A 70398-nucleotide genomic window follows, 5' to 3' on the forward strand; every position below is an offset into this window, starting at 1 on the left:
CCGGGTAAGATTATGTCACACGATGCTACTTGGTGAACTTACCATCTACTCTCTTCTTATGCTGCAAGATCGAGGTGGCCAGAAGCGTAGTCTTTGATATGACTAGCTATCCCCCTCTTATTCCGGCATTTTGCAGTTCAGTCCACATATGATACCCCTTTTCCCTTTGATACCAATGCATACATATGTAGTGTAGATCCTTGCTTGCGAGTACTTTGGATGAGTACTCACGGTTGCTTTGCTCCCCCTTTTTCCCCTTTCTATACTCGATTGCTGCGACCAGACGATGGAGTCCAGGAGCCAGACGCCACTGTCGATGACGACTACTACTACTCAGGAGGTGCCTACTACTACGTGCAGCCCGCTGACGACGGCCAGGAGTAGTTTAGGAGGATCCCGGGCAGGAGGCATGTGCCTCTTTCGATCTGTATCCCGGTTTGTGCTAGCCTTCTTAAGGCAAACTTGTTTAACTTATGTCTGTGCTCAGATATTGTTGCTTCCGCTGACTTGTCTATGATCGAGCTCTTGTATTCGGGCCCTCGAGGCCCCTAGCTTGTAATATGATGCTTGTATGCCTTATTTTATTTGTAGAGTTGTGTTGTGACATCTTCCCGTGAGTCCCTGATCTTGATCGTACATGTTTGCGTGTATGATTAGTGTACAGTCGAATTGGGGGCGTCACAAGTTGGTATCAGAGCCGACTGCCTGTAGGAATCCCCCTTCCACACTCCTTGGCCGAAGTCGAGTCTAGACATTACAAAACTTTTTACTAACATGGTTGTGTGCCTTACGGGCCCATGTCGCCATTTGGGTGGTATTAGGATCTTCTATTCCTCGACCTATATTCGTGGACTCTGACATCTCTTCTATTTGGGTTAAACGATTTTACTAACTCCAACTCTAGGTTCTCGTAAATACTTTCTCCCGGAGAGCCCCTCGGTCCAAACGATCGCTTGTTTCACCAGAAGATTCCGAAGACACCCTACGATGATCCCTTGAGACTATGTGCCATCGCTTTTACAATTCCCTACCACTGATGTATCCTTATGGATAACTACCTACATTTGTCGTTCATACATTCATCCCAAGTTGATCTTGTTAATACAAGATACACCGAAATTCTCTCTATTGTTCCGAGAATACTTTGTGCCTACTGCCTTGCAGTTCTTTGCCACCTGAATACCCCTACGGATAATTCTCGCTCTTATCGAGTACCTGTTCAACTCCAGTTGTTCATGTGTTTCACTAAGGCCTTCGAAATAATATTCGATCTTCCGAATTCCTTAGCAGCTTATTGCTCTTGAAACTCTTGCTTGCTTGCATCATGGTTAACCCCATAAGTATAGTAATCTTATTGGCATCCTTTGTCACTATCATTTTGAGTCCACTGATTCAATAAGTGGCGAATGCTTGCAGTCCTCAATCAGATCTAAGAATTCATCCTTCCGACTCAGACGTCATTTTAAACATGAGCTCGATCTCGATCAATCAAATTGCCATCGATTGTACCCCTAAGCCTACTCAACTTATCCATCCTTGATCAGAGCGTTGCTTCTGATCCCTTGATTTGGAAATCATAATTCTTTTGCATTTGAGCTTTGAATTAGTCAGTTGTTTCTATAATCAGATCTTCTTGCATTCTTCTTCCTCTAGTTGAGTATCGATGCTCACATCAGATCCCTTGAGGACCATCGGTTCCTTTGTTGGATTTTATCCGACAGTGTCCTTCATATTGAATAACCTCGTGAGCCTTTCCATGGGTATATAATGCCTTTGGTAAATTGTATCCTCTGCTTTGTGAACCATGCTCTACTTTCGAGCTTGTATTATTTACTCCGAAGTTTGTGGTATATGTTCCTAAGATGCCCTGATGGGTTGAACCTACGACTTCCCTAATCCGTGTGAACCCGAAAGATTTCATGGGTCATACGTATCTGGTATTGCACCAGGTAAAAACTTTCAACAACTAATGTCATTTTCGAAATACGAGAGGTGAATGAAAGGTTATGCGTTGAACAAGTTGGAGTCGACCTTGAACTTAGTGTTCATGCCCATGGACCCAATGTGGAACTTATCATGGAAGCTTCTTGAAAAACTTTTAATTAGTTGGATAATTCTTTCGGTGTCTTTGAATTGGATCCCTTGCAACTATGGTTTCGGCCATGTTGATATTCCTTGATTCCTTTTCTCGGACAAGTTAAAGTACTTGTCTTTTGCAGATCAATACACTTGTCAACCCTCTATTTTGCTCTACCTCCGAGTATTACCCTCTAGTATCTTGATAATATCATCGAACCATGTTGCTTATTATGAGCCTTCATCAAGTATTATTCCTCACCGATTCCAATGTTTCCTGGTTCCGAGTTGTTAGTCACTCGAGGACACCAATAACTAAATCGGGTCCGCACCATGATTAAACAACTCTTAGTAATCTCCTTTACTCACGAGTTTGTACTCGAGCATGTCAATCCTAGCCTGATCGGCTATCACCTTGTGCTAAATTTTAAACTGTGCCACCTGGTCCTTATTCCCAAAGCACAGCTTTCGACGATGAGCTAAGCTTACGTCAATCTTCCTTGTCACATCATCTCGCCATGAACAGCAAGCTTGATTTCGAGTTTGTGTCATACCCGTGGTTCCAATAACCTTGCGCTTCATCATTCCTTTGGCTTGATGTCATCGCCAATCGATTAAATCTTCATGAAATCTCTCGACACATGTGTCGTGATCATCATCAGCATTCTGAGGCCTTCCAAGATATCTACTGAATTCTTGATGAGAAATACCATCCTTTTCCCTCGATGATTTGTGTTATCATCGACCACTTTATTGCCTTCCGTTCAACACAAACTCGTCCGTGTTTTGTGTTATACTTTGAGTTCCTTGCTATCCAGCTTATGTTATGTTCTACTTGGAGTATTACCATCCCTTATGTCAAGAATGTTGGTAGAATTTCACCACCTCTTAAGAATTCTTGATACAGGTGATACTTCTTGCCATATCTGTTCATCCCTTGGTCCCCGTGTTGTTTCTAACCGGAAAACCGACAATTGAACTATGATGCGCCACTTCAAAAGTTCTAGCAACCCTATTGCTTTGAAGTTAATGGTCGATATTTCATTCTTAGACCATTGGTTATCAAATCACCATTCTAACATTGATCATGCTACCTCTACCCATATTTCGGGCGCAACTTTCAACCAATGTTTAATTGTGTGTGTTTTCATCGAGCATACATCATTATATCATTTGATCCGACTAATGTTATCTCCTTGTTCAAAAAATTGTTGAAATCCATCTTGTCAAAAATCTCGATGAATTAATATTGAGTCCTTCAGTCACCTCCCCATCCTCTCCTTGGTTTAATGGTGAACTCTTGTTTCAGAACTCGCTTCCATAGTTCATTTCCCAATAATCATGCAATGCCATCTCATAAATTTGTGTTGCACCTTCTTCTTCTCAAGCATCCAGAGTCTGAGGTATCCTGACACCAATCAGATCTGAATCTAGGTCAGATATGATGGTTGGAACATATTTCCAGGAGTTATAACTTCTTTACATGACCGGCTAAGGTGATGTCATGCCTAGCACACCTGACCAGAGGACCTATAGTTATAGTTTCCTTTTTCGCAAGGCTAGTTGTTCTTCCATGAGGAAATTGTAAGACCTATTCTGCAAGTTGTTCCTGATGGATCCTTTGTGTATCCAAAGTCTGATCTTTACCCGATGACCATGTCAATGCTATCTCGAAGCATGTCTCTGGTACTCCGATTATCAACAAGAACATTTGAAGCCCAATGCTAAATGTTTCTTACTCAATTATCCAAACACTATTGTATGGGTAATGTCATGAAATTTCTCTCCCCTTTCCTGAAGGGTTTTCTACTTTATATCCTGTCAGGGATATCATGCCTTGCTTGTCCTTGGGAAGGGTATACCCCTGGTATATGTGTCAAACACATTTTCCTTTCCATTGTTCTGTTTGATATGATGATCACATTTTCCTTTCCGTTGATTTGTTTAACCTTCCTTGTAATCCATATGATCTAAGAAGTAATATTCTTCTGCTTATGTAAACACCTTGGTGTACTACCGTGTTGGTAAGACCCTGTTGCATTTGTTGATGACATTCCGGTAACCACCGATGGGTGAGAACCTTGCCTACTGGTCCGCCTCGTTCAAACGAGCAGGAAAATGGTTCTCTTCGTCCCTCGCCCTTGGTACTGATGTTGTTGCTGACATAATCGACAGACTATCCCTCTGACATGCCTTGCCTAAATGATCATGCAAGATGTCACCGGCCTTCCTACTTTTAACCACATGGTGGGCCCATAACCCACAGTTCCACAGGATCGAAACCTGACTCTCCTGTACACCTTGTTTACAAAGTTATCCCTTACCCTTGGTTTCGTGTGTAATTCATGAGCCACCTTCCTAGTGATCTGTTCCGGTATCAGATGCAATACATAAACTTGATGCTTTGAACCCCTTTCACACTCTTTTTCAGGCATCGAACGATTGTCTATCCTCTTGGAACTCCTTATTGTACCTTCTTACCTTACTCTCGATTTGTACAACTCGAGAGATACTCATCTGTTCATTCACGAGAAAACCCCAGACGATTACCCCTTAAGAATTATGTCGTAGCCGAGCTACCCCTTACCTATTCGTAAGCACGAAGGAACCCCCGAAGAAAGGATGACGACTTCACCATGATGACCTGAAGCAAAGAAATAAAGACGTCAATGTAATGGATCGACCTCTTCGAGGAGAGCAACCAAGGCCGAGAAGATCCGTTAGAATTTCGTAACCACACCTTTCGCCCTTACTCCACCTCTTAAATCTCGGGACAAGATTTCTTGTAGTGGAGGAGAATTGTGACGTCCCGATACTTAAGCTACAGTAACCCTCAACTAATGATTCCACGTTACCATGATTACTATTGTTAATCTCGTGTTGATTCAAACCCAATTCAAATTCAAATTTAAAATAAAGTCAAATTATTATTTCTTTAAAAGGTAAAGCAAAATTGTTCGATGGGTTGCAAATATTCACTAACAATTTTTCATGAAAGAATTAACATGTTTCAAAATATAAAATTTCCCCTGGACGTTAAATAGTGGACCAACAGCCATTTAACCAACCATTTCAATTTATAAAAATGTTTAGACGATTCCAATTGTTGTGAGACCTTTTGTACATCACCAAAATATTGCAATGGAATTACGTGTCAAGTTTCAGCCCTGGAAAAATTCATCTAGTACACAAACTAAATGTACAATAGCGAACAAAATACAAAAAAATAAAAGAAAATAGAAATAGGAAAATAGACTGTGCACTTAGGGCCCATATGCCACAGTGCAGCCCAGCCCACCAGTCGGGTCATCCCTTTCCTCTGTTCACCGCGCACCTCGTGGACGCAGGGTGCACATCCACGGCGCCGATTGCCACGGGGCAGCCATCCGGAGCCTCCCCCATGCCTACAAGGCTCCCCCTCGCTCCCCTAGATGCCCTAGCGCCCTCACTCCCCCCCCCCTCTCGCCTCAGATCCGCCGCTCGACGCACACCCGACGCCATCGTCGCCGTGGACTAGTTCCTCGTCGTGACCACCTCGTCCTCGCCGGCTGAGATTGCGCCAAGAGCTCCGCCTGCTTCTTCTTCTTCGACTTCGACCACCAGCGCTAGCCGGGCTACGCTACATCATCGGATCTCCGTCCTCTTCTTCCTCGGACCCGCCAGCGTTCGTCCTTGATTCCGGCGCCGTCGAGCCCTCCCCGAGCCCGCTAAGCACCTCTGCAAACTCACGGTGAGCCCCTTGTCAAAACACCTCGGTCCCCCCCTTCGAATCCATGTCCGTAGCCTAGCTTCCGCCGTTGCCGTAGCTCGTCGCCGCCGTCCTTGTCGCCACCGCGCGCACAACTACCGCAACTCACACCTGAGCACCTCATCATGCTCAGCATCACCGTAGGAACCCGTAGCGATCATCTGTTGGTCATGTCGTGCCCTCCATCGCCATTCCACCATCATGGCCAGTGCTCTGTTCCGCGTCCGCACGCGCACAATCACTCATGGCCCTGCTCGCGTTGCTCCTCGTACCGCGGCTCGTCGCGCGCGACCACGCACGTGCTCGTCTGCCCACATACGCCACGCCTCGCCCGTCCGCCCCGCTCGCCCTTCTGCCCGATGCTGCTCTGCTTCGCTGCTCCCTCCCTATCTCGCTCGCCGCGTCTCCTCGCGTTGCTGCCTCCCTGCTGCTAGAGCGCGCGCCCGCGCCATTCCGTTGCCCCCCGTGCCATCGCGCCTCCCCCGCCGCCTACCACTGCTCGCTTGCCGGCGTTCTCCGCCGCCGTCACCCCCAACCTCCCCGCCTCCATCGCCGAGCCGCCGCAGCCGCCCCTACTTCGCCTCCGCCGCTCCGCGACCGGCTCCCTCGGGGCTCGGCCTCTGCCCCGCGATGCCGCGCCCCGCACCTGGCCATGCCCGCAGCCGCCTGGCTTGCCGCCGTCCTGCGCCCCACCGGCGACCGCCCTCGCCCCACGGCCATCCCCTGCGCCCGGGCGGACTTCGCCCCGCACGCGCCTGCTACGCCGCCGCCCGTTTTGGCCCCCTGGGTCACTGACCCAGGGGCCCCACGCCCCTTTTTTCTAAAAAATAAAATAAATGAATAATAATATAAAAAATAATTAATTAATTAGTTAATTAATTAACTTAATGAAAATGGTTTAACTAAACTAATTACTTAGTTAGCCTAACTAATCTATAATTAGTTATATGTCTCAATGACATAAGGGCCCCACCACCTATTGACTAGTCAAACCTTGACTGGTCAACTGGGTCCCCCTTGGCCCACCTGTCATCCCCTGGGTACACTTCTGTGTACCCTGTGCTGGGTGCGCATAGCATTTTTCCAATTAATTTCGAATTAATAATAATTTCAGAATATTGCTAAAACTTTAGAAAATCACATAAAATAAACCGTAACTCGGATTAAAATAATTTATATATGAAAGTTGCTCAGAACAACGAGACAAACCTGGATACACAGCCCGTTCGTCCACCACGCATCCCTAGCATAGCGAACACGCAATTTTTCCCCTCTGGTTCGCCTGTCCGAAAATGCGAAACACCGGGGATATTTTCCCGGATGTTTCCCCCCTTCACCGGTACCACCTCATACCGCGTTAGGGCACCCCTAGCACCGATACTTGTCATGTGATGCATCGCTATGCATCTGTTTGCTTAATATTTATTGTTTCTCTCCCCCCCCCCTTCTCTCGCTAGACACCGAGACCGACGCCGCTGCTACCCACTATGACTACGGTGTTGACGACCACTCTCTCTTGCCAGAGCAACCAGGAAAGCCCCCCCTTGATCACCAGATATCGCCTACTCTTCTCTATACTGCTTCCATTAGAGTAGTGTAGCATGTTACTGCTTTTCGTAAATCCTATTTTGATGCATAGCCTGACATTGTTGCTACAACTGTTGATACCTTACCTGCAATCCTAAATGCTTAGTATAGGATGCTAGTTTACCATCAGTGGCCCTATATTCTTGTCTGTCTGCCATTCTATACTATCGAGCCGTGATCACTCGGGAGGTGGTCATGGGTATATACTTATATACATAATATATGATACTTCTGGTGACTAAAGACGGCTCGGCTCGTAGGAGTACCCGCGAGTGATTCACGGATTGGGTCCGAAAGGACGTTTGTCCCGACGGCCCTCTCAGTGGATCTTTGTGGCGGAGTGACAGGGTAGGTTGAGACCACCTAGGAGAGAGGTGGGCCTGGCCCTGGTCGACGTCCGTGGTTATTTCAAAATAACACGCTTAACGAGATCTTGGTATTTGATCTGAGTCTGGCTACTGGCCTATACGCACTAACCAACTACGCGGGAACAGTTATGGGCACTCGACGTCGTGGTATCAGCCGAAGCCTTCATGACGTCAGCGACTGAGCAGCGCGTGCCGAATTGGACTGGAACGCCTGCTAGGCTAGGTCTGCTTCCGGCCGCCCTCGCAACATGCAGGTGTGCAATGGGCGATGGGCCCAAACCCCTGCGCCATAGGATTTAGACCGCCGTGCTGACCTCTCTATTGTGCCTAGGTAGGGCTGCGACGTGTTGATCTTCCGAGCCCGGGCATGACCCAGAAAAGTGTGTCCGAACAAAGGGGATCGAGCGTGTTGGGAAATGTGGTGCACCCCTGCAGGGAAGTTAATCTATTCGAATAGCCGTGATCTTCGGTAACAGGACGACTTGGAGTTATACCTTGACCTTATGACAACTAGAACCGAATACTTAATAAAACACACCCTTGCAAGTGCCAGATACAACTCGGTGATCGCTCTCTAACAGGGCGACGAGGAGAGGATCACCGGGTAAGATTATGCTACACGATGCTACTTGGTGAACTTACCATCTACTCTCTTCTTATGCTGCAAGATCGAGGTGGCCAGAAGCGTAGTCTTTGATATGACTAGCTATCCCCCTCTTATTCCGGCATTTTGCAGTTCAGTCCACATATGATACCCCTTTTCCCTTTGATACCAATGCATACATATGTAGTGTAGATCCTTGCTTGCGAGTACTTTGGATGAGTACTCACGGTTGCTTTGCTCCCCCTTTTTCCCCTTTCTATACTCGATTGCTGCGACCAGACGATGGAGTCCAGGAGCCAGACGCCACTGTCGATGACGACTACTACTACTCGGGAGGTGCCTACTACTACGTGCAGCCCGCTGATGACGACCAGGAGTAGTTTAGGAGGATCCCGGGCAGGAGGCATGCGCCTCTTTCGATCTGTATCCCAGTTTGTGCTAGCCTTCTTAAGGCAAACTTGTTTAACTTATGTCTGTACTCAGATATTGTTGCTTCCGCTGACTCGTCTATGATCGAGCTCTTGTATTGGAGCCCTCGAGGCCCCTGGCATGTAATATGATGCTTGTATGACTTATTTTATTTGTAGAGTTGTGTTGTGATATCTTCCCGTGAGTCCCTGATCTTGATCGTACACGTTTGCGTGTATGATTAGTGTACGGTCGAATCGGGGGCGTCACAAAATATGCCCTAGAGGCAATAATAAAGTTGTTATTTATATTTCCTTATATGATGATAAATGTTTATTATTCATGCTAGAATTGTATTAACCGAAAACTTAGTACATGGGTGAGTACATAGACAAACAGAGTGTCACTAGTTTGCCTCTACTTGACTAGTTCGTTGAATCAATGCTGGTTATGTTTCCTAACCATAGACATGAGTTGTCATTTGATTAATGGCATCACATCATTAGAGAATGATGTGATTGACTTGACCCATCCGTTAGCTCAGCATGATGATCGTTTAGTTTGTTGCTATTGCTTTCTACATAACTTATACAAGTTCCTATGACTATCAGATCATGCAACTCCCGAATACCGGAGGAATACTTTGTGTGCTGCCAAACGTCACAACGTAGGGTGATTATAAAGGTGCTCTACAGGTGTCTCCGGTGGTGTTTGTTGAGTTGGCATAGATCAAGATTGGGATTTGTCACTCTGATTGTCAGAGAGGTATCTCTGGGCCCTCTCGGTAATGTACATCACTATAAGCCTTGCAAGCAATGTAGCTAATGAGTTAGTTACGGGATGTAACGAGTAAAGAGACTTGCCGGTAACGAGATTGAACTAGGTATTGAGATACCGACGATCAAATCTCGGGCAAGTAAGGGAACAATGTATATTGTTATGCGGTTTGACCGATAAAGATCTTCATAGAATATGTAGGAACCAATATGAGCATCCATGTGCTGCTATTGGTTATTGACCGGAGACGTGTCTCGGTCATGTCTACATAGCTCTCTAACCCGTAGGGTCCGCACGTTGAACGTTCGGTGACGATCGGTATTATGAGTTTATGTGTTTTGATGTACTGAAGGTAGTTCGGAGTCCCAGATATGATCACAGACATGACGAGGAGTCTCGAAATGGTCGAGACATAAAGATCGATATATTGGACAGCTATATTCAGACACTGGAAGTGTTCCAGGTGATTTCGGAGAAAACTGGAGTGCCGGATGGGTTACCGGAACCCCTTGGGGAAGTATTGGGCCTTAGTGGGCCTTAGGGGAGAGAGAGGGAAGCAGCCCAGGAGGTGCCCCCCCCAAGGGAGTTCGAATAGGACTAGGGGAAGGGGCGCGGCCCCTCTTTCCCTCTCCCTCTCCCTCTCTTTCCTTCCCCCTTCCTCCTTCCTAATAGGACTAGGAAAGGATGAATCCTACTCCTACTAGGAGGAGGATTCCTCCTCTCCTTGGGCGCCACTAGGGTCGGCCGGCCTCCCCCTTGCTCCTTTATATACGGGGGCAAGGGCACCCTAGGACACACAAGTTGATTGTTCCAAGCCGTGTGCGGTGCCCCCTCCACCATAATCCACCCCGGTCATATCGTAGCGGTGCTTAGGCGAAGCCCTGTTCCGGTAGCAACATCATCACCGTCATCATGCCGTCGTGCTGACGAAGCTCTCCCTCGAAGCTCTACTGGATCGTGAGTTCGTGGGACGTCACCGAGCCAAACGTGTGCAGATCGCGGAGGTGTCGTACCTTCGGTGCTAGGATCGGCCGATCGTGAAGACATACGACTACATCAACCGCATTATCATAACACTTCCACTTACGGTCTACGTACGTAGACAACACTCTTCCCTCTCGTTGCTATACATCACCATGATCTTGCGTGTGCGTAGGATTTTTTTGAAATTACTACGTTCCCCAACATCTATCATGTATGCAATGTTGTGTACCAGACCTGATGTGTGCCTTGCTATAAGTTTAGCAGGGAGGTACCAAAGTAATCCAGGAGTGGATCACTGGACAGCGGTCAAGAACATCCTGAAATACCTGAAAAGGACTAAGGATATGTTTCTCGTTTATGGAAGTGACAAAGAGCTTGTCGTAAATGGTTACATCGATGCAAGCTTTGACACTGATCCGGATGACTCAAAGTCGCAAACCGGATACGTATTTATATTGAATGGTGGAGCTGTAAGTTGGTGCAGTTCTAAGCAGAGCATCGTGGCGGGATCTACATGTGAAGCGGAGTACATAGCTGCTTCGGAAGCAGCAAATGAAGGAGTCTGGATGAAGGAGTTCATATCCGATCTAGGTGTAATACCTAGTGCATCAGGTCCAATGAAAATCTTTTGTGACAATGCTGGTGCAATTGCCTTGGCAAAGGAATCCAGATTTCATAAGAGAACCAAACACATCAAGAGATGCTTCCACTCCATCCGCGATCAAGTCAAGGAGGGAGACATAGAGATTTGCAAAGTACATACGTACGGATCTGAATGTTGCAGACCCGTTGACTAAACCTCTTCCATGAGCAAAACATGATCAGCACCAAGACTCCATGGGTGTTAGAATCATTACTATGTAATCTAGATTATTGACTCTAGTGCAAGTGGGAGACTGAAGGAAATATTTCCTTATATCATGATAAATGTTTATTATTCATGCTAGAATTGTATTAAACGGAAACTTAGTACATGTGTGAATACATAGACAAAACAGAGTGTCCCTAGTATGCCTCTAATTGACTAGCTCATTAATCAAAGATGGTTAAGTTTCCTGACCATAGACATGTGTTGTCATTTGATGAACAGGATCACATCATTAGAGAATGATGTGATGGACAAGACCCATCCGTTAGCTTAGCACAATGATCGTTAAGTTATATTGCTATTGCTTTATTCATGACTTATACATATTCCTCTGACTATGAGATTATGCAACTCCCAAATACTGGAGGAACACCTTGTGTGCTATCAAACATCACAACATAACTGGGTGATTATAAAGATGCTCTACAGGAGTCTCCGAAGGTCTTTGTTAGGTTGGCATAGATCAAGATTAGGATTTGTCACTCCGAGTATCGGAGAGGTATCTCTATGCCCTCTCGGTAATGCACATCACTATAAGCCTTGCAAGCAATGTGACTAATGAGTTAGTTACGGGATGATGCATTACAGAATGAGTAAAGAGACTTGCCGGTAACGAGATTGAACTAGGTATGATGATACCAAAGATCGAGTCTTGGGCAAGTAACATACTGATGACAAAGGGAATGACGTATGTTGTTATGCGGTTTGACCGATAAAGATCTTCGTAGAATATGTAGGAACCAATATGAGCATCCAGGTTCTGCTATTGGTTATTGACCGGAGATGTGTCTCGGTCATGTCTACATAGTTCTCGAACCCATAGGGTCCGCATGCTTAATGTTCGATGACGATTTGTATTATGAGTTATGTGTTTTGGTGACCGATGTTTGTTCGGAGTCCCGGTTGAGATCACGGACATGACGAGCAGTCTCAAAATGATCAAGAGGTAAAGATTCACATATTGTAAGGTTATATATGGACACCGGAATGGTTCTGAAGAGGTTCGGGGATTTTTGGAGTACCGGGAGGTTACCGGACCCCCCCCCCCCACCGGGAAAGTTAATGGGCCTCATAGGCCATAGTGGAGAGAGGGAGGCAGGCCACAAGAGGTGGCGTGCGCCCCCTTACCCAATCCGAATTGGACAAGGGGTGGGGGCGCGGCCCCCCTTTCCTTCTCCCTCTCCTCCTCTTTCCCCTCTCCCCTCTCCGTTGGAAGGAGGGGGGCCGAATCCTACTAGGAGTGGAGTCCTAGTAGGACTCCCCCCCATGGCGCTACCCCCTAGGGTCGGCCACCTCTTCCTCCCCTCCTTTATATACGGGGGTGGGGGCACCCCAAAGGCACATCAATTGTTCTCTTAGCCATGTGCGGTGCCCCCCTCCACAGTTTACTCCTTCGGTCATAGCGTCGTAGTGCTTAGGCGAAGTCCTGCATGGATCACATCACCATCACCATCACCACGCCGTCGTGCTGATGGAACTCTCCCTCGACCCTCTGCTGGATCAAGAGTTCAAGGGACGTCATCAAGCTGAACGTGTGCTGAACTCGAAGGTGCCGTACATTCGGTACTAAGATCGGTTGGATCGTGAAGACGTTCGACTGCATCAACCACATTAAACTAACGCTTCCGCTTTTGGTCTACGAGGGTACGTAGACACACTCTTCCCCTCTTGTTGCTATGCATATCCTAGATACATCTTGTGTGATCGTAGGATTTTTTTTTTGAAATTGCACCCTACGTTGCCCAACAGTTTGTTGGGTTGGCATAGATCAAGATTAGGATTTGTCACTCCGAGTATCAGAGAGGTATCTCTGGGCCCTCTCGGTAATGCACATCACTATAAGTCTTGCAAGCAATGTGACTAATGAGTTAGTTATGAGATGATGCATTATGGAACGAGTAAAGAGACTTGCCAGTAATGAGATTGAACTAGGTATGATGATACCGACGATCGAATCTCGGGCAAGTAACATACCGATGACAAAGGGAATAACATATGTTATTATTGTGGTTTAACCGATAAAGATCTTCGTAGAATACGTAGGAACCAATATGAGCATCCAGGTTCCGCTGTTGGTTATTGACCGGAGATGTGTCTCGGTCATGTCTACATAGTTCTCGAACCTGTAGGGTCCGCACGCTTAACGTTCGATGACGGTTTGTATTATGAGTTATGTGTTTTGGTGACCGAAGTTTGTTCGGAGTCCCGGATGAGATCATGAACATGACGAGGAGTCTCGAAATGGCCGAGAGGTAAAGATTGATATATTGGATGATGATATTCGGACACCGGAATGGTTCGGGTATATTTCGGAGTACCGAGGGGTTACGGAACCCCCCGGGAAGTATTGGGCCTACATGGGCCTTAGGGGAGAGAGAGGGGAGCCCGCAAGGGGTGGCGTGCGCCCCCCTCCAAGGGAGTCCTAATTGGACAAGGAGGAGGGGGCGGCCCTCGTTCCCTCTCCTTCCTTTTCCCCCTCCGATGAGAAAGGAAAAGGGGGGCGAATCCTACTAGGAGTGGAGTCCTAGTAGGACTCCCCCCATGGTGCGCCCCCTTGGTGGCCGGCCTCCTCCTTCCCTCCTTTATATACAGGTGCAGGGGCACCCCAAAGCACAACAGTTGTTCTCTTAGCCGTGTGCGGTGCACCCCTCCACAGTTTACTCCTCCGCTCATATCGTCGTAGTGCTTAGGCGAAGCCCTGCGCGGATCACATCACCATCACCGTCATCACACCGTCGTGCTGACAAAACTCTCCCTCGATCCTCTGCTAGATCAAGAGTTCGAGGGACGTCATCGAGCTGAACGTGTGCTGAATTCGGAGGTGACGTACGTTCGGTACTAGATTGGTTGGATCATGAAGACGTTCGACTACATCAACCACGTTAACCTAACGCTTCCGCTTTCGGTCTAAGAGGGTACGTGGGCACACTCTCTCCCACTCGTTGCTATGCATCTCCTAGATAGATCTTGCGTGATCGTAGGAAATTTTTTTAAAATTGCATGCTACGTTCCCCAACAGTTATGTAGCAACATCTCTCCACTGGTATGTGATAAATAATTACTTTTGATCAAATCATGATGTTCGATTCGATAATTCATAGATGTGTATTAATCTCATGTTCATAATTCTTTTCATTAGTCAATCCAGATGAAAAAACAATAGAGTTATGTTAGAGGTGTCCATTAGGTGGAGTGGAGTGAATCCCTATTTGTAAAGTACACTCAGTGTCAAAGATAGAAAAAGCTTAGATGGATCTTGCTCTCTAAGGATAAATGATTGCTTGACTTGTTATATTGTACCACGAGAGATGAGAGGAAGGGCCAATTCTTTTGGGCGGCTTAAAAAAATAAGCTGCCTCTCCCCCAACTTAAAAAATAAGCCGTCCCCTAAATTTTCTGAGACTTTTAAATTAGTTTTCTCATAACTAGTTTAGAAACTCCAATGAATAAGAGAGGTGACCTATGGGAAAAACTGGGGAGAAGGCGACTTATTTTTTAAGCCGCCAAAAGAACTGGCCCGAATTGCTTTCAAACACATGGCATCTTGCTTATGCAATGCTCTATTTTAGTATTTAATATTTGAAGTGAGTTCACGAGTGTTTCAGGTGCACTGGGTGGAGTATTAGCTATTAAATATGGTATGTGTTGGCCTGGTAGAATTATGGATGTACAATGGATACATAACATGATCTAAATCTATGATGATATTTGTCATAAATGTTTGGTTGATCATTACACATACATATGCTTGTACATGTGTCGTCGCTATTATGAGAGACACTATTAGTGAACATATGAACCCCGTTCCAACTCTCTACATTAAGAAAACTCCCCAAAAGTAATTTACATGCATTTTTGTTTTCAGTATTTAGTATTCCAAAAATATGAAACATTTTGAGCTACATGATGTTTAAAAAACTTGTTGCAACTATCAAGACTAGTAAGATTGACAACCTCACTACAATTATTTGGGGCACAAGCAATTTCGTAATATGTATTGCATGTTACTTGATAGAGTCTATGGGTGTTGCCTTTAGGGAATCATACCTTGGTCTCTCGGTTGAAGGAAAAGATTACCACTTGCTGCAAACCTCTGTCTTTATTGTCCCAACAACTATTGCCTAGCGCTATCACGAGAGTAGCAAGCATCAAGCCCTTTTTTTATGTTGTTGTCGAGGAGGTGACATTAAGTCTTCTAGGTTGTGCATTACAATTTTTATCTTCCTTTTATGTAGTTTGTTAGTTGCATTTTATTCACCTTAGTTTAATTTATTAAAAACCCTAAAACAACAAAACAATATTCCAATTGGTAGTTACTTTCTTTTATCTAGTTACTAATAGTTATAAATGAAAAATGTCATAAAAACGATATGACAAGGTAGTCGGGCGTGCGTCCATGCATCAATATCGTGCAAGAAAGTCCAAGCCACAACGAACCCAAAACATTTTCCTCATCTCCTTCCACGAGAGAGTCAAGCTAGGGTTTCTCTGCCTCTCACCGGCCTTGTCGCCGATCTTCCTCGTCTCATGTGGCCTTAGGGTCATGGAGGCGTGGTAGATCTGGCCCTGCCGGTGGGAGGGCTCGTGCTCCGTTTTAGGTGTTTTTAGATTGTTTAGGGTATGTGTCCTGTTCAGGGAGACGAGGCGACGACAGCTCCCTGAAGATGGAATAAGGTTCTCCCCACCTAGCCCCCGCTCTGGCGGTGTGTCTAGCGTCGTCGGAGGGCGTGTGGAGGTGTGTCTTTGACGGATCTCGCGGGATTCGGTTGGCGTCAGTCTTTGATGGATCTGCTTGAATCCGGTCTTTGTTTATCTATATTCATGTGTCTTCAGGCTGGATCATTTCGATTTACACTTCACTTCATCAGCGACAGACTGTTTTGGTGTGGTGGTCCTTGGGACCCTTAGCACGACGTCTTATAAACTGTCTACTACGACAAGGTTTGCACGACTTCAGTGAGGGAGGGGCAATGACGGCGGCGCCTTCGGCTCGCTCCAGTACTTGTAGTTGTCGCTAGGTGGTCTACGGACATAGATGTGATTTCTATTCTTCTTGTGTTCTTTGTATTGCCATGATGTTTGATGAATAGATTGGAAATTATTCTCGCAAAAAAAAAAGAACATGGAATCTCACCCTACATCATCATGGCAGCAAAGATTCCACAACCCTGCTCTCGCTAACGTGCGTCACTCAACAAAATTCCAATTGATCCATCTTAGTACCTTCAAAGCTTTCAGAGATGCTCTACACATATCGATGACTAGAGTCACAAAACAGTATGCTTTAGCCATGCAACTGCTGCAAAACAGTAAACGGAAGAGATGAAAATCCTGAAATATTGTCCATCCTTTCTGGGTTGTGGCACAGGAACCGCCATCGGTGTATGTGTATCTGAATCCATATCTTATACAGTACTCCCACAGAACTTGGTCATATACCGCAGCAAAAAGAAAAAAGAAAAACATACGGTCAAACTCTCTCAGGCTGCATTTGGAAGAGCACTTTGGCTGTGGTCTAGAATTTACGGAGATATGTTTCTTATACATGCCACAATTCAATACTTTCAAAATGTCATTATGGAAACACAATAAAACTGTGGGGTTAATTAATTATGGTACTCTAAAACTAGGCTGTTCGTGCGATCAGCGATTTTGGTGAACACTACCAGCGATGCTCCTCCAATGAAAATACATGTGCACGCATCTTGAACTGGGTCCAACTCTCACGGTAGGATTATCATATGCATCTCCACCTCATAGTCCCTGTGGCGCTGTCATATGTGCATCGCTCCACTACTTGATTTTCTAGCTTTAAGATGATGCAGTGTCAAATTCCCAGTCCTCATGTGGAGTCTTTATTTGGAGCTGGAGCCGTTGGTGGGCGAGCCAAATCTAAGTTTTGCATCTCACTTGCGAGCATTGCCCTTCTTTCTTTCAAGAAGTTGAGCCGGTTTGTCAGCTTAGCTAATGCAGTTGGCGGTCCACCCCCAGGTTCCTGAAAGAAATAACATGCATATATAGTTGCATAAATTCAGTAAAATGAAAAAGAGAGGCAGTAGTAGCACCCACAAACTTATATCAAACAAGGGCTTAAGAAACGAGAGTTTATGGAGGCAAAGAAACAGCATATATACGTCCCAAGGCATACAGATTACCTCTGTTCTATTACTTGAAAAGGTATTCGGTCCTTGAAGCCTGTGTAGGCTATTTGAGTTTTGCCTCAACAATCTTTGAGCACCTGGGCAAAACAAATCATTTTGAACTACTAAGATTGTTGCTATTAACTTTTGCTTCCTTGGGCACAGTTACTCTAATGATATCAAGTATAATTACTGATATTACCAACTGGACCTGTATTGTATTGATAGTTAGTACTCAGTTGCAGCTTCTGGTGGGCTGGCTTACCTGTTGAAGAAGACGAATTCTGTGCGGCTTGCCTTCTCAATTGTTCAACAATATCCGCCTGAAATGAATCAATTCTTTTATTGAATAATGGAACTAAAATGGAAGAACTTAAAAGCACAACCAGGTTGTATTTCCATCTAGTCATCCTTAACTTCAATGAGCCTGGGCCCTTTGCCAGTTAATGTACTATTTGTAAAGTATTGAAATATGCAAGATAACAAGGGCATTCTTTTGGCATAATTCTGTTAGAGTACATAATGGGCCTAATGGACCCGTTAGTCTTAGGGTTAATTAGAGATAAGAGTCGCTTTCTTAGGGGTCAAGTAAGCCTTGCTTGGGAGTCAAGTAAACCTCTCTATATAAAGAGAGGAGATGTATCAATCTAATCAAGCAAGAATTAAGAAGGAAATCCTTCCATCTTGCCCGGCCGTGGGCAAAAGGCCCCCGGCCGGCCTTCTTGCGCCCTCCTTCTAGCAGCGCCATAACAATTTGGTATCAGCTAGCTTCGGTTCGATCATGTCTTCACCGCCGCCCAACCCGTCTCTTCCGCTGCCGGTCACGACCGTCGCCCCGCTCCTGCCCGCGCCGGGATCCTCCGTCGCGCCCGCCCCCGTCGTCCTCACCCCGGAGGTGTCCGGGGCGCTGCGGGACCTAACGCAGGCGGTCCAGGAGATCCACCTGTTCTTGGCCGGGTCCTATGGGCCGCACCCGGCTGCGCCGCCCATCACCGCCACCGCGCCGCCGTGGCTGCCATGGCAGCCGCCGCACCAAGCGGCCCCCGCCGCGCTCGCCAGGCTGCTGCAGCAGCCGCTGCAGCTGCCATCCATCGCCCCGTCCTGGCTGTCGTGGCAGCCGCCGCACCAGGCGGCCTTCGCCGCTCTCGCCGGGCCACTGCAGCTGCCATCCATCGCCACCACCGCTCAGCCCTGGCTGCACTGGCAGCCGCCGCTCCTGCCGGCCTCCGCCGCGCCCGGCGCTCCGCCGCAGCAGCCGCTGCCGCTGCCCGGTGCGCCACCGCCGCAGCCGCTGCCGCAGCCACCGCCGGTTAGCTCCGGCCCCGCATCGACCGCGCCGGTGGGAGTCCCGCTCCACCAAGTCCAGTCCCCGCCGTCGCCGTCACCGCTTCCGTCTTGGATCGCTACCCGCCACGTGTCGGCGGCGGTGAGGCTGCAGGCTACTGCGCGCGGCCTCCTAGCGCGTCGGCGTGTGCGGGAGATGCGTGGTCTGCAGCTGCCGCTCCTCCAAGTTGCCCTTCGCTGCGCAAAGGACCTCGATCTCATCCGCTCCGCCGGGGATCTTGGGCATGCGGTTTCCCCCACGGGCAGCGGGCATGCTGTTTTCCCCACGGGCAGCGACCTCCAAGTCTGCGACATTGGCGGTTGGGGGGGCGCACCCCTCCTCGTCATTCTCCATCGCAAGCCCCCCACTCTTCCCTGTGCGGTGCAGACCAACAGCCGTCCGACAGGAAGAAGGCATGGTGTCACCGACAACAACGCACCACGTAGCACCACTGCATTCCGTCACCGGGCGCCGCAAGGGCGCCTCTGCTGGTCACTCTTGCGACCACTTCCAGGTGGCCATACACATGCACTCCTTTTGTCCAGATGGTGTCCATGGGATCCAGGTGGCTGTACACGTGCACGTCCGACGTGCGGATGGTATCCACTTTTTGTTAAGAGGTCCAAAATAAATCGTCCCAGTCCATTTCAGGTTGAGAATAATAAAACAAGCCGAGATGTAAAAGGCTTGTTTTTAGGTGTTAGGTTTGAGTTGCGTCGAGTCATGGTTATAAGTTGGTTAGGCTGCAGCTTGAGGACAAGCTGCATGTCCAGGTGGGGTGTAGTGTTAGAGTACATAATGGGCCTAATGGACCCGTTAGTCTTAGGGTTAATTAGAGATAAGAGTCGCTTTCTTTGAGGTCAAGTAAGCCTTGCTTGGGAGTCAAGTAAACCTCTCTATATAAAGAGAGGAGATGTATCAATCTAATCAAGCAAGAATTAAGAAGGAAATCCTTCCATCTTGCCCGGCCGTGGGCAAAAGGCCCCCGGCCGGCCTTCTTGCGCCCTCCTTCTAGCAGCGCCATAACAAATTCTTACTGACATTTTAGGTTCTTATTGTATATCAGGAAAATTCCAACTCACATGACTAGCTTGCTTATACAGTTTGAACAGCATATATTATGTTTACCATTCCAGTATAGTATCAGGAATAACATTAGACCATTCAGAGCAAGGTAACAGCAGAGTAGCAGTCCCGGTCCCAGACAGGACATTTCTAGCAAAGCGGAAGGAAAAGCATTAGACTTCTGTACTCGTATGGTCTTACCATGCCTGCATTGGGTAACATTCGAGATAAAGAATTGGCCCCAATAGCCGATGATGCTTCGGTTGATGAGCTGATTTCATTTTGTTTCTCTCTGGAGAAAAGTAGCCACTTCAGTACAAGTCTATTTCAAGTATATTCCTTTCCATGATTAAGAACTCTAAATAGACAGAACAAAATACTAAGAAAGGATCTATCAAGCCTTAGTACTCCAACTAAAAAAACAAAGCCTTACTCGGCAAGCTTGTCTTGGAGCCGTTTGTTGCATGATTCACATAGTGAGATGGAGCTTAGCTGGGCCTGGCTGCTGAGTTGTCCGCGTAGATCACAAGCCTTTTGCTTCAAATTCAAAACATCAGCTTCAGCAGCAGCAACTTCCTCAAGATTAGCCTTAGTCTGTTTTTAACAGAAGAAAAAAATTCAAAACGGTGAAAAGAATTTAAGATTTAACGAAATATAAACACCGAGTACCTTGCTGTCTATTGACGACGGGAGGGACACCTGCCCTCTTCGCATATTCATCAGCCCAGACTCCAATGAGGCCCTCAAACTTCTCTCCTTATGCAGCTGATCTCGCAAAGTTTCCACCTGTTGAATGCACAAGCTATTCATGTTGAATAGAAAATGCAAAACTTACTCTAAAAACGTACCAAAACAACTCCATGAGCTCAAGAGTACCATATAGTCGTGAGTTATAATTTGCTGTATCAAACAATCGCCTACCTTGAGGGCTCATAGACTGGTGGTCACCATTAACTGAAAGTCCCAGTAAGGTACCCATTGTATAATAAGTTGTATCATCCAATTTGTGATGAATAAATGAGAACGACAGTGGCATTTAAAGGTCTTAGTAGAATTATCCAGTTTGGGCCGCCATGGCTAGTGGAGTTCAGGTCATAATATATCATTGTTACAAGAAAGATAATTGTTTAGCATTACTTGACATTATTTCAATAAAGGACAGACCCAGTGCATAGAAGCTCCCACACAAGGTGGGGTCTGGGGAGGGATTATAGGAACCTAGTCTTACCCCTGCAAAGTGCAATGCAGAGAGGCTGGTTCGAACCCAGGACCTCTTGGCACAAGTGGGGAGGACTTCACCACTGCGCCAGGCCTGCCCTCTACTTGACATTATTTCAATGGAGGGGAAAAAAGCTAAAATCATGTGTATTGTCACATCAACTGATGCCTCATAGTGGCTAATGGTTCAAATTGTAGCCTAAATCAAGTATGAAAATTACATGGCCACATGGGGCTGTCCGGGTAAGTGCTCTTAGCTTGTAGAGAGTTACTAAAACATCTTAAGATAGAACCAGTCAAACATAATACACAAAACAAAATGCAGCAGAAACTCGTATGTTTCGACAAAATCTCAAGGAGTTTTTTTCTGATACCTAATAAAGTTTGACTGTCAAGTAGAGCCAGAACTGGTAGCTTGGTTGCCTTTGCTATGATATAGGATAGTGTCTTAAAGCTAAAGAACATTTCTGAGATAGAGAAGTATAATTAGCAAGGCACGCAAATCATGTTTTCTGTAACAGCTAATGAAGCATTTAAAAGGGGAAAAGGTGAAGGAACATGAGTTTGTAGTGCTGCATGTCAGATGCTTCAGCAGCAAGAATTAATGGCCCATCTGAAGAAATGACACAATCAAACCCTGAGTAAAGTGCAGAAAATCCATTTGTTGACTCCAAAATGTGAGTACCATCCCCAAACTTAATGTGGCTTTCGTGATGTGGTCACATTTCTTGGCTTAAGATATTTGGATAGTACTTGTGCTTATAATTGCTAGCGTAATATTCCTGTTGCACATAGTTTCTGATGCTTTTCCACATCTATTGCAAGTTTCCTTTCGTTGATGGTATCATAATCCCTTTATGAGAGAAGCAACCTAGGGGTTCTCTTTCTGGAAAGAAAATAAAAACCTTGAGTTTGAGCTCTTACTTCTTTTTCAAGTGCTAAACGGCGTTCATGTAATGTTCCTTTCCGCTTTTCTAGACTTGTCTGGAGGTTTTTATTTTCTTTGACCTGAAAAATACAAACATCATTTCAGATGAAAGAATTTGATGTTACATAACTTTGTGTGGTCCTAGGGGAAAAGGATGCACCTCCTTTGAAACTTTAGATTGGAGATCGGCCTTGTTGTTCTCAAGCTTCTCAATAAGAGCCCTAATACAGAAGCTCAATTAGAATATCAATAGCTCAAAAATATCGACAGTGTAAATTATAAATATTATGGGAAAATAATACTCCAGAAAGTATGTGCATGCACGGGTGAGTGCATGTATTCCAGAAAGTACTTGTTCATCTCGGAAGAATCTAAAAAGGAATCATAGCAACATGTATAACTTGTGTGCCTACAAAAATGTGTGTTATGCAAAGAAGATGAAAGATGCAATTTTTCTTTTGGACTTTTGCGGCTACAACCTTTTGTTTTTGTTGTACTGTGCACGTTGATCATATTTTTGCACAATATTTACAGGTTTACATCTTGTAACATGTTGGCCCATCTACAATTTGGGGATCTTTTCTAGTGTGCAAGTATGCAATTCAAAACCATGTGCACTCTCTGACTCACCCATACAAACAAAAAATTCCACAACATTATGCAAACCTCAATCTCTATGGCAATTTTTAGAAGGTACAACTATTGCAGATGCAAATGATAAATGCTCCACCTATTATGCAATGACGTTCCAGGACTGACCATGGAAAATGTGCAAATACCTTTTGCAGTTTACAAATCGTCATATTTGTGTGTTAGCTTTTCAAGTGCACATATTACAGCATGTGTATATGCCTTTTGCAGTTCACAAATGCTCATATTTGCGCTTTCAAGTTCTCGCATTACAGCACGTTTGTTTGTCCTTGACTGTTTCACATATTTTTTTAAAGCAGGTACATGTTTTCAAAAAGAGTTGCTCAAAATCTGCACTTGACATGCTATATTTTGTTTACTTGATGACATGCACTAGTGCATTTTGAAAAGAAATGTGGAAAATCCAAGGATATACAACATGTGATATAATGTGTGCATTTTAAATATTCATGCACAAATATAACCATTTAAGAGCTACGTAAAGATACAGGACCTGGAGGATGAATATAACAATTATGAGCCTCTTTGATTTGAAGGGAAACAAAGAATTAGAACTCATATGGATTTCGTCGTTGTAGCATCGTTTATTCGTAGGAATGAGGCAAAGGAAATCATAGGGAAATTTACTTTTGACGCCATTCCAAAGGAAAAACATAGGAAATTTAGCATCCAGTATGACCTCATGTTTTATTCCTACGCGTAGGATCAAGGTAAAGCACAGTGATGGGATCAATCAAGTTAGTGTTGGAACATCATTAGTAGGACTCCTGTATTTTTACAATTCAAACAAGTCATGTAAAACTTTTCCAGTGTTTTACAATCCTCTGTTCTACACATGCATTCCTATTGCGTTCCTGTATTTCTTTCCTATTCCCTTGTTATAATCCTATGAATAAAGAGTCCCATATGTATAGATGTTTTTACAGTTAATATATGGTCGTGTTTTGCATGAACGTTTGAAAACTTTTTTTACAGCTGCATTTTGGAATTATTTTATGTCTCCAATAAATGCACATTCAAATGAGCATTACAGGAGCATATAGCCGTCTACTTACTCATCATCACTGCAGCCCTCAACGTCCAGGTCCTTTCTTGCCTGTAAATACATTACTCGTCAAACTTTATGATTGTCGTGGTAGCATTGAAATGCAGAACTATGCAGATAACAACTGAACTTACTGAAGTACGGCCCCATAATGTCTTTTTGTCCCTATTAGCTGAGCTGCTTGACTTCATAAATTTTGCTTTCGAAGATGATGAATGGGATTTTGCTATATGATCTGTGGATGCATGTGATCCTTTGTCCTCCCTTGACAAACCACGTTCTGTTTTTCCCACTTTCATCTGAGGTTGAACAACCTATCATTGTCAGTACATGCAGTGCCAGAGATATTGTTTTAAATAAATTGAGCAAGATGAATTGTAAGGGAGACAAAGAAGTTTACAAGTGCATTAAATCAGAGCATAAGGCCATAGTTTTGGCCAATCTGTGTGTTTAAAGCACATGAGTTAGTTATTTGAGGCTTCATGCAAGGGGGCCCTAAAGTGTAGTCTTTATTTTCCTTGAACACACCCAAATGCGTGTCATTTTGTATTAGAAGTAGTCTTCTTCAATATCATATCCCAGACCATTAAGCTACTGAGAGTGTGACCAAGGTTTTTTCATACAAGAATGAAATACAAGCTTCAAGAATATATTTGAAATATATAGCAATAAGCAGTCCCTGTTTTCTTCGAGAAAACACAAAAGCCTTGCATTTTAATGCATTGATAGAAAGAAGAGTTTTTACAAGCCCTCGGAAGGGCACTTTAAGTTCTAAGCTTTAAGCTATGTAAGAAATTCACACTAAGTTTTAAGCTATGTTGGAAACGCTGAATCAACTGTTGACTTCTTATCAGCATGCACCTGATGAAACTGTGGGCAAGTCAAATATGAAAGCATAATCTATTCATCTTTATGACTACTTGGTTCAACCAGCAAAATATTAGCCTTTAAACAGAATACTCATTTACCAGATTTAGAAAGAAACTTCAGTGACAAGTTGCACATTGAGAAGACACTATCGGATGAGCGAACATGTTCAATGTATGATTTCACCATAAAATTTGACTGGCAAAAGTGAAATTAATTTTGATAAGGAGATCAACTATCACATTTTTAAGGGAAGATCATCCATAGTTTCTTTCATTGAATATAAGCTGACTTATCTTCTCTCTCTCTTTTTTTTTGCAAGGAAACATGGTTTTTGCAGGAAATTCTGACACCAGCACTTGGAATGCTCCATCTATAATGTTTGAAATTTGTACTATTGCTGTCAGTTAGCATACCTTGTCACGTTTGGCATTGATTCTACTATTGCCATCACATTCACTGCCGCCAGAAGAGTGTTCGGTATTATCATCCAAGTCTTCTTCAATGTCATCTTCACCAGAATCATAAGAACCATCCTCATCATGGTTGTCATTATCTGTAGAATATTCCTTGTCAACATCACCGTCGTCAGACTCAGTATAAGCGTCCGAAGAACCTTCTTCTATGTCCTATATAGGTTACTGTTGAATTAGTATTCATGACATAACTTCAAGGAGAACCTAATATAAAAAGAAAAGAAATAAATAAGAACATGACAAGGGAAGAAAGAGCATACATCAAATATCTGATCATATTCCTCAAGCATAATGATAACAATAGCTTGAGCATGGTTGGCTGCAGCTGCAGCTTGAAGCAGCTGGAATGAACCATCCCCAGCCATACTGAAGTCTTTATCAATTTCACATTCACCAAGAAGAAGAGGACGAAGAAGGAGTGGTGCCATACAAGCCGCCAAAGCGGAATTAGACATCCTGTTCACAGCTTTGTGTGATCCAACGATCATCATCATCTTAAGGATCCTAAAAGAAAACCGATGAGTCTGGTATTCATTGGTGGAATTTGATGTTGCTATTGCTGTGCAGGCTAAATTTAACTCATCATCAAACCATTAGATAATGTAAACGGATGAGGACATATTCTTACAGAATGACAATCCAAGACATAACACTTTTGGTGATAAAATTTGAAACAAAAGCATCCTAGGTTACCTCTGCAGTAATTGCCGATTCGGTTCCGGGAAAACTTCATATACAACTTTATTTAAAGCATCAAGTCTTTTTGTCTTGTCAGTTCCTGCACCATCACTTGTCTTTATCAGTTTATGGTTCCAAACAAATAAAAATGTTCCGAGGGCATACTGGTGCTGATTTTTTGGTACATACTTCATGAAAAATAGTTATTGGGATTATACATCAGTTTTTTTAGGCTGAGGAATGCATTATTGTTCTTCAATTATAAATAAAGTTCTGAGCCAGTCTTACGGTAAGCTGTAACCAGCGCGGTGCAACATGCTGCAGGAACTGGCGAAGCTGGCATCTCTCGAAGAATAGTCTGTAGTTTGGAGCAAAACAAATGTTACAAAAAATATAGAAACATAGTATATTCCTTGTGACATCAGAGTTAGCGTTGCCAAATAAACACCTTAATACAGTCACCAATAACATGCCCATCCTCATCTGGGGAGAACTCTTTCTTTCCTACAAAAAACAGTTAAAGTGAACTAGCAGACATAAAATTCTCAGAGGTTATGCAAAATAGTTGTATCTTCAAAAGAAAATCTTTGTGAAAGTGCAGGGCAAAGAAAAAAAAGTCTTCTAAAGATTCAATTAAACAATGGTAAAACTCCTGCGACACTAAATTGCCAAACATCTTAAATAAGAACAAAAAAGTTAGAACAGAGGAAATCACCCTTATCATAATCACGAAATCTGCGTTTGACTTCTTCAACATCAGCAGATTGACGGAGGATTCCTTCTCCCTTGCAACCTACAAACACAGTGTTTTTCTGCTCGTTACTGAACGGCAAGATTTTTAAATGTCTGTTTCCGCATGATTGCTTTCAATGCACACCAGGTAAATATGAGCATAAAACTAAACCTAACGAAGGGTCGGTCTGGATAGTGTACTGATATTACAGGGGAAAACACTTACCATAATCTTCAATGAACCTCAAGGCCTTCTCCAGGAAAGCTGGACTACCATCAGCCTCTATAAGTGCAAACTGTGCAGGTCTCCCAATAACAGATGATTTATCCTCCGCTGCAAACGAAACAACAGAATTTGTTTATTCAGTGCAACATAAGCACACACCGATGTGGGAAAGAATAATAAATTAGACATTATACATTTGACTCAACAAATAAATGGCAATAAATACTATGGCATCTAACACTGGCATACAAAATAAACCTACTTAGATCTGCATAATGCAGTTTTTTCTGTAACAGCAGAATCCAGCTGAATTAAATATTAATGAATAATAGAAGGAATAAGGATCTTCATGTAAGTAGTGATTGCCCATGCCCTGATCAAGTGCATGGAGGAACGAAGCAAGAAAATATATCCCTACGGGGTCATCATCTCTAGAGACATGACATCCAAACTGGAATTTATCCTACAAACTTCATTTTTTGAGTGCCCCGGAATTTCTCAACCATTAGCACGTTTAGGAAGTGATTAAGATTTTTTTTTCAAGTAGTGAACGATGAAGTTGAACACCAAACTGGAAGTCTGGAACATACTTTGCCAGATATATGAAATGAAACAAAAACAGGTGTGATCAAACAATAAGAATGAAGTCTGAAAAAATTGACATCAAGAAATTTCATAAATACAGCCACAATGTGACTTGTCTATTTTTATATAAATACCATTAGCCCAAAAATAAAACAAAAGCTTAGATGTTAGCCCAGCTTGTGCAGGTTGGGTGAAAGTTAACATAGCTTACACTGTTCAGTTGAAGCTTCAGAAGATTCTGTTCCATCAGCGTTAAATATTGGATTTTGCCCCACTGTACTCGCTACACTTGGTGCCTGCGCTAAAGCACTCTCTAATGCATTTCTCCACTCGTTGAGTTCTTCCGTAGTTTCTGCCTGCTTGGAGACAAATCACACCATTAAATTCCTAAACAGTGCCACACAGGTATGATAGTAGTATTGAATATTAATCAAACAATTGCCCCTCCCAAACACAACCAGGGTTGCCACGTTCCACTGCTCCAGTCCCACAGCCACCCCTGTTACCCCGCTATTTACTGATCCTCAAGAACAATACTAAGAAATGCCAATCGTCTCAATGGGAACACAAAGATCAGTACGACAGGAACTCTGAAAGATATGAAACCAACCTTCAGAGTAAAAGTACGCCCTTCGCGGCCATCAGGAAATAACACTGTTAAAAGTTTCCTGTCTTCTTTGACTACAACACTGAAACATTTATCAAAATTATATGTTTATTGGATAGCATTAAAGGAAATTCCCCTTTCAGCAAAATTTCAATTATGCATACCTTCCGGAGTTATTCAAGTCGATTCCACCAAGTGTAACAACTGGTTCATTTCCTCTGGGAGGTGCATTCTGAAAATAAAGCAGAACATAGGAGCAATTGGCATGTTTAGAGGCCTAATACTAATATTTATAGTTGCCCATAAATGTCACGAAGAATCCTAAAAGAACTATGTATGCTTCAGCAGTAGTACTTGTTCTGTAATCATGTTCACCCCCTAAAAAATGGTGACAGTAACAGTCAACAATATCCTTGCCTTTACTATTTGCTTTCTGTCACTTCCGGTATCCAATTAATAGTATGAAAAGAGAATTTATATCCCGCTTCACATTCAGGTTCACTCCTTAAATTGTGCAAGTATCACTATTTGTATTAGGATTATGACCTAGACCAGAGTAGGCACTAATTCGTTGGGATATCTGAGCAATAAGATGCCATTAGCTGATATAACTTGCCTTTCACCTTTCATGTATTTTACATGGTGTCGGCTAGCATACTATCATGTGTACTTTAATTATGCCCTTACTCAACCTTAACAAGCAGATCAGATAACAAGCTATACAGAATGATATCTAGACTTCTGATTCTTTCCTCGAAGCATTTTGCTAAAGACTTCAGGTTATATATAAAGTTTTCGTCAGCTGCACTCATGTACTCCATTAAAATGAATTTGCAGCAAAAATTACTACATTATACTCCCTCCATTCCACAATGTAGTGCGCCCGCGCTTCCTGAGATTTAAGTTTGACCACAAATTTAACCAACGAGACCAACTGCGGCGGGAGCAAAAATTATACCACTGAATTCGTATTTTCAATATAAATTTAGTGGTATAATTTTTGCTCCCACCGCAGTCGGTCTTGTTGGTTAAATTTATGGTCAAACTTAGATCTCGGGAAGCGCGGGCGCAATACACTGTGGAATGGAGGGAGTAGTTTATAGTACTAATACAACATCAGCACAGAAAAAGACTCGCGCGAACTTGCATGTGCTATTAATCAATATGTACCGAAAAAGGCTTTCGCCCCGCTTTATATATAAAGCACCAAACCACAATCAATATGTAGTACCACACCCATCAGTTCTACAACAAGAAATGGCAGATTGGTAGCTTCCCTAGGGCCGCACACATTTTCTAGTAGTATCGATTAACCGATGGTACAAACCGGAAGTTGCATATAACTGGTGTTGTAAACAACGAGATGTATACTTGATGCTCTATTTTCAATCACTGTTGGAAACTTGGGATCATGATCTTGGAGCTACTGTGGAACAAGGCTGGCAACTCCAGGGGGGCAATAGCGTAGCGGACAGCTAGGAGAAGCGAGTGAGAGAATCTATTTCATTGCTTAATTAACATAACACCAATGGGTCCTCTACATATAAATATAACACAATTCCAATGTAAGGAACAAACCATATCGTATGACATAACACCAATGGGTCCTCTACATATAAATATAACACAATTGAGCAAACCATATCGTATCTCCAATTGGCTATGGCTCAGATTAAAAGAACCCATTTACTTATAGATAATATAGGGATATTGTCCTTAATTGGTTGCACTGGCTGGAGCTAGCGCCAGTTGCTGGCCTTCTTGGGCCATGCGGCACACATAGGGAATTCCCCACATAGCAATAATGGTAATAGAAATTTCATGGAAAATAAATAAGGTTCAAGCATTTGCTACAAGAATTAGATAACCCAATTGAGCAGTCAACTAGCAGATTTACAATCTAATGCCGTGCAGACCTTTAGTCTGCTTTGTTACAATAAAGTTTGTGTTAAGCTTGGAGAACAAAGCAAGTTAATCATAGGATCTTTACGAGTGAATAGCTGATGCAAAGAAACACAGCAAAGTACTGCAATGTATCTTACAGGGTCACTTCTGAAGAACACTAATGATGCCCTTGTAAGAATAAACCAGCGCTTTTTCCATGTTGTCCAACCAATCCCTGTTATGTATCATAAATAATTAAATATGAAGAATAGTATGGCTACAAATATTTAGAATTTAAATTAAAGCAAAGGTGATCAAATGTAAGAAAATGACAGTTTGGGTAGCAACAAAATTCCACATGCAAAATATGGAGTTATAAATAGAAACATTCTGATCCACTTAATTAAACTGCAACAGAATTTCCTTGACAATTTCAGTAAAAATAATCAACCATGTCTGTTGGCTTGACTTCGTTCTTCATTGGGCTTAAAGGTATCATGATTGTGAAGCAATCAGATTAGCCTACAGACCAGGCATTTTACAGAAGTACACTTTACTTTATGCCCAAACTTTTAAGCATATGACTTTATGGGGAAGCAAGCCCTATAATGCCCCCATGCCATCAGAGAAATAAACAGATAGTATGTTGTTAGATTTTTAGTATTCAGTACAAGAGCGACTAGGTTGATCCATAGCGAGTTCTAACTTAATGTGACTGATTATACTTTGCAATATATAGTTCAGCAAACTGGCTAATATTCTACCTGCTAGAATATGATACAGTAATACAAGTAACGTCTAATGGGCATCATGTTTATAAAAGCTCCATGACAAGTGATATGATTAACATTGTCATAATTGTGTGACTTCAGGCAACATGTTTTGCTGTTCTTCTGTGCTTCAATCATACTCCCTCCGTCGTTGAGACACTTATTTTGGGACGGAGGGAGTATTAATTTAGTATCCCATTGGAAGGACAAAAAATTCCTATTAATAGATATATGAACTGGAGGGCTTCTGACCGTAGTCCTTACCACAAACATCCTGTTTAGATGTAACATCTAGCAGGTAAAAGAGAGGGAGAAATATATATCTAGCCATGCTAAACCACAATTTAGCCATCCGAACATACCTTTAGATGAAAGCAGTAAATGTCCACTCTTAAGAACCTGCAAACAGATATACAAAATTGACACCATCATTCGGAGTTAATATAGCAGTTTAAAGACTCCCATTCTGATTATAAACATAGACTTATAGTAAATCTGAAGTTGCAGCTACGTGTAGCAGTTACATGGCTTATGTAAACATATATAGAGAGACATTCTACCAAAGCTTAAGGTCATTTGGAGAACAGTGTGACATAAACTTTGAGTGCAAGTTGATCCGACAAACCTGGCAGTTAGGACATGCAGTTTGTGGACTATCACCGGTTTCACCAGTCTGGGAGTTCAGGTCTCCCTCTCCACATCGGCATATCTTGAACTGACCTGTATTCTCCGAAGGCTGCGAAGATGATACCTATCAAAAGGATGAAACGAAGTGGAGTAAGTACTTAGCATAAAGCAACAAACAAGTGATAACAAGGCAGGCAGAACTTGAGATTAACTAAAACAAGCAAACTTTACATGCGCAGATTTATGTGCACATAGTATCAACTGAATCAACAACAGAGGATCTTAACAACAGAACATTTGTCTTTTGTTATTGATAAAGGTGCTATGGAAGACTATATATTCATATCGATGGTTACCATTCCTTCACAAAATTTAGAAATCTCCCTTAGTCTCTTTCTTATCTTTATCGCCTACTCTTGTACTAAAATACCACTTCGCCTTAAGTCATAAGTACTAAGTTTCATGCACCAACCAGCAGAATCAAAAGTCCAAACTGATGGAGAAGGTCGGGCAATCCACATATACTTCAACACCCCCTCTCACATGTGGTTTGAGAAGGCCTAAACATGGACAAAAGGAGGGCAGGGCAAGCAAAAAAATTTATTCAAAAGCCGAGACTTGAACCCAAGACCTCTTGTGCCTAGTACCATATTAAGTTTCATGCACAAACTAGTAGAACCAAAAGCCCGAACTGATGGAGAAGTTTGGCCAATTCCCATATACTTGAACAAATATGCAGGCTAGCCAGGCACCATATTGTCCAAGTGACATAAAGGTAATTATTTTATTTTATAAAGTAACAACACATATTTTTCTTTGAGGTAGTCAAAAGGTAGTCCCTGCATAAATTTCATTAAAAACACAAGATATGGTTTAACTTGATTTCTGGAATCCAGACAACCCATTTTGTCTATAAATGATAATATTTTATGCTTATCAGCTGTCTAGTGACTCTTAACAACAGAAGTACAGTGAGACTAAATCATAGAATCTACGCATTAGAAACACATATACAAAGAACTACAAAAACTAAAATAATTGTTCTATTGCCAGTAAAGGAGAAGCAAAGAAGCGGCACGGTGGAGCCACATCAACTCCTTGAAAGTCTACAATACCAGCACAAAAACGTTTGAAAATTTTAGTAAGTCTGCTTGTACAGCCCCACTCTGTAAATGTTTCTTGTTTTAATAGAATTTTACTGTTAGCGGCCCCCTATATATTGTCAGCCTGCTTACTTTATTCACAACCCAAATGTCATGAACCATAATTTCATTTCATTTGGCATGTCTTTCACTGGAATGCATATTGAAGATCTTTTTTTTTGTTAGTCAAGTACACCACTTGATAAACATAGCAGGCACTCACTCACCGATAAACCAAAGTGAGCTCTTTGTCTCACATTTTATTGCAAAACATTAATTATATTGGTCTAATATCTTCTGGAAGAAAATTAAAATCAACTGAAAAAGTGACTAAACAGTGGGGTCCAATGAATACTTTGCTGAAATGCTAGAGCGGATAAGTAACAGGGAGAAGATATGAAAAATAATAATGCTATACTTGAATCATATGACAATCTTACTGGCTGGTAAGGAATCCTGAACTCTGAAGCTGACATTGTCTTCTCAAAATAGCTGACTTATGAACAACTCAGGATGATCTGTCCCACCAACAAGTTGATGTTTCTTAAGCGGCTGATGCAATGTACAGTGTTACTCATAATAAATCCATGAGACTTGTTAATGATAATTACAAAATAAATAGCACGATATAGCACCATAATTTGGAAGGAATCACTAATTTGTCGAGTTTCTGGATAAAGACGTCTCTCTATCAGTACAGTTAAATGTATTCTGATTGTATTCATCCTATATACCTTTTTTTAAGATATAAACTCATCCTATATAACCTAAATAGTTCATTCCCACTATCTCTAATATCTTAACATGCACACATGCCAGCTCATCAAAGGCCCACCACAACATGTATGGGGAAAAAAATCCATTATTGGTTGATCCCATGCACACATCCCACCTCACCACACATGTCACCTCATCGAAGGTCCACTCAACATGCATGAGAAAAAAAATTCATTGTATTATGCTACTTATATTCAATATATGTTTCGACTACACAGTAATCAAATACAATATATGATATGTGTTTTAGTTTTAGTTCATATGTTCTTAATTCAGCTACTCATGTTTCACAAAATTAAATCACTCAAAATATGTTGCAATCGGTTCCCGCAGTAACGTGCGGGGTATTATCTAGTTAACTTAACTTTGTGCATGCCGATTACATTGTATCCCCGCCGCCGCCCCCTCCTTCTCCTTCCTCCTCCCTCGCTGCCGCCCGGGGGCACGACCAGGCAAAGCCCTGCCGTCGCCGGCGGCGACGGGGCCCTGTGTCTTCCTGCTCGGGTGGTGCTGGCGCGGGCCGGCGTCCCGGGCCGGAACGTGGCGCTGCAGCCGGGCTCCACAGCGGTGTGACGGGCAAATGCGGCGCCCGGGCGCCCCTGCCTCCCCGCGGCAGGTGGCCAGGTGGGTGGCGCACCTGGGGTGCCAGAGACGGCGGCGGCGTGGTCCGGCGCGGGCTGCGGTCGGCCCAGGCTGGTGGTGGCCACCTTTGCCGTGGCCACGGCGGATGGTGGTGGCGCAGTGGCAGTGGGTGGTGGCGGTGCGGGCTGAGGTTGGGGACGGCGGCCGCGGTGGCTCGGCCAAATCTGACCTCGCGGTGCCGCGGACGGCTGCCTTGGCCGAGGACCTCTCGGTTGGTCGGGGTGGCGGCGTAGTGGCGGTGGTTCGACCCCCTCCTCTTGATTCCTGGGGCGTTCGGCTCTACGGTTGGCAGCGCACCTGACAGGTGGAGCACGGCGGCTCAGCGCTTCTCGCCTTTGGCTGGCCTCGGTGACATGGGCGCTCCGGGGGATTGGCAGGGGTGCCTCCGGGTCTTGCTGTTGCCAGGGGTGGCGACGGTGACCTGGACCCGGTTCGAGAAATGGCGTGGTGGCTGCAGCGTGGCCGGGTGGCCTCCCCCTGCACTGCTCCGACCGGCGGGGTTCCGGACTTACCAAAAGGGCCTGCTTTTCCGGCCTCAGCGTCAGTGGTCCATGTTGATGGGAGTGGTGTGGTCTTCGCTGCCGGGACGTCGGCTTTGGTGGTAGCAGCGCGGGGCTAGTGGGCGGAGCTCGTGCTCAGGTGCTGCCTGATTGCCATGGTCGTGTGGACGGCGTGGCGGCTGGGGTGTGGCGATCGGTGGCGGTGGTGCGGCATTCGTACTACCAAGGGCAATTAGTGTGGACCGGGGTGAAAATATTTTCTGTCTTCGGGCACGCCGGCAGCAGCGATGTTCGTTCCCTTCTTGAAAGCGTCGCCGCAGTCCTCATTGCCCATCATGTTGCTTCAGGGGAAACACTGATCCTCGGTTTGGGCGGTGGCGGCACTCTGGTGCCGTATCCTTTCTGAAGGCACCGCTTTGGAGCTCACGGGTCGTCGTATGCAGCTTCGTCTCTTCGCGATGGCGTGTTCACGATTGAGGACCCCGGTAGCTTTTGTAGTGGTAGGGGTGGTGTTGCTGCGCTCAGCGCAGATGTATCCGCCTTGAGTGTGTGCGTGTGTTGGGGTGGCGTGAGTTTGTATCGAGCTGCTGATGATTTATGCTTAATATATAAAACGGGACAAAAGCCTTTTTTGATAATACTAGTTCAATCTATGTACAAGTCATAAAGTCATAATAATCGTCAGCTAAGCCAAGAGAAAATGTGATAGATATTCCGAAATACGGTGTGTGCCCAGGACCCTGAAGGCAGTGGTTGGCAAGAATATGGATGTACCACTAGAAACTGAAGCACGGGAACTTTTAATTTCTCTTCAAGAGTTGGAGTTTGGTTTCCGCATCCACCATAAGTATCAGCTTGAGATATCTAAGCCATTGGCTGGACCTGGGGAGTTATACAGCACAGGCAAAATCACGAAACATAAGTAAGATTTGATACAGTATGGAGACAATCATACAATGTATAGAAGTTTGATGCTGCTAAAATAAGATGAATACTGCTATTACTGCCGGCAGGTATCCTGCAAGCAGATGCAAGATTATTCAGACAAAGATGCACATGCGCCGATGGCAGGAGCTAGTACATGCCAATGAGTTATGGCCGAAAGCAGAATACATGCGGGAAAAAGGCATGCAAGGCGGCCAATTGACAGGACTGAAACCTGAAACCAAACCTCCCCCATGCACCGGGACCAGACAAACGAATGTGCATTGTCGAAACAAAAACAAGAAAGGAGGCAGAATCAGGCCGGTTTTATTGGCGAGCATGGTACGCACATCAAATGTCTGGATTCAATTAGACGAGAGAGCAATTCGGATGAAGAAATCGATTTGAACATTTGCATTTTTCACAAGTCAGACATCTGAAACCACGGGAGGGAGGGAGACAATCGTGCTAGCACGGCGCAGCCGCGAAAGCAAGCGGGGAGCGGATCTAGAGGGGCCGCGAATCGGGGCAATGCGGCTCCTCTGTCTAGCTAGAAAAATGGGGGCAACGCAACAGGGGAAAAACTGAGCATTCGCCCAGACAGAAAAATGCACCGATGAAGGAGGAGCGTCGACGGAGGCGGCAAGGCAATGCGGGGCTCACCTGCGGCCGGGACGCGATCGGGAGATCAATCTCACAGCGGCGGGCACGCCATCGATCCCACCTCCTCCTCCTCCTCCCCCCTTATCTCTCTCCCCCTTCCCCCTCCCTCTCTCCCCCTCCCGTTCTATTTTTCTCCCGTCTCCTCCCTCTCGCCCGCACTTTCTCCGGGGACTTGTTTTGGAACGGGAGCGCCCAACGAAATAGACGCGTCACTGCAGGGTGGGGCCTTATCCCGCCGGGCCCACATGCCAGGGCATCGCCCCGGTCCCATCCCTTTCCGCCGTTCCTTTCCCCGAGCGAGGCGCGGGCGCGCGGACGGGGTCAAGCGATCCCGGCCGTCCGCCCGGCGCCCGGGGACACGTGGCGCAGGATGGCGGTACACCGAGAGGGAGAGGATGCTTCTGCTCTGCGCGCCGAGGGCAGGCGGAGTGGTGGGAAGCATGTCGTTAACGGGAGGACAGGCTCTGCCGCGGGGCCCACCAGCAGCAGTATCTAGTAGTAGTACTAGAGTAGTAGGCCCTTGTGCTTGGAAATTTTGTTTTCTTGTTCCTCTTGTCCTTTGGGCATGGAGCCCACCCGACCCGGATGCCACGCCCTTTGCGCCCGTGCTCACGTGTCCTCTGCGCTTGTCATCGATCACCAATGATCAATCTACTAGGATTCTCGAGTGATTCATTTCAGAGCGAAAGCGAAAGAGCATCATGGTCAGTTGGGGAACGAATGAGCTACCCCAGCCTCCGTTCCAAAATAACTATCTCTCCAACTTTAGTAGTACAACTTTGTTTTGAGATGGAGAGAATTAGAGCAACTCCAACGGGCCGACCCAAACGAACGGCGATTTCATCTGATTTTTGTTCGTTTGGGTTGGCAGCCCGCCCGACGTCCGCCTTGTTTTACATATGGGTCGGCAGCGCGCCTAATGCGCCGACCCATATGTGCAGGCGTGGCCGGCTGGCCGATCAATTTTACATTGCAATTAACATATTGTGAAATGAAAATTTAACAAGCAAAATAGTTTAGCCGTTCAAATAAATAGTATAGTTTGACAGGCCAAATAAAAATAAAAATGTTTCACATAGTTTTACAAACGAATAAAAGAAGATACATCTATTGGTTGCCAACATGAGTCCACATATACTCAACCAAATCATTTTGTAGTTGCACGTGAGTTTCTCAATCACGCATGTCTTCATAAAACTGAGTGAACTGTTCAAATGTTGCCGCTACTCCATGCTCAGGCACAACATTCTCAACCTGAAACTGAAAGCCTTGATCGTACAGACGTTTCGGCGCTCATCTTCTACGATCATATTGTGCATGATCACACAAGCAGTCATCACCTCCCATAGTTTCTGCGTGCTCCAAGTATTAGCAGGATACCGAACGATGCCCCATCGAGATTGCAAAACATCAAAGGCACGCTCGACATCCTTTCTAGCACTCTCTTGCTTTTGGGCAAATCTTTTCCTTTTCTCTCCGGCAGGGTTGGGTATTGTCTTTACAATAGTGGTCCACTGAGGATAGATACCGTCACCCAAATAATACCCTTTGTCGTAGTTGTGGCCGTTGACAGTAAAGTTCACAGGTGGACTGTTGCCTTCGGCAAGCCTAGCAAACACCGGCGAGCGCTGAAGCACGTTGATATCGTTGTGTGATCCAGCCATGCCAAAGAAAGAGTGCCAGATCCAGAGATCTTGAGACGCCACGGCCTCTAATATGACAGTGCAAGCCCTGACATGTCCCTTGTACTGCCCTTGTCAAGCAGAAGGGCAGTTCTTCCACTCCCAGTGCATGCAGTCTATGCTGCCAAGCATCCCCGGGAAGCCCCTGCTAGCATTCATCGCCAACAAACGGGTTGTATCTTCAGTTGTCGGCTCTCTCAACTACTCAGGGCCAAACACAACAATCAAAGCCTTTCAGAACTTATACAGGGGCTCTAGGCATGTAGACCCGCTCATACGGACGTACTCGTCAATGAGATCACCGAGCACTCCGTATGCAAGCATTCAGATGGCGGCAGTGCATTTCTGATAAGAGGAGAAACCAATCTTGCCGACGGCATCCTCTTTGCACTCGAAGTAGTCATCATAGCCGACCACTCCCTCTTTAATACGGTTGAAAACATGCCTACTCATACGGAGCCGGCGGCGGAATTTGTGATGTTTGAACAACGGGTTTGTTGTATCAAAGTAGTCCTTCCAGAGAAGGAAATGTCCGCTCTCCCGATTACGATTCAACGCCGGAAGGTGGCCCGGAATGGAGCCACAGAATAACGACCGCTGGTTATTGAGGTGGTAATGGACCAACAAGGCAGCCAATATCTCCTCCTCCTCGTCGGACGACGAATCGTCGGAGTCGCAAATGAAATTGTGGAAAAAGAACTCGTCGGCGGAGTCCATTTTTGCATCTTGGCAATCTGTCGAACAGTTTGCGGGCGTCAAAGAAGGAGACGGCCGACGAGGGGAGACGCAGCGCCCACAGACCAGCTAGCGCCCACAGACCAGACGGCCGACGAGTGTGATGGCGTCGGACGAGCGTGCCGGTCGTATGTGGCGGGGGTGGCGAGGCGTCTTCTTGGTCGCGGGGCGGCTGGGCGGTGGGGGAAGCGGCGGCGGGAACCAGTTTGCTCCCCGGCGGCGGCGGACGACTGGGTCATGGGCGGTGTTGCTGGGCGGATGTGATGACGGCGGCAGCTGGAAGAGTAGCCGGCAAAATGGACGACGGCGTCGGTGACGGAGGAGGCGGGGGCGAGGGTTACTTGTTGGCCGAGAGGAAGGGAGGCCAATGTGCCACAGACCAACAGGCCCGGGGACAGGAGTAGGCGAGCGCGCGCGCGTCCGTCGCGTGTCCGCGCCGACGCAAATCAGGCTAAAAATGAACCGAGAATGGGTCGCCCGCGGACGAAAAACGGACGCGCGTCCGTTTGGTTCGTTTGGGTCAACGCGTTAGGCCGCATTTTCTATCCACGCCGATCCAAACGGACGGCCGCGGACGAAATGGATCGCCCCGTTGAAGTTGCTCTAGTGCCGTCTGATGGCCGTGGATATCGGTGCCGATACATAGTAGTACCTGGCAACGATACTCTATAGGATCTAATGCGATGGCAGAGATACTGATCGTGGAGTCCTAGATAACTCCTGCTATCTCCATAGGAGCCATGTGCGAGAGAACCCGGACGGACCCCCTTCACGGTCGCACAGTACTCCAAGACCCTTTTGATCTCGCCAAAAAAAAGTACTCACAAGACCCACGACCACGTACAGTCAGTCACCCGTGAGGAAACAGGAAATGCAAGATATCTGCCCGTACATGCGTGACAAACAGCACGGGCGGGGACGAAGGCTTGCGCCGCCAATGGCCCACCCAACACCAAACCTAGGTCCAAGGGTGTACAATCGCCTCAGCAGGATCATGCCAGAGGCAGCAACAGCAACACACATTCCGTTTAGGTATACACTTGCTACACAGCGCTCCGTTTCAAGTGCACAAGTGCTGATTTGTTGCATAAAACTCATGCTGTGGGTAACAGCGACACACAGTCCTGCTTTGTCGACGGCATCGACGAGGCAGAGAAACCGTCGCAGCTAACACATTGACAACGTGTTTCTGCTCTCAGCTGTCGCCGCTTGGTTCATCGTCCTCGTCTAGGTTGATGCCGGAGATACTCATCTTCCCCGTGTTTACTGCAGTGCAAAGCCAGAACCAATGAGCTAATAGCTTCTCTCTCATCTCTCAAAAGATAAATGAATGAGCTAATAGGACAGACATCAGGAATCCACACACACAGTTGTTTATAGTGCAGACTTGTTAGCAAATGGGCCAGCCTATTGTTGTTCAGTAACTCAGTATCCATGCTTACTAATGCCATCCACTATGGATAGATTCGTGATCAAGGCTTCTTGTTTATTCACGCAGAAATTTTAGTACTCCATGCTTACCAACTGCGTCCAGTCCGCAAAGATTTGGCATATACTTGCTAATATGTTCTTCAGCGGCTTTATCAGCCTTCAGCGTCTCGCATTCGAAAGAGACCAAGACTTTCTTATTCCCATGTTTCTTTTGAACCAGTCCAACAACGTCATCTTCCCATCTGCAAGGGATAGTGTTTGCATAAGGAGAACAGCACAAAACAACATTATAAACAGTAACTAATACTACTTCACAGCATCAGCAGCACTATCCTTCACCCACTAGTGAAAATAATCTTTTATCAAGCAACACAGCAAATACTAAACAATCCAGAATCAAATTCCAACCATATGTGTTATGTTACGTATGTACATATAGTTCATAACCCATGCAGCACGAATTTAAGAAGAGGATCCACATAATCTCTCAAGTAGCTAGTTTTATCCTTTAAACTTGGAAGCGTCCAGCAATTAGGTAGTTTATCCTTTAAACTATGATGAGTCCATATCGGTAAGATTGAGAGTTCAAGTCTAGATCTGACTTGTGGATCAAGTCATCCTAAATAATAGGACTGTAATGTACTCTCGGACGTAAGCAAGAAAATAGACCAATAGTTCATCTACTTTGCCTCCCGTCCCGGGGCGACAGCCCCTCCTGTACCTCTCCTCAAAACCCAAGTTCATAACAATACACTTGAGAGTTGAACATGAAATCACTAAGGCTACTTTGTTCAAAGAAAAGAACATTGAACACCTCATAAGTTGGCCTTCACAGAAAAAAAGGGGAGGGACTTGAATTTGTATACAGTAAATAGAGACTAAAGCATTAACTCAATAAACGACTAAAGAGTTTAGTTTGTGTCTATTCATACAGGTAACGCTTGATTTATGGCTGCTTAGTGGCATGATGAAGACGTAAACTTGTCGCCATGCCGGTCATGACTCATGATACATTTGACAATACCAAACCATCTAGATTACACCAAAATTTATTTTGGATACCCAAATTTTTGGTCGAGCAAACCTAGGCTCAAACCAAACACATCCTGAAGGCCAGAACATTTATAGATCATGGCAAAGAGATACTACAGAGGTATGCGCAGCTCCATGCCAGTGAGGCAAGGCAATTTTCACAGTATCACAAAATAAGACAATGATAAATTAAATTGTGTTTTGGCCTTAATTAATCACTTGCAAATAGAGATACCCAAAATAGCGTACAAGGACCAATAATCCAATATACCCTGTTTCATCGGATTATTCCCATTCATTTAATAAATGCACTTCTTGAAAACATAATCCATTACAACAACTTCAGATAGTACAGTGCTTTCAAAAACACAGTTATGGTACAGTGTTTTGATATAGCCTGAGAAAGGATATGACGTACATGCCATCTATATTCACATTTCATATATATCAACAGCACTTCCAGCTAAAATTGATGGGCATGAGCATCAACAGATCACGCCACACTGTTTTTGCAAACAGTAAATTCAACAACATTAAATTTTGTTCTGACGAAATCCACCCATGAGAGAAGACTTACCCATGCAAATGGTCAATGTTTTGTAATCGAGCAGCATCATGTCCCCTGCATTCCACCACAACCACCTTCTCTGTCTTCCTCTGTCACATGAGCATAGGTTAACCTCTACCACACAGACTGCAAATTATATAAGAATAAGAGATAACTGAGTTTTTAGGATATCTGTAGGTAACTTCTGATAGATCCAAGATAAGCCGAGATAGTATCATTTTAGAAAGGAAGGTAAGCTAAGATAGGAAGATAATCTGTCGGTAGAATACATGCTTGGTGGAGAAGAACATAACAGATGTCTGACCTTAAAATTAATGATGGATAGCTTTATAAGGCGGTAATCATCTCCTCGGCTACATTCCCTCTCGCATGGTATCGCTTACATGATAGAAAAGAAAAAGGACACGGCAATATAAGCTAAAGATATCTTCTCTTATCTGTAATAAAGACAAAAGAGTAAAGACAAAGATGTCCACAATTGCAAAAGACAATGGACGGCGAATAGAAGCACATAAATTCATCTTTGTACAATCAAGAACATACCATATCAACTATGCATCATTCTTCAGATAGCACAAGATCAAAAATACCGACTCCCTAATGTAACAGGCTATGGCATATTACACAGCACTGGAATACTGTTATGCTAGCAATCTAGCAGAACTCACAATTCAGTTGGAAATAAAGATAAACTTCTAGACAGATAAGCCCTAATAATATATTGCTATCACTTGTGCTGAACAAAGGGGGGTTTTGGTGGCAACACAAACGATTCAAGCCGAGATGCAGTTGGAGCCCAGCCACACAATGCCCGCGTCTAGAAATTAGGGGTCAATAGATAAACAAGTAGTACAAGGGTGAATGAAGAGAGATGTGTACGGGTGCCCTGGAGGCCGTAGCAGGCGGAGTCCGGGAGGCGGATGAAGTGGCCGGAGATGGCGCCAGAGGGCAGCAGCGCGATGGATGCGACGCCCTCCATCTTCTCGCCGGTATCTCCCTCCTCGACCTGCGGCCCGGCATCCTCCGCCTCCGCCGGCGGCGGCTGACGGTCGCCATTCGCCTGCGAGTCCGACAGAGAGCCCATCGTTCACACCGCGCCCAAGAGCCAGTACGCCGACTAGGAGCGAAAGCGGAAAGTAGTGGCTTTTATGCACATAACCCCCGCCAACCGTAATTTTCTTCGGCTCAGATCCCTGAGGCCTTGCGGGGCTAAGGGGTATCGTTCACAATAAGCTTCAGAGAAAGGGTGTATTTGCTAATTTACCATAGCAAACATCGACTTGTGCTACGCGGCTCTCCCAAAATCCCCAAAGCCCTCGTCCCCCGAAGCCAGATTTCTTCTCCAGCCTTCATCGCACGAGAGGCGGCATCCATGGCGGCGGCGGGCCCAGCCAAGACGGAGGTGCTGTCCCTCTTCCGCGCCTTCCTCCGCACGGCGAGGCAGTTCTCCGACTACAACATCCGCGAGTACACGCGGCGCCGCGCGGCGGACGCCTTCCGCGAGAACCGCGCCCTCGCCGACGCGCCGGCCGCGGCGGCGGCCTTCGCGGACGGGAAGCAGCAGCTGGAGGTGGCCAAGAGGCAGGTGCTGGTCTACTCTCTGTACGCGCCCAAGGCCAAGAGCGTTGTGGAGATGAAGATTCAGTGAGCGACACCAGAGAGAGGTTTCACGCACTCCTTTTTCCCCTTTAGGGTCTGTGCTCTTTTATGTACTGTTAGTAGGGTTATGGCGATCTGACGCTGATAGAAATTCTGCCGTTACTATGTTTGCTGGATAATTGCCATGATACGGTGGTTGCTATTGTTCAATAAGTTCGCAAATTAATGATCATGATACTTTGTGTTTCACATGCCAATTGCACATGTAGAACTACCTGATTGTGGCTTTAGAATTATCGTATAGCCTTGCCTTGGTGTTCTTGCAGCGGTGCTAGTTTTGGCTATTACTACATCCCACTAGCATTTGTGCCCTACTCCATACTTGTCGTGCTGACCATGATCAAATGTGTGGAAGAATTATTAAGGGTGTATTGAAGTCAATCGTGTTACCCATCAACTGTTTGATGAAATGTTAAAATCATGCATCCTCGGTTACAAAGCCAAAACCAGATCAGGTTTTGCTCGACATAAGTTGTTGTGAGAAATGAAATTGACTGGCTATGCACCGAGTAGTGTTTACCAGAATGCCCTGATCCGTACAAGAAAAGGATACCAATGCAAGACACGAGTCATAATGTATACAACTTATTACTTACTAGTTCGATAACACAGACTGCATATGGCAAATAGCCAGTAATAAAACTACAAAAGAAAAATCATGGATCTATTCTTGGCTAGCTGATGACAAGCAAGCAGTGGCGAATCTAGCAGGACATTGGAGGGTAGGCTTAAAACATAGATTTCCTAAGTCTAATTAGCGAATGCATTGCAATTGTTGCATGTAAAGCACCAGAATATATTTGTCAAGTGGTATGTTTAGCTTAAATAGGATTCTGGAGGGTAGGCTTAAGCCTATTGAAACCTCCCTAGTGGAATCGCCACTGCAAGCAAGGTACTATAAAATTTAGTATCGAAAGCAGAGGCCTTCTCAATACTGTCACAATATGGTGAAGCATTGCCACATTGAGACTAAATATGAATCTTACTAAGAATGCGGAGAGCACACATTGAAGCATTCTGTATTGATTTAATGGCTGCTTCTTGCTTGCCGGTCAGGATGCCGGCTTGGGAAGCTGGCATAAGTAGCTGTGTTGGCCCTGCAGGACCAGCACCTTGCTGAGGTTAGTGGTTTCAGTGTCTAAACCATCTGTTATTCTTTTATGTACTCTGCACAAACCATCAACAGCTGGAGGAACCAGTTCATCTGGCTCATCTTTGCTGGAATCATTACCTTTAAACAGGAAAAAGGTGTCTGATACAGGAAACTTGAGTAGTAGCAATATGCATGAGCACTGAGGAGACAATACGGCATTGCAAGTATAGAACATATATTTACATCCTACATTAGTTTGGTGAAATGACCGCAATGCTTACAACTACTACTACTACTGCCCCAAGGCCAATAATTGTCGAAATGCCGCATGCTGGTAAACAAACAGAAAGGCATCCATATGGTACACCTACCACACCGGATTTGGCCTAGGCAAGAACAACTTATGTTCAGCTGGGCAGTTTTCAGAATATCAGTACTTTCCTATTTTAGCACAATTTATCCCAGATGCGTTAATTAGGGCATGTTTGGCTCATTCCTGTGCTGCACTCTGGAATGTGATACTCTTTCTGGTAATCTTTATGTTACATCTCAAGTAAATAAAATAAAACTGACGATTAAGGTCAGCATAATGCCAAACTATGTGCTTATTGTGATTGCATTACTTCAGAGTTGTAAATAATACCATTATATCTGATATAAGCTATAGAACTCTAAAATATAAATATTACAGAATGTGTTATATATGGGATCTGTACTTGCTGTTGAAGGGCGTGCAGTTGTATATTTGATTTCAAAGATATCATCATTTTCTAAAGAACCATCTAGGGTTTGATGAAAAGGTCAGGATTATGCCTTTTCGCACTATTTTAGCCCTGTTAAAACTTTGCTAAACTGGTTTCCTTTTGGCCCAAAAATCAAACGAGTCATGGAATAATCAACTTCTTGACAGGCATCTTCATCCAATACTCAAAAGACTTAAAATTGTATTTGCATCAAAGGGATTTGACTTGAGGCCTTAGACTGCAGTGAGAGCTTGGAAATATTAGTTTCCTACGGTTATCGTCACCATTGTGTTTTCCACAAATGTCATTCCACAGATAGTTTGCTCTTTTTTTAGTTTAATAAAAGGTTCTATACTTCTGTGAATAGTGGTATGAATATCAATCTATCGTATGTTGCCCTGTTGTTGTATACAATTGCGTATGCCGACAAATTGTGTATGCACATCAGCTACCGAACTGACCAAATATCAGTATTCACGCTGGTAACTGATCAGCTCTTTTGTAGCAAGAAAATTCAAAATCACCCACAAGAAAATCCAAATGCGGGCCTTGCAGGGCTTTTTCTTGCCATGATCTTTGCAGCGCACCTTCACTGGCTTCTTTCCCCTTCTATATCTTCGCCCCTGTGCATTTTTGTTGGGCCAAGTTTTTTTTTTACCAATGTTGGGCGAAGTTTGACCATCTTTGGTTTTTGTACTGATCTCGTCGAGTAAATATATTTGTTGGTTTGCTAGCAATTATACCTGGCCCACATAATGTTTACAAAATTGTCTAAAAAAATGTAATGTTACAAAAATACTTGAACAACATGACACAACATATGTTACAAAAATACTTGAACAACATGACATTAAAGATATGTTGGTATGGTGGTTACTATAAAGCAACATCATCAAATCAAGGTGATGAACGGCGGTGGCCAAGCAGCAGATAGGTGACCATGAGGTCAATGACTGTTAAGCAATGTGGTTACATTGTAGCATTGGCCACTAGGGGTTGGTCCATGAGAATTGACATTTCTTATAGATGATACTCCAGTTGACTGGACTAGTTGGATATCTACATATTGTAGTTGATAGTTTGAAATTACACGTGTGTGTATTCATGTCTATTCACAATTTGGTGGGTGCACATGTACAAATGGCATTGCCCTGCTGCCCATATCGTTACATTTCTAGCCAGATGCAGAGGAAGGTCGTCATTTCAGTTCTCATGCACACCCAAGGCGCCACCACCTTCGGTTACGCCGGCCTGTAACCTCCTCATCATCTGATCCATCAGAGTTGGTAACGATATGCACATTCTCGTCACTCTCCAGCCCGGGTGTATTTGTTCCATGTGAGCGAGGATGGTCATTGTCCGACTCTGAACTTTCATCCATGTCGTCCTGGCATGGCATTTCGCCGAGGAGCTCCTGACTGTCTGGAACATTGTTGTTGCCTTCCTTGGTTGCTTCTTGGAGCTCAAAGAAGTCCACCAAAATATCGTTGCCATCCTCCGTTGCTTCCGGGAGCTCGGAGAAGTCCACCAAGATGTTGTTCTCCGTGGCGATCTCTTTGGTCACTTTCTTCTTCAGCTCCATGCCTGCTGTGCTTCCGGACAGCTTCCATACCAACTGCAATGGCAACACAGACAACGCCTGTGAACTCCTGCCCGCAGTTTCTCCGTCCATTTTACACTGCGGATCAATGACACCCGCTAGAAAATGATCAAATGTACTAAGAGTTCTTACGATGGGGTCGACGATGCCGGTGCCCTCCTTGGCCGCGACAGCAAAGTCGCCGCCGAACTTGTCTGCGAGGATGGTACGGGCAAACAGCAGCTCCTGCAGGTCGCCGCACCACCCGGCGGCGAACATGATGCTGGCCGCCGCTTCCCTCAGCTCCTCGCCGCACTCCCTGCAGCCCAAACAGAATAGCAATGTTTGTTGTCCAACGAACATAGAGAACCAAAGATGAGAACAGGCGTGATGAGGCAGGCAGGCAACATACTGTGGCTTGTCTATCTGCTCAGCCTGCTCGATGAGGCGCTTGCAGTAGAGCTCTATGATGCCGAACGCCTCCAGCATGTTGTCCTCCTGGATAACCTGCTCCGCCTGCGCGCAGAAACACCAGCATCAGTAAGCCTGCATCCAAGGGCACCACCACGTCTTGCTTCGTGTCGTCGGTATGCACGCGGTGGAGGGCGCGGTCGAGGTGGCCGAGGACGAGGAGCTGGCTGGCATCGCTGCAGGCGATGGACTTGCGAGCAAGGCGCGGCCGGCGGGCGACGGCGATGCGGGAGACGGCGAGCCCGAGGAGGGACTTGAGCTTCGCCGTCTGCTTGGAGGTCTTCTGGAGGAATCCCATGGCCGGACGATGCTTTGCACGTTGGCCCGGCGGTGGGTGCTGGCTTTGCTATTCTGTTATGTTATATTCGGTGGATTGCTAATTGCCTAGAGCAAACGGCGTTTGGATGCTGATCTTGGTTGCGTTGCTGATCCTTTGCGTGGAGAGGAGAGGAGGGAGATGATCAGATGGGTTGCTTGTGGACTCATGCTGAAGTCCGCCTTGGAGGGACAAGAATTTGTAGGCTCTTGTGTTTTCAATCCTTGTAAGATTTAACATGCCATGACATCCAATTTATATGTCCTTCGCTGATGCTACAAATGTTTTTAAAATATTGCGGGCAAATGGGACCCTCGCTGGTTACCCTTACGAGAGTGTATTTTGCACACGCAAGAGTGAGTAGTACTTTAGTTTTGTATGGTTAACACTACTAGTAAGCTCACCAACAACTCTCCAGAGCTCTACAGCAACAACACATTCAAAAAAAAAGTGACAAGAGGACTCATGTTCAGAGCAGAATAAGCAAGTCAAATCTCTAACATTTTGTCTCTTATGAAGATTATCTGTGGTTAGCAGCTTATTTTTAGCTAGTAACCAAATAAATACTTGAATTCTGGTAGGTATTTTCAATCTCCAGACAGTAGGAACATTGCCAGGGAGTACCCCCCCCCCCCACCCAAAAAAAATTTAATTAATAATCTTATAAAAGGATTTAACAGTGTACATCCCTTTCGTCTCATACCTCCATATTAAGGTGCCAGGTCTGTCACTCAAATTAATAGTACTTGAGTTTGCCTCTTCGCGCGCCTTAAAATTCTTTAAAATCATAATATGGGCATCATGTTATATATAACACGGGCACGCACAAAACAGTTCGAAGCAAGTATAGGATCAAGCATACCCTGCACAAAGAACCAAAATGTCCGACTTGCTTTTTAAACAAATATAACCCCCAACACTTGTCCTTTTTTGCACACATGACAATTTTGATCATATTTATGCATGAACATTTTTGGCCGCACTAGTTTTAACAAACACACATCACATTATGCATTTGACATTTTATACCTTTTTAGCACTGTTTTTCATTTAATTGAGAGGAGTAAAAGAATGCATGATCAAGGTAAATGTAACTAATATCACAATGAGAATAAAAAAATAAACTAAAGCTATTAGAAGGTGGGTAAGGGGAGGGGCCAAAGATACTTGCAAGCTATCTACTACCTCTGTCCGGGTTTAAAAGGCCCCCGGATGGACGAAGCTAGTCCATTTTTACAAGGCCGACTAGACTCAAGTTGCTTGCTCAAAGGAGAATAAAGCGAGATTAGTTAATGCATGGATGCATGCCCGCCAGCGCATGTCCTATGACTGTCTTTTTACTGGCCATGCATGCGCCGCCGCTGGTGACGGCAGTGGAGCTTGAGATATTTTCTTTTAATACTAATGTTAACTGCAACCATGCGGCCAATGCATGCAGCCACTTAAATATTATGTGAAACCCGTTGTAGTTACCTTGGTATGAGAGTTCTTATCCAGGGGACTTTTAAACTCGGACTGAGGTACTAGATAGGAAGAAGCATCATAGATTTCATCGATTCAACCCGAATGGAGAGGGCCTTCAACTTCTATCATCATCTAATCAAACACCCCTCACAAAAGAGGGGGAGGGATGTCCAGGGGCTGCTCCCCACCCCCACCCCCACAATGATCGACAATTTTAGTAGCAGCGATGAGTAATTACCAACGAGATTAGATCAATATATGTACTCGGCCCCTCCTATACTCAAATCCTGGCTCCGCCACTCGGGGTGTCGTATGTGAACATGTTGATCCAAGATGTTTTTAACTTACAAGATTCATCCTTCCAACCGAGCGCGACAACTAAAATAGTAGATGCCAAAGAACTTTCAAATTTCATAATCGAAGTGTAAGAGTGAAATACAGTTGCGCCTCCTAGCCTATGTGTGTTCAAGTCTCGGCTCGGATGTTTGTGTCTCACATTCTCCACTTAATTAATAAAACCGCAGGAGCTTCTGGTCTAGTTTTAAAGAGTAAAATACAGATGTCTTCCCTTCTCTTGTACAGTGAGCCATAGTTCTTCATGACCATCCTCCGATACTAATTTTGAACCTACACATAGCAGTTGCATTTGGGGCCAGATGCAGAGGAATGACTTTGTCTCATCGTGCGCACTGAAAGCTATATATCACCATCTTCGGCTTCAGCGGCCTATCATCTGATCCGTCTGAGTAGAAAATGCTCGAGGCATTGTCGTTGTCACTCTAGTCCAAAGGCATTCATCCTGTCAAAAGCGACGACGACCATCGTCAGGCTCTGGACTTGCACCCATGAGTCCAAACACGACAATCTCCTGACCGTGTAGAACAACGCCGCCATTGCTTATGGGGACTTGGACAAATCCACCGAGATATTGTTCTCGGCGGCGATCTCTTTGGCCACCTTCTTCTTCAGGCTAATGCTTGCCTTGTCTCCGGACAACTTCCACACCAGCTGCAATGGCAACACAAATCATGCATGTGACTGCTACCTTTCCTCTACAACTCCAAATCAATGGGCGCCTAGAAATGAAGACTATAACTACTTTTACCATCGGGTCGACGACCGCGCTGCCCACCTTGGCGTCGGCAGTGAAATCGTCGCCGAACTTGTCGGCGAGGATCTTGCGGGCAGACTGCAGCTCCGGCAGGTCACTGCAGCGCTTGGCAGCAAATATGATGCCGGCAGCCGCTTTCTTTACCTCCTCGGCGCATTCCCTGTACGCTAAACATATTAGTTTTCTTGCCCAAAACATTTGACATTGAAGTGGATGATCTAAAGACATTAACAAAAAGGAGAAGAAATTAAGAGATCAGATCAGGTGTGATCAAGAGACGTACTTGGGCTTGTCTAGCTGAGCGGCTTTCTTGACGAGACACTTGCAGTAGAGCTCTATGATGCCGAGCGCCTCCAACATGTTGTCCTCCTTTATGACCTGCTCTACTTGCGCAGAGAAAGAAGCTAGCATCAGTAAAAAGGAAAATGTAAGATCGCTAGAAGAATAACATGTGCAGATGCTTTGGAGGCCATAGCATAGCTAGGCACGCACTCGCTGGAGAGCGCGGTCGGTTTGGCCGAGGGAGAGGAGCTGGCAGACGTCGCCGGAAGCAATGGACTTGCGAGCAAGGCGAGGCTTGCGGGCGATGGCTACACGTGAGACGGTGAGCTCGAGAAGGGACTTGAGCTTGCCGGTCTGCTTGGAGAACTTCCTGAGGAATCCCATGGCTGGTGATCTGCTCTTCCCGGAGTTCCTTGAGGTGTTGGAGTTTTTGACGGGACCAACGATGCGCCTACCGGCGGTCGGCGGCGGTATCGTTGGTCCTTGGATGGGTGGTAGGGGGAAGAGGAGCTGAGTTCTTGGGAGGAAAAAAGGTTTTCTAGGGCATTGTTTCTCTGTTTTTAGAAGTCTAATTTTAGTGCATAGGCTGTTAGTTCAGTTATATAAAACAAACTTCTTTCATATTTGGAACATGAGGGCTGGACGTGCACATAATAGGGAGCAAAACGTGTAAAGAAAGTTTTTTTAATAAAAAATGTGGAAAATAATTCCTATTAGACAGAAGGACATCCCCTGCTTGATCCTTTCGGATTGAGGGTATTTCAAATGAATTTTGTAAGAATTCATTAGAAAACTTTCACTCTTTTTGTTGAGTGTCGTGATTGTATTAAAAATATAAGATAGGATAAACTAGCAAGTATTTTAACTTGTCTTGTATTTCAAATAGATTATATATATGGACTTTGATAATGTCCGATCGTTTTGATCCTAGGAATAGATCCGAACAATTTCTCCAATCGCTAATTCTGCCATGAGTTGGCTTCCTCGATCATGCGTGTGGCTGCATGCAGCCCGCACCCAACGCTAGATAGTTTTGCATGCATGTTAGGATTAGAAGCTCCTAATTAAATGCAGAAAAAACAAAATCAATGATGTCAACAGATTCTTTAAAAAACAAAAAATTCAACATGTTTTGTACCTCAAACTGTCGTTCGAATTGAAAAACTGTTTCACATAAAGGATTCGTCACGAGGAGACCTTCGAAACTAGATCCCATATTAATATGCTTTGACGACTTTTTTTTCAGGTAAAAAGTTACCACATCTGGCTACGTAAATTATCACACCTACAATACATAACTTATCATGTTGTTTACAATGAGGTTACCGTGGGTATGTTTCAACTACTTTTTTTTGCCTAAGTCGAACGATACCATATGATTTGTAAGTAAATTAACAGGTCTGCAATACCACCTTCTATCGTAGATGTTGTCTATGCGCCGCAAGGCGAGGTCTACATGCCGACGTGGCATGGCCCGCTTATAAATGGAACTTTACGGATTGTGTCGGGTCAGTCTCATTTAGGCGTGTGTTGGATCGTGGTGTTTGTACATGAGTTATCAGTTGTGTTGTGCATATATAACCATGTTATTTACACAGAAGTTATCAGATGTATGTATTTTGATACCTATTTTACCAACTCAAAAAGTGATCATGGTTTGTATGTGAGTTACCATCTCTATTGTGTGCATATTATCATGCTACTTACACATAAGTTGTCATGATATATTTTCCAACAACCTTTTCCCGTCCAAAAAAATCATGTGGTGATTCTATGTGAGTTATCAGCTCTATTATGTGTATATTACCATGGCAGGTACACACAAGTTATCGGGGTATAATTTTCAACAATTTTTTTCCCTGGTCAAAAAGCTAATGTGGTGTCCGTATTGAGTTATCGCCCTCTAATGCCTATGTTACCATGACCGGGACATAGAAGTGATCAGATCATGTTTTTCAACAATTTTCATCCCACCTATATTACCATGATATTGACTCAGAAATTACCGGATGTTTGTTTTCAATTTTTCCTCTTGTCAAAAAGTTATCATACTGTTTGTACATAAGTTATCAACTATACAGTAGGTAACTTACCATGCTATTTACACATAGGTTAACAGGAGTGTGTTTTCAACAACGTTTTTTCCCGAGTCAAAAGTTATCATGGTGTTTAACAGTGAGTTACCATCATTGGTTTCATATATTACCATGCTAATAAGACACAAGTTACCGGGGTGTATTTTCAACAACAAAAAATCCCAAGCCAAAGTTACTACAAGTGTTTGTACGTGAGTTATCAGGCATACGATGTGTATATTATCATGTTATTTACATAGAAGTTACCGGGATGTGTTTTCAGTAAATTTTTCCTGGCTTAAAGGTTGCCTCGGTGTTTGTGAATGAGATATCAGTTGTGCGGTGCGTGTATTACCATGATATTTACATGGAAACTACCAGCGATATGTTTTCAACAACAAAATTAGCAAGACCTCCTCTCCTATATTTAAAAACAGTGGGTATACAACCGAAGCAACATGGGTCTCCTCCGTCGGTAAGAAACAAATGAAAGAAAAACATGAAAATAATGTGCTCGTGCTCGATCATGTGCATTGCTAGCTGAACCAAAAATAGCTAATCTTGCCCATGTATGATGTAGCTGAGCCTTGCCTTGCTAGGCATCAACGTAGTTCAGAATAAAAAAAGCTAGGCATCAACGGTAAAGATATTCAAACGCATTAGTAGGTAAATTGCTTTATTTTCATTGTATGTTCTTGTTCATTATAGAAAAGTTAAATAGCAGTATGTTCAGTACGTTTGGATGAAAGAAGCCACATAAGATAGTTGGTTAATGGGGCATGCCTAATCCTGTCAGCCAGGGATCGAGTCCAACCAAATGCATGCGGCTTCATTTTTCTCGCACGCACCCACTGGCGCAGCTGGTCAGTGTAAATTGCGATCGCTATCCCATCCAGGTCAGCGTAAATTGCGGCGTGGTGGCGTGAGTACCCAGCCACGAGATCGCAATGGTTTCCTCGTTCGGATCTATTCCTTGATACTGAACGTTCGGAAAATACAAATATCCTATATATATATATATAGGCTCAAGCAATATACCAATTATTTCACCAATCTCTGTTTAACCCCTTTTAGCATGGTATCAGTCTAACCGATCTAACCCTAGCTGTCACCCGCCGCTTCTGCCCCACGCGCCGCTCCCGGACCGGTCGGCTGTCATGACCACCGCCGGGGGCCACGTCGCCCGTACCTAGGATTTGTCCGCCGGCCGTGTTGATCGCCTGTCCAAGAGAATCTTTTCCCTTGCTCCGGATTTTTCTCTTTCCCGCCGGTCATCTTGATCAGCGGTTTATCTTTGGTTTTTCGATCTAAGATCATTTTGCATCGCCCGCCCCCGCCGTCGACACCCGCGCGCCTCTACTCCGACACCGACGCGACCACCCGGCCTCCTTCCCAACCCGGCGGCCTCGCCCCATACCACGACCCTTCATAGCCACTGTTTGCGCGCTGGCCCACTCGTCGATCTACGTCGGCCGTCTCCGCCCTACTCCGACCGGGCCTCCTGCACCGTCCCGACCCAGCGGCCTTGCGCCATGCGGCGGCCCATCACAGTCGTCATTCGTGCGCCGGCTTGCCCGCCGCTCTACGCCACGCCTGTACGGCCACCATGCCGTCCTTCGGCGCCGGCTTCATCTCGGACTCCGCCACCATCCCGCCTCCACCGAGTGGCGTCCCCAACATCACGCGCGATCGAATTGATGACCCGCCCGTCACCGCAATCTGCCTCATCGACACCGTTCGACCGACCAGGCCCGTAGGTTGCACGCGCCTCCGCAGGTCCCGTGAAGATTGTCCCGAGTACAGCGCGCCCTCCGCTGATCAAGCCACAGGTTGTCGTCGTGTCATCCCTTTGGACCGCTGCGTCGCCGTCCTGAGGTCTTCGCGCCGGCTGCCCCGACCCGCGCGCCACTCCCTTCGACGCCCCTTTGGGTTGTCGCGTCGCGGCCCGCGATCCACGCCGTCGCCCCAAGATCCTTCCGCCGGCTATCCCCCGTAGCCGCCACCACCTTTGCGTCATCCCTTAGGGCTGACGCGCCGCAGCACGCGGTCAACGTCGTCTCGCGTTGGGCCATCACCCCCGACTCGTGGTTCTCTCCGCGGTTGCCCCGACCCACAAGCCGCCGCTACACCGCCTATTCGGGCTGTAGCACCGCGGAACACGGTCACCGCCGCCGCCCGGGGCCGTCCCCCCGACATCACCGACCTGCGCACCACCCCTTCGGGCTGTAGCGATGCGACACGCGGTCCACGCCACCCGGAGGCCTTCCCGCCCTCGCCCCAACCTACCGCCGCCGCTACATCGCCCCTTCGGGCCGTAGCACCATGTCCCGCAGTCCACTCCGCCGCCACCGCGCATCGACTTCTCGTGGTATGCGCCGCATCGCCTCCCTCGGCGTAGGAACGGCACCGTTCGAGCCGGTCTTCGTCACGCTATCGGGTTCCTCGCCTACTTCGAGCATCGCCATCGCGCTCCTAACCAAGTCGTCGCCGCTGCCGTCGCCGCCCGTCCACCCCCTTCTTCTTCGTCCAGCACCTGACCGTAACCAGCATCGCCATCATCTACCCCGATCACTTCGTCTACTCCGACCACCATTGCTGACATCGCCCCCCCTTGCCGAGTTGCGCCACAACCGTTGTCGAGTCTCCTTCTCTACTGTCCTCCCGACTCCTCGACATGGCGTACAGCTCGAGCACGTCCCTCGTCTACGCATGCCCGGTGCTGGAAACACCGATGCGCGCCTTCATCCACAACGTGTCCCCGGGCTTGGCAAGCCTGGTGCGGCACTTCGTCAACTTCGTCTTCGTTCGTCTACGCATGCCCGGTGCTGGCAACACCGATGTGTGCCTTTGTCCATGATGTGTCCCCGGGCTTGGCAAACCCATTGCGACGCGTTGTCAACAACATCTTCCCGACGCATCACTACTTCGACACCACTGCGGCTATGACTAACTCTGTGCCTCCTTGCGCCCGCGGCTCCAGGGTGACTTCCTCGACACCAGCTGAAGGAGTCCAGGATTATGGGGTCCTCAGGTGTCCGGGCTACGTGACATGGGCCGGACTAGTGGGCCATGAAGATACCAGATAGAAGACTTTTCCCCGTGTCCGGATGAGACTCTCCTTTGCGTGGAAGGCAAGCTTGGTGTGCGGATATGAATATTCCTTTCTCTGTAAACCGACTCTGTACAACCCTAGCCCCCTCCGGTGTCTATATAAACCGGAGGGTTTAGTCCGTAGAGACAATCATAATCATACAGGCTAGACAATTAGGGTTTAGCCATTACGATCTCGTGGTAGATCAACTCTTGTAACCCCAATATCCATCAAGAGGGCCCGAACCTGGGTAAACATCGTGTCCCCTGTCTCCTGTTACCATCGATCCTTAGACGCACAGTTCGGGACCCCTACCCGAGATCTGCCGGTTTTGACACCGACATTGGTGCTTTCATTAAGAGTTCCATTGTGCCATCGTCGAAAAGCTCGATGGCTCCATCAAACATCTATGACAACGCTGCCGCGAAGGAGATCTTTCTCCCCGGCCAGATCTTTGTATTCGGCGGCTTCGCACTGCGGGCCAACTCAGTTGGCCATCTGGAGCAGATCGACAGCTACGCCCCTGGTCACTAGATTGGTTTTGGAAATTTGAACAATGTCGCTGATATCCGAGGAGACTTGATCTTCCAAGGGTTCGTGGCCTCAACCACCGCTCCGGCCTTAGATCCGGAGCGCATCATCAGGTCCGAAGACAGGAGTCTAGAGCCCGTCAGACTCTCTGCAGCCTTAGAGCTCAACACCGGAAAACCAGAGAGAATAGCGTCTCCGGCAATCATTGCAAGGCCGGACTCTTCTCCGAATACTACTTCCGAACCCTGGAGGCCCGCTCATGCGAGATCGACCTAGAAACCTCCTACCCTGTCCAAACCCCTCTCTTAAACGAGGCTTTGGACCTAATGTGATCCCTCATCATCACAGAGGAACCGCTTCTGGATCATGCCCAGCCCGGACTAGGGGCTGGAAATAGGGAATTTTACTTCCCACCCACCACCCACTTCATAGCCACTGTCAAGGTGATACGTCTCCGTCGTATCTACTTTTCCAAACACTTTTGCCCTTGTTTTGGACTCTAACTTGCATGATTTGAATGGAACTAACCCGGACTGACGATGTTTTCAGCAGAATTGCCATGGTGTTATTTATGTGCAGAAACAAAAGTTCTCGGAATGACCTGAAACTCCACGGAGTGTCTTTTTGGAAATAATAAAAAATACTGGCAAAAGATCAAGACCAGGGGGGCCACACCCTAGCCACGAGGGTGGGGGGCGCGCCCCCCTACCTCGTGGCCCCCTTGGAGCTCCTCCGACCTCAACCCCAACTCTATATATTCACTTTCAGGGAGAAAAAATAAAGGAGAAGGATTCATTGCGTTTTACGATACAGAACCACCGCCAAGCCCTAAAACCTCTCAGGAGGGCTGATCTGGAGTCCGTTCGGGGCTCCGGAGAGGGGAATCCGTCACCATCGTCATCATCAACCATCCTCCATCACCAATTTCATGATGCTCACCGCCGTACGTGAGTAATTCCATCGTAGGCTTGCTGGACGGTGATGGCTTGGATGAGCTTTATCATGTAATCAAGTTAGTTTTGTTAGGGTTTGATCCCTAGTATCCACTATGTTCTGAGATTGATGTTGCTATGACTTTGCTATGCTTAATGCTTGTCACTAGGGCCCGAATGCCATGATTTCAGATCTGAACCTATTATGTTTTCATCAATATATGAGAGTTCTTGATCCTATCTTGCAAGTCTATAGTCACCTACTATGTGTTATGATCCGGCAACCCCGAAGTGACAATAATCGGGACCACTCCCGTGATGATCGTAGTTTGAGTAGTTCATGTATTCACTATGTGTTAATGCTTTGGTCCGGTACTCTATTAAAAGGAGGCCTTAATATCCCTTAGTTTCTGCTAGGACCCCGCTGCCACGGGAGGATAGGACAAAAGATGCCATGCAAGTTCTTTTCCATAAGCACGTATGACTATATTCGGAATACATCTCTACATTACATTGATGAATTGGAGCTAGTTCTGTGTCACCCTAGGTTATGACTGTTACATGATGAACCGCATCCGGCATAATTCTCTATCACCGATCCATTGCCTACAAGCTTTCCAGATATTGTTCTTTGCTTATTTACTTTTCCGTTGCTATTGTTACAATCACTACAAAATACCAAAAACATTAATTTTGTTATCATTACCTTTTGCTACGTTACCACTACTATCATATTACCTTGCTACTAAGTACTACTTTGCTGCAGATATCAAGTTTCCAGGTGTGGTTGAATTGACAACTCAGCTGCTAATACTTGAGAATATTCTTTGGCTCCCCTTGTGTCGAATCAATAAATTTGGGTTGAATACTCTACCCTCGAAAACTGTTGCGATCCCCTATACTTGTGGGTTATCAAGACTATTTTCTAGCGCCGTTGCCGGGGAGCATAGCTCTATTCTTTGAGTCACTTGGGATTTATATCTGCTTATCATTATGAAGAACTTGAGAGATCCAAAAATCAAGATTTATCCCTCAACTACGAGGGGAGGTAAGGAACTGCCATCTAGCTCTGCACTTGATTCACCTTCTCTTTTGAGTAAGCTTGCGACACCTAAACCTGCTTCTGCTATTCATTCTGATATGTCACATGTTATTGATGATGCCACTTCTGCTATGCATGAAACTTATGATGAAACTACTTCTATGCTTGATACTACTATGCCACTTGGTGAATTTCTTGATGAACAACTTGCTAGGGTTAGAGAGAATAAAATTATTGAAACTGACAATATTGATGAAAGTGATGATGAAGACTCTCCCCCTAATAAATATGAATTGCCTGTTGTTCCTGAGGGTTATGTTCTGGATGAAGAATCTGCTAGAGCTATTCTTGCTTGCAATGATAGATATGATCTAAAGAGGTTATTAGCTAAATGGAAGCAGCAATCCCTTAATGCTAGAATAAAACCTGACCCTGATTTTGCTACTTCACCTATCTGTGTTACTGATAAGGATTATGGATTCTCTGTGGATCCTGATATAATTACTTTGGTTGAATTTGATCCTTTTTATGGCTATGAATCTGAAACTGTTATGGCACATCTTACTAAATTTAATGATATAGCCACCCTGTTCACTAATGATGAGAGAACTCATTACTTTTATATCCTTAAAATATTTCCATTCTCATTAAAGGGTGATGCTAAGATATGGTTTAATTCTCTTGATTCTGGTTGTGTGCGTAGTCCCCAAGATATGACTTATTACTTCTTTGCTAAATATTTCCCTGCTCATAAGAAACAAGCTGCTTTAAGGGATATATATAATTTTGTGCAAATTGAAGAAGAGAGTCTCCCACAAGCTTGGGGGAGGCTTCTCCAATTACATAATGCTTTGCCTGATCACCCTCTTAAGAAAAATGAAATACTTGATATCTTTTATAATGGACTAACTGATGCTTCCAGAGATTACCTGGATAGTTGTGCTGGTTCTGTTTTCAGGGAAAGAACACCGGATGAAGCTGAAATTCTATTGAATAATATGTTGGGAAATGAAAATAATTGGACACTTCTTGAGTCAGCTCCTGAGCCTATTCCTAAACCAACTCCGAAGAAGAGGGGTATTCTATTTCTCAGTCCTAAAGATATGCAAGAGGCAAAGAAATCTATGAAAGAAAAAGGTATTAAAGCTGAAGATGTTAAGAATTTACCCCCTATCGAAGAAATACATGCTCTTAATTTACCGCCTATCGAACAAATGCATAATTTTAATCCATCTCCTATTGAAGAAACACATGGTCTTGATAACCCGACAAAGGTAGTAAAGGTAAATTCTCTCTATAGATATGATAAAGCTGAAATCCCATTTACTAAGTTTGCTAGCCCATGCTTAGATGAGTTTGCTAAATTTATGGTTAAGCAAGAAGACTTCAATGCTTATTTGGGTAGAGAATTAAAACGTAGTGCTGATATGCTTGAACACTTGGGTGATTATATGGCTAATGTCAAAGGTGAACTTAAAATTATTAGTAAACATGCTTCTATGGTTACCACTCAAGTAAAACAAGTAATTAAAGCTCAAAATAATTTGCTCAATGAATTGAATAGTAAGAATAATGATTTTGCTGTTAGAGTGGCTACTAGAACTGGTAAAATGACTCAGGAACCTTTGTATCCTGAAGGCCACCCTAAGAGAATTGAGCAAGATTCTCAAAGAAATAATATAGATGCACCTAGTCCTTCTAAGAGGAAGAAAAAGAAAAATGACAGGACTTTGCATGCTTCTAGTGAACCTATTGCTGAAACACCTGAGAATCCAAATGATATTTCTATGTCTGATGCTGAAACACAATCTGGTAATGAACCTGAAACTAGTGATAATGTTAATGATAATATTCATGTTGATGCTCAACCTAGCAATCATAATGATATAGAAATTGAACCTGTGGTTGATCTTGATAACCCACAATCAAAGAATCAACGTTATGATAAGAGATACTTTGTTGCTAGGAAACATGGTAAAGAAAGAGAACCATGGGTTCAGAAACCCATGCCTTTTCCTCCCAAACCATCCAAGAAAAAGGATGATGAAGATTTTGAGCGCTTTGCTGAAACGATTAGACCTATCTTTTTGCGTATGCGATTGACTAATATGCTCAAAATGAATCCTTATGCTAAGTATATGAAAGATATTGTTACAAATAAATAAAGATACCGGAAGCTGAAATTTCCACCATGCTTGCTAATTACACTTTTAAAGGTGGAATACCAAAGAAACTTGGAGATCCAGGAGTACCCACTATACCATGCTCCATTAAAAGAAACTATGTTAAAACTGCTTTATGTGATCTTGGAGCCGGTGTTAGTGTTATGCCTCTCTCTTTATATCGTAGACTTGATTTGAATAAGTTGACACCTATTGAAATATATTTGCAAATGGCTGATAAATCAACTGCTATACCTGTTGGTATTTGTGAGGATGTGCCTGTTGTGGTTGCAAACGTTACTATTTTAACGGACTTTGTTATTCTTGATATTCCCGAGGACGATAGTATGTCTATTATTATTGGAAGACCCTTTTTGAATACTGCAGGGGCTGTTATTGATTGCAACAAAGGCAATGTCACTTTTCATGTTAATGGTAATGAGCATACGGTACACTTTCCGAGGAAACAACCTCAAGTTCATAGTATCAATTCTATTGAAAAAATTCCATCATTATTTTTGGAGGTTTTGAATTTCCTCTCCCTACTATCAAGAAGAAATATGATATTCTTATTGTTGGGGATGTGCATATCCCCGTTGAGGTAACCTAGTGTTATTCGAAAATTCTTCGGTTTCATGTTATTCAGAATGAGTTTGTTAACAAGACTTGATCAACCTTGTTAATGGATTCCTTTTGATGATCATGAGATGGATGAATTTAGAAAACACAACTCTCTGTACCCTCTTTATACTTTCTGTTATTTATATTAAATAAAGCAAAAATAGTAATTTCTGTCTGTTTTTTGATTATCCGTGCAATATAAAAATACCCCGAAAATAAAAGTTCTCCAAATGCCCTGAAATTTAAATATGTTTTTTCTGGAATATTTGAGAATATTTGGCACTGAGAACACAACAGGGGGGCATCCACCTGACCACGAGGGTGGAGGGCACGCCCTACCCCCCTGGGCACGCCCCCTGCCTCGTGGGCCCACGGTGGCCCTCCTCCACTTATTCCTGCACCCACACACTCCTTCTTCCTCCCACAAACACCATTATTCAGTTCAAACCCAAGTCCAAGCTCATTTTGCTGCCATTTTCGATCTCCTTGCTCAAAGCACCTCTGACAAAACTGCTTGGGGGGATTGTTCCTTGGTATGTGATTCCTCCATTGGTCCAATTAGTTTTTGTTCTAGTGCTTTATTCATTGCAAATTGTGTTGCTTAGGTGACCCTGTTCTTGAGCTTGCATGTCAAATTTATATGGTTTCAAGTAGTTCTAATGCATGATATGGGCTCTAGGCACTTGTAGGAGTAGTTGCTATCAATTTTGTTGAGTTTGGTTCACTTTTGTTTTGAAGTTACTAAAAATTTCAGAAATTTTTCAGAGGAAGAAATATGTTTAGGAAAATGTACCAAGGTGGTCCTTCAAGGAAGCAAGGACACAGGCTTGCAATGCGTGATGGTGACGATGAGCCACCAAGGGACGCTCCAGTGTGGCCTTGTGAATAGCCTTCAGAGAACTTCATGGATCGAGCGGGAATTAAGGAAGAATTTAACGCATATTTGCGTAACGCTGATCTTGTGAGCTTCGAGGAAGAAAAGTGCCATCAGTACCACTATCTCACTAGCTCCTTTGTGAGGAGGTTTGAATTTTCATCTTCACGCAATTCTCAAACTGTCATGTTTGATCTTTATGAAAATTCTTACACTATGGACTTAGAGGACTTTACCACTGCTTGCAAACTTCCACCATGGGGTAGTACTAGTGAACCTCGCAAATCTGAATTTAGAGATTTTCTTAATAGTATAACTGTGGGGGAATCTAGAGATATAACACAAGCTACCATAGGGAGCATTCATTTTCCTGCTATACATTATTTTGCTCTCTTCATAGGTAGATGCATTAACGGTAAAGATGAAGCATGTCACATGCGTGTCCCTGACCTCAGTATTCTTAGGAGTGCTGTGTTAGGAGATAAATCTTATAATTTGGGAGCCATTGTTGCACGTAGGTTGCATGTGGCGACCCGACCCGAATGGATCAAGTGCTCTGTGCTCAGGTGTCATCCCTGGATCAGTAATGCTGACACCACACAGTACATCGAAGGATTTATAGCAGAGTGGCAATCACACACTTATTACATCGTTGTCTCAAAGAGAACTTATTACAATAAATATGGCTTAAGGCCATCTAATAACGATAACAGCAGAAGACTCGGAAGATAAATGGGTCCATCAACTCCAATGGCATCACTGAGTATAGAACCACGACTTAAAAGCACCTTACTCGTCGTCTGAAAAGTCTGCAACATGAGAAGTTGCAGCCCGAAAACGGGTCAGCACATGGAATATGCTGGCAATGTAACACATAGAGAGTAATGGAATGAAACAGCTATACTATATGCATATATGGCTGGTGGAAAGCTCTATGGTTACAGTTTTGCGTAAAGCCAGTTTTTCCCTACTGCAAAGGAATAAATTTATTTAACTATCATGGTAGTTGTTAAACATTGAGAATGGTTGACAGCATTCCGATCCCAATTAAGTGAACAGTTAAAACCCAACAACATTAATTAGAAGTAACATGTTGAGATTCACATGATATTCAAGTACTAGATACTCAAGTTGTCCATAACCGGGGACACGGCTAATCATGATTAGTTTGTACACTCTGCAGAGGTTTGCGCACTTTTCCCCACATGACTCGATCGCCTCCGTTTGTTTTCTCGCACTACATGGTGTTTGAGAAACGGATGACCGAGACATAGTCTTTCAGAAGCGCTAGCACCTTACATGTGGGGTAGACCGTACCACCTACAACTCCTACATCTGCTAGTCCACCCCATAAGAGTTCGCACAACTTAGTCAACTATGCCAGAGCCCATAGTAGTATGTGGCTGCACACGGAAGTTTCTAGCATGAATGATCTTATGATCCCTTTGAGCCTGGGTGGCGATCCAAAATAAAACAGGCAAGTCCTGATAGACATCAGGTGCCTCAATCCACCCAGATGTGTGTTTAAGTTGCCACCTTAGATAAACCATTAAAATTATCAACTCACATCTGTCATGGATATCACTCACCCAATCCACGTCTACTAGCATAGCATGGCATAATAAGCAAACGTAGAAGTAACTCCCAAAGGTTTCATAATAATACAGGTGATAGGTACTACCTCATCTACTTCCCATCCCACAGTTTAATTAGATCCTAATCATGCAATGTGAGAGGATTGATCTAATGCAATAAAACATGGGTTGTAGAAAAAGGTATGATCAAAGTGTTACTTGCCTTGCTGATGATCCGCGAGACCTAGGGTTTCGAAGTAACAAGCGGCGCAATCTGGGTGATCTATCACAGACAAACAACAAGCATACAATAAGTACTCATCTAATGCACAGGTAAATCTCGAACAGGAGAACGAACCAGGAAGTTCAACTTAAGAACTCCGGTTGCAAAGAAAGAACGAACCGAACAAAGAAACAGAAAACAAACGGCGGGCTCGGTTCTAGCAAGTTGAAACTAGGTCAAATTTTACCGGGGCAAAAACTTGTTTAAGTTGATTAGACGGAACGGCGGTTTCGAAACGAAACTCCAGGCGCTTGAATCACCTGATTCCGATAAACGAGCGAGAAGAAAGACTAGAATGAAGATCGGATCTGAGATCACGATCGCGGAATAAATCCGACGAAAAGAAAAGAAGAACGATTAAACGAACGGGCGTCGTTAACCGGGGAATAATCGGTGATCACGTTCGTTGAGACGAACGGTCCGAAAGAAGAACGAAAACCGATCTAGGGTTTTCGGAAAAGAAAACTGAAACAAAGAACGAGAGAAAACCGGAACGGTTAAGAAAGAACCGGAACGGTTTAGAAGAAAAACTGAACCGAGGGGAGAAAAAGAGACGCGGCGCGGGACAACCTCGGCGAGGCTCCGGCGAACGGCGGCGACGGCGGCTATAGGGCGGCGGCGGCGGCGGCTATAGGGCGGCGGCGGCGGGTGAGGGGCGCGGGGTGGGGCGTGGCTAAGGAGGAGAGGGGCTTGGGATTGATGTGAGGAGAGGGGGGTTGGGGTGTATTTATATAGGTGGGGGGGATTACTTGGGGTAGGGGGCAAGCAAAAGAGGGAAAACAAAACAAGGAAAGGGGGGCTAACCGGCCTAGAGTCCCTCTGGGACTCGGACTAGAGAGCGAGGGAGGCGGCGGCCTGGCGCTGCGCCTGGCGCGCGCGCTGGCTGGGGAGGCGGCCGGCTGGCTGGGCCTTTGGCCCGGCTGGCCTTGGTCCCTCTTTTATTAACTGGATTCGCGCGCAGAAAACAAAAGAAAACTAAACTAAACGAACTCCAAAATTACTAAAGTAAATTTTCCCCGACTCCTAAAAATGAGCCGAACAAAATGAACTTTACTCCGGACCTAGAATGCATTTTTTGAAAACACGCATTTTTTCTATCCAAATAAAAAGCAAACAAAACTCCGGCAAAACCAAAATTTGATTTATTCATTAAATCTTCATTTTTCCTAAATTTGGGAAAGTCATATTATTCCCTCTCTTATATTTTTGATATTGGAAAAAAAGTGAAGATGAAATAAATAAATCAAATGATCCTCTTTTCCAAAATTTGAGAGAACTCTCAAATATGAAAATAACGAAATATCCAACTCTCTCCGAGGGTCCTTGAGTTGCGTGAAATTTCTAGGATCGACCAAAATGCAAGAAAATATGCTATGCATGATAATCTAGTGTATAACATTCCAAATTGAAAATTTGGGATGTTACAGACCTACCCCCCTTAAGATGAATCTCGCCCTCGAGATTCGGGTTGGCTAGAAAATAGGTGAGGGTGGTCCTTGAGCAAATCTTCTTCTCTTTCCCAGGTGGCTTCATCCTCTGAGTGGTGGTTCCACTGAACTTTGCAAAACTTGATAACCTTGTTGCGGGTAACTCTGCTGGCATAATCGAGAATCTTGACTGGCTTCTCCTCATACGTTAAGTCGTCCCTTAACTGAATCGCTTCGAGTTGCATGATATCTCTTAGCGGTACCTCCGCCATCTCGGCGTGACATTTCTTCAGCTGAGAAACATGGAATACATCATGAACTCCTGACAGTCCCTCTGGTAATTCCAACTTATAAGCGACTTCCCCCATACGTTGCAAGATCTTATAAGGTCCAATAAAACGCGGTGCTAACTTTCCCTTAACTCCAAAGCGCTTAACTCCTCGAAGTGGGGATACTCGGAGATAAACTCTGTCTCCGGTTTCGTAGACTGTCTCCTTGCGTTTAGAATCTGCGTAGCTCTTCTGCCTGGACTGGGCTACCTTGAGCCTCTCGCGAATCAACTTAACTTTCCGTTTAGACTCCTTAATCAAATCTGGTCCAAAGAATTGACAGTCTCCAACTTCGTCCCATGACAACGGTGTCCTGCACCTCCTTCCGTATAAGGCTTCGAAAGGTGCCATCTTCAAACTGGTTTGGTAACTGTTGTTATAAGAAAACTCCGCATACGGCAAGTTATCGTCCCAACTAGATCCATAATCTAGTGCACAAGCTCTCAGCATATCTTCCAAAATCTGATTGACTCTCTCGGTCTGTCCATCCGTCTGTGGGTGGAAAGCTGTGCTGAACTCCAGTCTGGTTCCTAAAGTTTCATGCAACTGATTCCAAAACTTTGAAGTAAATTGGGTTCCTCTATCTGATATGATACTCCTCGGAACTCCATGCAAACAAATGATCCTAGTCATGTATATCTTTGCCAACTTAGCACTGGTGTAAGTGGTCTTAACTGGAATAAAATGTGCTACCTTTGTCAAATGATCAACTACTACCCATATCGAGTCATAGCCTGCTTTCGTCCTGGGTAGTCCTGTGATAAAATCCATGCCTATCTTATCCCACTTCCATTCGGGTATCGGCAATGGTTGTAACAATCCTGCTGGCTTCTGATGCTCTGCCTTTACTCTCTGACATACGTCACAAACTGCTACATATGCTGCAATATCCTTCTTCATTCCGGTCCACCAGAATGTTTCCTTCAAATCCAAATACATCTTGGTATTCCCTGGGTGATATACGGTGAATCATGTGCCTCTTGCAAAATCAACTTCCTGATCTCCGGGTCATTTGGCACATAAACACGGTCCTCAAACCATAGGGTATCGTGCTCATCCTCATGAAATCCCTTTGCTTTTTCTTCGCTCAATTTCTCTTTTATAGCAGCAATCTCCTTGTCAGATTTCTGAGCTTCTCTGATTTTATCCATCAATGTTGGCTGAATCTCCAATGCTGCTACATAGCCTCTCGGAACTATTTCCAAACATAGCTCACGAAGGTTTTCTGCTAACTCCTTGGGTATTTTCCCCATCACTAGGGTGTTGACATGGCTCTTACGGCTCAATGCGTCAGCTACTACATTAGCTTTTCCGGGATGGTAATGCAATCTCATGTCATAATCCTTGATGAGCTCCAACCATCTCCTTTGTCTGAGGTTCAACTCCTTCTGCGTGAAAATGTACTTCAAACTCTTGTGATCCGTGTACACCTCGCAATGATTTCCAATGAGGAAATGTCTCCACGTTTTCAATGCATGCACTACGGCTGCTAACTCCAAATCATGTGTGGCATAATTCAACTCATGAGGCTTCAGTTGTCGTGAAGCATACGAAACAACTCTCCCTTCCTGCATAAGCACTACTCCAAGTCCTCGACGTGAAGCGTCGCAATACACCTCATACTCCTTGGTCTGATCTGGCAAAATCAATACTGGTGAGGTAACCAAGCGTTTCTTCAATTCCTGGAAACTAGCCTCACATTCCTCAATCCAATTGAACTTAGTATCCTTCTTCAACAATTCAGTCATAGGCTTTGCAATCTTTGAAAAGTTCTCAATGAACCTCCGGTAGTATCCTGCGAGTCCAAGAAAACTCCGGATCTCTCCAACTGTCGTTGGCGATTCCCATTCGGTTACGGTCTCAACCTTAGTGGGGTCAACTGCTATACTTTCTCCGGATATAACGTGTCCGAGGAATCCAACTTCCTTCAACCAAAACTCACATTTGCTTAATTTGGCGTATAACTGATGTTCCCTTAGTTTCTCTAAAACCAAACGCAAATGTTCCTTATGCTCCTCTTCATTCTTTGAATAAACCAGGATGTCATCAATGAACACTACGACGAACTTATCCAAAAACTCCATAAACACTTTGTTCATCAGGTTCATAAAATAGGCAGGTGCGTTAGTCAATCCAAATGACATAACGGTATACTCATACAGTCCATATCTGGTGGTGAACGCTGTCTTAGGTATGTCCTGCTCTCGAATCTTCAATTGATGGTACCCTGATCGCAAATCGATCTTGGAAAACCCTTAGCTCCTTGCAATCGATCAAACAGATCGTTGATCATTGACAGTGGGTACTTATTCTTGATGGTTACTTCATTCAATCCCCGATAATCTACAACCATCCTTAATGATCCATCCTTCTTTTCCACTAGAAGTACAGGTGATCCCCAAGGCGAAGAACTTGGGCGAATGTAACCTTTATCCAATAACTCCCTAATCTGATTCTTAATTTCCACCAAATCCTTTGCTGGCATCCGGTACGGTCGCTTCGATATTGGGCCTGTACCTGGCAATAACTCAATCAAAAACTCAATGTCTCTATCCGGTGGCATGCCTGGCAACTCTTCAGGAAATACATCTAGAAAATCCTTTACCACCGGTACTTCCTCTTGCACAACTCCTGTTAGGCAGTTTACTTGTGTCATGTTTGGTACATGCCGGGATACATACTTGATCCTTCTCCCTTCTGGTGTGGTAAGCAAAATTGACTTACTGGCGCAATCGATGTTTCCTCCATACATCGACAACCAATCCAGGCCTAATATCACATCCAATCCTTGAGATTCCAATACTATTAGGTCTGAGGGAAACACATAGTTACCAATCCTTAATGGTAACCGATCACACCATCGTCTAGCCATAAACTCCGCTCCTGGTGAGCTTACTAACATGGGTGTCCTAAGGGCTTGGGTTGGCAGGTTATATTTATCCACAAATCCCCTTGATATGTATGAATGCGATGCACCAGTATCAAAAAGAACGAGTGCGGTAAATGACTTAACCAGAAACTTACCGATTACTGCATTAGGCTAATCTTCAACCTCCTCCACATTAATGTGGTTCACCTGTCCCCTATTGAAAGGGTTCGGCTTCTTCCCAGAGCTTCCATTGCCATTTCCATTCTGGCCTTCGGGGCATTCATAATGTCCGGTCTTGGAACACTTGAAACAGGTGACTTGACTCAGGTCTCTCTTGGTTGGGGTCGATGGGATGGTACGGTTCTGGCCGTTGCTTCCTCCATTCCCATTACCATTCTTGTGGCCATTATGGTTGTGCGAGCTACCTCCTCCATGGGTATGCTGAAACTGAAATCCCGATTTTGGGGTAAAACGGGGCTTCTGCTGGGCTCCAGAGTTATACTTCCCCTGTCCATACTTCCTCTTACGGTTCTCAATCTGCTGTTGCTTCCCTTCAATCATGATGGCACGATCTACCAACTCCTGGTAGTTGTCGAAACTCGCTACCATCAACTTCATGCTTAGTTCATCATTCAGTCCTTCCAGAAACTTCTCCTGCTTAGCTGCATCCGTAGCAACGTCATCTGGGGCGTAATGTGCTAACTTGCTGAAATCGTCAACGTACTGGCCAACTGTCCTTCCTCCTTGGCGTAAGTTGCGAAACTCACGCTTCTTCAGGGCCATAGCTCCTGCTAAAACATGGGCAGTGTGGAAAGCTTGCTGAAACTGATCCCATGTGACAGTGTCAACTAGGTAAGTGGCTGTGAAATTCTCCCACCATGCTGCCGCGGGTCCATCAAGCTGGTGAGCGGCAAACTTCACTTTATCACCATCCGTGCATCCTGCAGTGGTCAACTCCCTTCCTATCTTGCGGAGCCAATCGTCTGCTACTATCGGCTCGGTGCTACTGGAAAACACCGGCGGATTCAGCCTAAGGAAACGGGCTAAGTGGTCAACAGGTGGTGGTGATGGTGGTGGGTTGTTGTTGTTGTTCTGTTGGTTCTAGACTAACATCTGCATCAATTGATTTTGCTGCTGGATCAACTGAGTGAGTTCCGGTGGGAATCCATTGTCACGTCTCGGAGGCATCTGAGGGTTTAGAAAAGACGAGAATTAAGAATAGAGTGAGGTCTAAAGGGAAAACACTACCCCAATGCACATGAGCAAATGCACACAAAATCACTTCATTCAATCAAACAAGGGCTTACAATCGGTCTAAAACTATCGCAAAAGTGCTCGAACTATAATGTTTACAGGGGGAAATGCTACTACTATCTGGTGGTCATCTAGAAATTTGAACCGGTGGAAGACTCCATGATATCTGCTCCAGCTTCGTCTTTGAAGTCGGGTTCACTTGGATCCGAATCGGTGTCGTCGATGATGATGTAGTTGTCTGGACATGCGACGTACTCGTCTTCCTCCATGGATGCTAACTTCCTCTTGAGTTCTTCAATCTCCTGCTTAAGATCGCCATTGTGCCTTGCTAGAGCTACGATCTCGTCCATGTAGTCCTTACGTGTAGACTTCAGTTCTCCTTCTAGCTCGATGATCCATGCCTTTGCATTCTTCAACTCTATCATATCATTGCACATCTGGTTCTCGTGGCGTCGAATGTGCTGGTTTAACTCCTGGATGAAAGATGCAATGGATCTATCCTTCTTGGTGCTGACTAACTCCCATTGTTCATCTCGGCGTCCGCAAATCTGGTAGATAGTGTCCTTGAGGTCTTCTTGGTAAACTTCTCCAATGCGTCCTATGGTGATATGAGCTGCCATGCTCCTTCCCAGACTCCAGGTTGGTGCATTGAAAACACTATCTATGGGCTTCGTGATTGGTGCGAATGTCCTTCCCGAAACGTGAGTTTGAATCTTCCAGCGCTCCTCTTCAGGCAGAGTGGCGTTGAAGGTTCTCGTGAAGCTTGGTAATCCAATGTTCAGGTACTTGGTGACTTCCTTCAGGTGAAATCCAAATGGTGTGCATTCATCCGGTTGGGCGTACTTAATCTTCGCGTTCGTCATCCTAAAAGAGTAGAAAAGATGAGGAGTTAGAAAATGAGAAGAGAATGGTGATCTATGGCTTTAACTTAGTGGTCGTGTCCTACAGTCAGCGTGTGCTCTGATACCATCTCTGTGGCGACCCGACCCGAATGGATCAAGTGCTCTGTGCTCAGGTGTCATCCCTGGATCAGTAATGCTGACACCACACAGTACATCGAAGGATTTATAGCAGAGTGGCAATCACACACTTATTACATCGTTGTCTCAAAGAGAACTTATTACAATAAATATGGCTTAAGGCCATCTAATAACGATAACAGCGGAAGACTCGGAAGATAAATGGGTCCATCAACTCCAACGGCATCACTGAGTATAGAACCACGGCCTAAAAGCACCTTACTCGTCGTCTGAAAAGTTTGCAACATGAGAAGTTGC

At 44.9% G+C, this 70398-nt stretch overlaps 5 protein-coding genes across 9 annotated transcripts; 1 reads left to right on the plus strand and 4 right to left on the minus strand.

The window, feature by feature from the left end:
- Nucleotides 1–16885: 16885 nt before the first annotated feature.
- LOC119285159 (rho GTPase-activating protein REN1-like) lies at nucleotides 16886–35986 on the minus strand. 3 transcript variants are annotated; one of them, XM_037564390.1, is made up of 26 exons: nucleotides 35892–35986; nucleotides 35079–35186; nucleotides 32826–32903; nucleotides 31242–31367; nucleotides 30979–31015; nucleotides 30005–30081; nucleotides 28127–28194; nucleotides 27966–28044; nucleotides 27567–27711; nucleotides 26771–26878; nucleotides 26528–26605; nucleotides 26261–26316; nucleotides 26101–26170; nucleotides 25828–25912; nucleotides 25395–25638; nucleotides 25075–25287; nucleotides 23926–24090; nucleotides 23802–23842; nucleotides 22256–22316; nucleotides 22092–22175; nucleotides 20619–20735; nucleotides 20383–20543; nucleotides 20151–20241; nucleotides 17826–17883; nucleotides 17576–17658; nucleotides 16886–17415 (listed from the first exon to the last, which is right to left on the minus strand). In XM_037564390.1, exons 3-26 carry the CDS (start codon nucleotides 32859–32861, stop codon nucleotides 17263–17265), a joined length of 2436 nt encoding a protein of 811 aa, XP_037420287.1. In that variant the 5' UTR covers nucleotides 32862–32903; nucleotides 35079–35186; nucleotides 35892–35986; the 3' UTR covers nucleotides 16886–17262. The 3 variants fall into 3 exon arrangements, with proteins under 3 accessions (XP_037420287.1, XP_037420285.1, XP_037420286.1); XM_037564388.1 differs by having other exon boundaries at nucleotides 32826–32937; XM_037564389.1 differs by lacking the exons at nucleotides 35079–35186; nucleotides 35892–35986 and adding an exon at nucleotides 33528–33664 and having other exon boundaries at nucleotides 32826–32937.
- Nucleotides 35987–39165: 3179 nt separating this feature from the next.
- LOC119285160 lies at nucleotides 39166–42449 on the minus strand. Its single transcript, XM_037564391.1, has 5 exons — nucleotides 42219–42449; nucleotides 41644–41717; nucleotides 41349–41428; nucleotides 39830–39981; nucleotides 39166–39574 (listed from the first exon to the last, which is right to left on the minus strand). Exons 1-5 carry the CDS (start codon nucleotides 42421–42423, stop codon nucleotides 39504–39506), a joined length of 582 nt encoding a protein of 193 aa, XP_037420288.1. The 5' UTR covers nucleotides 42424–42449; the 3' UTR covers nucleotides 39166–39503.
- Nucleotides 42450–42622: 173 nt separating this feature from the next.
- LOC119285161 (LYR motif-containing protein 4-like) lies at nucleotides 42623–43187 on the plus strand. Its single transcript, XM_037564393.1, has one exon. It carries the CDS (start codon nucleotides 42712–42714, stop codon nucleotides 42985–42987), a length of 276 nt encoding a protein of 91 aa, XP_037420290.1. The 5' UTR covers nucleotides 42623–42711; the 3' UTR covers nucleotides 42988–43187.
- Nucleotides 43188–44050: 863 nt separating this feature from the next.
- On the minus strand, nucleotides 44051–47384 carry LOC119283429. The gene is made up of 5 exons (XM_037562983.1): nucleotides 47009–47384; nucleotides 46826–46929; nucleotides 46567–46732; nucleotides 46080–46449; nucleotides 44051–44229 (listed from the first exon to the last, which is right to left on the minus strand). Exons 1-5 carry the CDS (start codon nucleotides 47180–47182, stop codon nucleotides 44051–44053), a joined length of 993 nt encoding a protein of 330 aa, XP_037418880.1. The 5' UTR covers nucleotides 47183–47384.
- Nucleotides 47385–49051: 1667 nt separating this feature from the next.
- On the minus strand, nucleotides 49052–50558 carry LOC119288722 (IST1 homolog). Of its 3 annotated transcripts, XM_037568281.1 has the most exons (5): nucleotides 50268–50558; nucleotides 50059–50153; nucleotides 49770–49935; nucleotides 49538–49672; nucleotides 49052–49463 (listed from the first exon to the last, which is right to left on the minus strand). In XM_037568281.1, exons 1-4 carry the CDS (start codon nucleotides 50439–50441, stop codon nucleotides 49562–49564), a joined length of 546 nt encoding a protein of 181 aa, XP_037424178.1. In that variant the 5' UTR covers nucleotides 50442–50558; the 3' UTR covers nucleotides 49052–49463; nucleotides 49538–49561. The 3 variants fall into 3 exon arrangements, with proteins under 3 accessions (XP_037424178.1, XP_037424179.1, XP_037424177.1); XM_037568282.1 differs by having other exon boundaries at nucleotides 49052–49672; nucleotides 49797–49935; XM_037568280.1 differs by having other exon boundaries at nucleotides 49052–49672.
- Between the last annotated feature and the right edge of the window lie 19840 nt (nucleotides 50559–70398).

Source organism: Triticum dicoccoides, chromosome 4A (genome assembly GCF_002162155.2).
Source record: "Triticum dicoccoides isolate Atlit2015 ecotype Zavitan chromosome 4A, WEW_v2.0, whole genome shotgun sequence".
Lineage (NCBI taxonomy): Eukaryota > Viridiplantae > Streptophyta > Magnoliopsida > Poales > Poaceae > Triticum > Triticum dicoccoides.

Bases quoted from the DNA above. Each gene is read 5' to 3' on its own strand.
- LOC119285160 (XM_037564391.1), bottom strand. From the start codon at position 42,423: ATGGGCTCTCTGTCGGACTCGCAGGCGAATGGCGACCGTCAGCCGCCG. The intron at 41,718-42,218 runs GTACACATCTCT...CTATCATGTAAG, and splicing joins CTACGGCCTCCAGGGCACCC to CGATACCATGCGAGAGGGAA. The intron at 41,429-41,643 runs GTCAGACATCTG...CTCATGTGACAG, and splicing joins TATCCATCATTAATTTTAAG to AGGAAGACAGAGAAGGTGGT.
- LOC119285159 (XM_037564390.1), bottom strand. From the start codon at position 32,861: ATGTCAGCTTCAGAGTTCAGGATTCCTTACCAGCCA. The intron at 31,016-31,241 runs GTTTGTCGGATC...ATCTGTTTGCAG, and splicing joins CTGCATGTCCTAACTGCCAG to GTTCTTAAGAGTGGACATTT. The intron at 30,082-30,978 runs GTATGTTCGGAT...GATACATAACAG, and splicing joins TTTACTGCTTTCATCTAAAG to GGATTGGTTGGACAACATGG.
- LOC119283429 (XM_037562983.1), bottom strand. From the start codon at position 47,182: ATGGGATTCCTCCAGAAGACCTCCAAGCAGACGGCGAAGCTCAAGTCC. The intron at 46,930-47,008 runs GTGCATACCGAC...TTCTGCGCGCAG, and splicing joins TCGACCGCGCCCTCCACCGC to GCGGAGCAGGTTATCCAGGA. The intron at 46,733-46,825 runs GTATGTTGCCTG...TTTGGGCTGCAG, and splicing joins GAGCAGATAGACAAGCCACA to GGAGTGCGGCGAGGAGCTGA.
- LOC119288722 (XM_037568281.1), bottom strand. From the start codon at position 50,441: ATGGGATTCCTCAGGAAGTTCTCCAAGCAGACCGGCAAGCTCAAGTCC. The intron at 50,154-50,267 runs GTGCGTGCCTAG...CAAGTAGAGCAG, and splicing joins CCGACCGCGCTCTCCAGCGA to GTCATAAAGGAGGACAACAT. The intron at 49,936-50,058 runs GTACGTCTCTTG...TTTAGCGTACAG, and splicing joins GCTCAGCTAGACAAGCCCAA to GGAATGCGCCGAGGAGGTAA.
- LOC119285161 (XM_037564393.1), top strand. From the start codon at position 42,712: ATGGCGGCGGCGGGCCCAGCCAAGACGGAGGTGCTGTCCCTCTTCCGC.